This window comes from Bos mutus, chromosome 10 (genome assembly GCF_027580195.1).
Source record: "Bos mutus isolate GX-2022 chromosome 10, NWIPB_WYAK_1.1, whole genome shotgun sequence".
NCBI lineage: Eukaryota > Metazoa > Chordata > Mammalia > Artiodactyla > Bovidae > Bos > Bos mutus.
Window position 1 is genome coordinate 1,767,842 of NC_091626.1, and position 72,089 is coordinate 1,839,930.

Consider the following 72,089-nt stretch of genomic DNA (forward strand, 5'->3'; position numbering starts at 1 on the left):
GCACACACTACTGTCTGTTGGGTCCCATAACCAGAGACATATGGATGATGTATAAACATAAATGATAGTTGAAAGAAAATGTGCTTCTGTGTGGTAAAATTCTGGAATTATCAACACTATGTTGACTTTAGTTGAATACAGATAAACATGGAACCTAAAACAGATCATCTGAATATCATTTCTCTGCTATTGATGAGAAAATAAGCAGCAGTAACCATTAGTAACAAGGTAACATTACCTAATCCAAAACTGCTATGTAATGAAACTCAACATCATTGTGTCCTACCTCGATGATTAATATCAGGAAATGGCAACCGACTCCAGTATTCTTGCCTAGAGAATCCCAGGGATGGGGCCTGGTGGGCTTCCGTCTGTGGGGTCGCACAGAGTCGGACACGACTGAAGCAACTTGGCAGCAGTAGCAGCAGCAACAAGAAAGATTCATGAAAAGGGACATTTTAGGAAAGTAACATCTTTTAAGTTCTGAGTCAAAAGTTATTCCAGTTAGGGTCTTCTTGGGAATCATAGCAACCCCCTGCTCAGAGGGTGTGATTATAATTTCCATTAAGAACCAGGGGCATCCATGTCAGTGTTTAGTGAGAAACTGTATGAGGTGACTTGGTTTTGCAGCTCTCTGTGTGGGACCAGACTAAGTATGCTCACCAAGTACATAAAGAAGTTCTCCCAAACCGAATGATGATTTGCTTATGGCCGCTGAACTTCCAGACTTTCAGAACTAAGAATATTTCTTAAGCAGAGATTGCCCTTTTAAATAAAGCTTTGCATATTAATGATGGGGCATCTCAGAATCATTTGTAAAATTCAGTGAAACAAGCACTGACAAAAATGACAAAGGAATAGTATTTGAAACTACTGAAAAATTAAAAAATAAAAAACCCTCCATCCTGTTATCTCTGGTTGCTTATCAGGAGTGCAGAAGTGAGGAAATGACCAAATAGTGTGATTGAGATAATAATTTTACAAATCATCACAGTTAGAAGGCAAAAAAAGTATTTCATTTAAACAGAAGACTCCACTTATAGATTTTCTTATAATAATTACAGTCTAAGCTTTAAAGCCCAAGGACCTTAGAGTGTTGGAACTAGAAGGGATTTGGAGTACTTTCCAGTCCAAATCCCTTGTGTTATAGGTAATGGAATTCCTGAAGTGAAGTGAAAGTTGCTCAGTCTTCTCTGACTCTTTGTGACCCCATGGAATTCTCCAGGCCAGAATACTGGAGTGGGCAGCCTATCCCTTCTCCAGGGAATCTTCCTGACCCAGGAATCGAACCAGGGTCTCCTGCATTGCAGGCAGATTCTTTACCAACTGAGCTGTCAGGCCTCTAAAACTTTTTCTAATGACAGTATTTTATAGTGGCATTTATAACAACCTATAAATTAAACTATTTTAACAGCTGATAATTTATTTTTAAATTATTCTGTAATCATGATTCTTTTGCTTTAATTTTTTAGCTAAAACTGGTCATGAAGAATGTTTTTAGATATTTTGACATAATTTTGATTCATATAAGAAGGATAGGGAAATACTAAATATTGATGGCACAGTAAAATCCTGCCTCTAACATGTCCAACTGCTTTAAATATGTATGTATTACATATACACGTAAAAGAGTATGAAGCCTCCAGTCAGACAGTCCTGCTTTCAAATGCTGTCATGTAGTAACTGTGTGATCCCAGCAAATTATTTACTCAGTAATCCCACATCTGTTAAAATGAGTTAAAAATGCCTGACTCAAAGAATTTTGTGAAGTTTAAGGGGAATTATGCAGGAGAATGGACCTAACACAGTACCTCTCAAAACACATAGCTGAATAGCTGCTTCTTTCATTCCTTCCCTCCACAATCATTTATCTGTCTTTACCTACTATTTAAGTACATTCTGCATCATTTCGTGATTTCTAAATGGATTAGTCCTATTCTCCTAATAGCTATGCCTTCTAACAGTCATGTCTGACTCTTTGCAACCCCATGGACTGTAGCCTTCCAGGCACCTCTGTCCGTGGAATTCTCCAGGCCAGAATACTGGACTGGGTAGCCATTCCCTTCTCCAGGGGATCTTCCCAACCCAGGGATCAAACCCAGGTATTCTGCATTGCAGGTGGATTCTTTACCATCTGAGCTGCAAGGGAAGTTCCCTAATAGCTATAGGAAACACATTTTTTTTTAACATTTGTCAGACTTTATTTTTTGGGGCTCCAAAATCACTGCAGATGGTGACTGCAGCCATGAAATTAAAAGACGCTTACTCCTTGGAAGGAAAGTTATGACCAACCTAGATAGCATATTCAAAAGCAGAGACATTACTTTGCCAACAAAGGTCCGTCTAGTCAAGGCTATGGCTTTTCCTGTGGTCATGTATGGATGTGAGTGTTGGACTGTGAAGACAGCTGAGCACCAAATTGATGCTTTTGAACTGTGGTGTTGGAGAAGACTCTTGAGAGTCCCTTGGACTGCAAGGAGATCCTACCAGTCCATTATGAAAGAGATCAGCCCTGGGATTTCTTTGGAAGGAATGATGCTAAAGCTGAAACTCCAGTACTTTGTCCACCTCATGCGAAGAGTTGACTCATTGGAAAAGACTCTGATGCTGGGAGGGATTGGGGGCAGGAGGAGAAGGGGACGACAGAGGATGAGATGGCTGGATGGCATCACTGACTCGATGGACGTGAGTCTGAGTGAACTCCAGGAGTTGGTGATGGACAGGGAGGCCTGACGTGCTGCGATTCATGGGGTCGCAAAGAGTCGGACACGACTGAGCGACTGAACTGAATTGAACTGGATAAGAAAAATAAATTTAAATACTTTTGTTCTTTAGGTGAAAACAGATTTTTCTATATTAAATATTTCTTTCCTGGCAGAAGAAAAAGTTGCCATGTATGAGTTTTGGAGAATACTTTGAAAGTAGTCATTCAAGTCACGTTATAGGACTTTTTTCTGTTGCTTTCCCAGGGAGAGGGGATAATTGCGAATAATTCATTATTTTTCCTTCCTGAAGTCTAGGCAAATTAACATCAACTTCATTTCAACTTTGGCACTAAATCAAACTTGAGCTTGCTATGGTTAAGGAGTAAGAAAAATAATTTTAACACCTCAAATGAATTATAAAGCTAACAGCTGCCTTTAGAGCCTAAAGAAAGAAACTAGTTTGCTTTTATAGCTCTCCACAGGTTCTGTGCATATTTGAAGTTGAATATTGGTAATTTATTAAACATTTAGTAAAACTTCATTCTCTTGAACCAGTTGACCACTTAAAACTCTATTTTTGAAGAAAACGTGTGCTATTTTGTATTTATACATTAAGCAGATATTTAACCTACTTTTTATGGTTTTATGTCAGACATCAGGGATCCAAAAATCAAAAGTAATAACCCTCAGTCTGGTGATAAGACAAGCAGACATGGTGGTCTTACAATACAACATAACACGTACTAAATTAGAACAATCCTGCCTTTCTGGTCTCATCTTTATTACTCTTTCCTCTACCTCACTACCCTCTAGTTATCTCAATCACACTTTTCCTCTCCTTGAACACACCCACTGATCTATGCCTCAGTACCTTTGCACTTGCCTCCCACCCCCCATAGGGATGTGTATTCTCCATGTCTTTCAATTGCTGGCTCTATTTCATTATTCAGGTCTTAGCTCAAGTGTCAACTTTGTCCCCAGTCTTTACCACATCGTTTTTTAATTCTTTATCTAAAAATGCCTTGCTTACTAATTTTTTATTTATATCTTGAATATGTAATTGTAATTGTAGAATTAAATTCCATAAGACAGTTCCTGGTCTATCTTGTTCATGGCTCTATCTCCAGTGCCTAGCCCTCTGCCTTGCTCATAGTAAGCAGATACTCAATAAATATTTATTGAATCAAATGAAGGGTGCCATGAGGAGTAACTGGGGCCATCAGGCAAACTTCACAGAAAGGGTAATGCTTGAGGCTTGAAAGACCATATTTAAAATATGGGATTAACACCCAAATTGGGGATTGTTTAGAAGAGGGATTTCTGGAAGTGTGACCATTTGCATAAACAGAACAGAAGATGGTCCCATACTTCCAAGATAATAACTTCAGTTTTGGATAAGGTGAGTTTATGATGCCTATGAGTCATTCAGGTAGGGATGTGCCGTGGACACTTAGACAAAGGAGAAAAGATCTGTCTTGGAGACAGAGGTTTCTGCTACTTTTTTACCTTGTAAAGCTACTCAGGACAGTTGCCAGTGAACTACTCCTAAGCATAAATCTTTCAGGGACTGCTTTAATAATTTTTCTATAATTAGCAGCACATTTTGTGAAAATTACTGAAAATAGGGTGAAGCCAAACTGAAATATAAAGCTAGAGTTTTAAAAGCTTAACTTTTGTTTATCTCATTAACTTGTCTTATAAGAATATATTCATATATTTTTAGCCTAACTAAAGTTTATTCGTATATTTTCATTTATTTTGTATTCATATATTTTAAGCCTAACTCAGGTTGAAGCATCAAAATTCCTGACTGCATTCCATTTAAACATCATCAATTTAGACTTTGTTCACGTGTGTCCTTGAATCCCTGGGGGTAGGGGAGAAGTTTAAAGTATATTGAAACTTATGAAAATTTGACAAAAAGAATTCAGGACATTTTAAACTACAAAACTATAAAAAGTAAATTTGTTGACAGAAGGAACAAAGAAGTTTCTGAACTTAGCAACCAATGAAGAATTACCATTTGTATGATTTGTGACAGAAAGAAATTTTCTTCCCTTGTCCAGCTCTTTGAAGGAAAAAGCCCTTCCCCACCCGTTTTCTGGACCTTCAGCTCTTCTCTCCCACCCGGAAGGACGCCTGACTCCTTGGAGGAGAAGTCAGTAGACTGCTCATCTGAACTTGAGGTTGTGAAGAGGGAGCACCAGAACTCCAAGGGGGATGAGAGGAGGAGGAGCAAGAGAGGCCAAGAGTTAAGAGTGCCTCCTAGACGAGGGAAGCGGGGGAGACCCAAGCAGAGAGGCTTTCAGATGTCCGTCGAGGGGGATTCGTGTGTAGGAGGCAACTGAAGATACACAGCAGAGAACCACCTTGTGCAACCCTCTGCACTTGTGATCTTGATTGTCTAAACCTAAGAATTCTCTCTCTGAAATTGAAAGTGAAGTCGCTCAGTTTGCGACCCCATGGGCAGTAGCCTGCACCAGGATCCTCCGTCCATGGGATTTTCTAGGCAAGAGTACTGGAGTGGGTTGCCATTTCCTTCTCCAGGGAATCTTCTCGACCCAGGAATCGAGCCGAGGTCTCCCGCATTGTAGACAGACGCTTTACCATCTGAGCCACCAGGGAAGTCCCTGGTGAGTGTTTAATTGAGTGTTTAACACTTTCAGCCCTTCAGGGCATAGTTAAGGAATTACAGCTGGATGCTTTAAGGCTCTGATCTTTTGGTGCAAAATGAGGCAAGGATGCAAATGAAGACCTGGCAGTTTTTCTTGAACTCTTCATATTTCAGCTTCCTAATATGCACATGCTCAGAAGTCTCAGGAAAGTCTCACAGGACTTCCCAATCACATAGTCAAATTTTCACTGTTTTATTATGATTCCTTCCAGAATCAGCAAAAATAAAACTTTACACTTTTAAAAAATGATTAGAACATATTTTTAAACTCTAACAAGGTGTTTAATTTAGAATGAAAGAACAAAAACACATACTGCCAAAACCAAGATGAACCTGAGGTTATGAAATCTGTGTACTTTTACAACAATAGGCATGTAAATGAGTATATGTGTGTGGTATGGGTGGAGAGCTGGGGAAGAGAAGCTTAGTTTTTCAGTTCTGTTTTCTGACAATATGTTATTACCAGTATTTGGTGGAGTAACTGGTACATGATGTCATTCAAAACCATTTGCAAAATAAGTTAATCATTTCAGAGAATCTCACACTGTTTTAGGGCCAGTTTACATGTCTTTTTTACAAGTTGTTCTGCCTGTAGAACCATGTCATTTCTGTAAATTGCCAGAATTTACAGGATAGAAGAAGGAAGATGAGTTGGTGTAAAGATCAAAAGAAGCCAGAAAGTTGGGCTAAGAAATTAAGGGGAGTCAAGAAGTGAAGGACTAACCGGTGTCTGTTGAGTCTGGAAATTTCTAGGCCTCTGTGCCCAGCAGAGGAAGTACAAGAGCATGATGATTAAGAGACAGAACTCTAGAGTCAGACTTCTTGAGTTCAAATCCCAGCTCTACTCTTTACAGTACATTAAGTAGTTGGCTGACTTTCTCTCCACCTCAGGTTTTCATCTGTGAAGTGAGGATACTGTTGCTCCAGCACTGACACAAGGTCTCTGTAAGCTGACTCCCTGCCCGTGGGGAATGCTTGCTTCCAAGTGCTGGTCTCTGAGTAATGGAGGGTTTTTGGTGAAAAGTAATGCAGTCCAGTCATGATTTAGATAGTCCAGTGCTACTAAGGGACTTCTTTCAATATTTTTGCCTTCTTTCTCATGTTAAATAGGAATAACACAATCTGTTTCTTGAACCTTATAGGATATATTTTGGAAGATTTTCACAAGATGATAAAGAACAACAAAACATGTGACAGTGTTATTTTTAAGTTCAAACACTTTCATCATACTCTGCCTGTGTATTCCCATGTATTCCAGGGCACCATAGCATCTGATGCCTGAAAATTGTGGCAAGAGTTTACCTTCTTGAGTATCTCCACAAGGAGAGGAAGTAAATCACTCCAATTTTTTAAAAAGAAGAACCTCATACTAAAGACAAAAAGCCTTCGGGCTTCCAGTCAGCTGTTTCTCTCTTTGGTCAGCCTTGTCCTTCCATCTCCACTCTCCGTGACTGGTCAGGTGAGAAGGGCGATGAGGCGAGGAAGGTGCCCCAAACTACAACCCTGAGCATCTCAGGTGCGGTTGAATCCTGAGGTCTGAGGGTGACGACCCACCATGAGATGACAGAACTTGGTTTAGCTATCAAGGCATTTAATTTCAAAACTAGATTTAGTATGTATGGAATTTGGTTTTAACCATGGCACAATAGCAAGGGATATTTAAGTCTGGAGACCTTTTCTTGTTACTCCATGTCTTAAATAAGGTGAGTGCTACCTTCATATGGTAGTATATGTTCTGTCAGCTTTTTAGAGCAGATTTCTGCATTTTCCCAGTGTTAGAGAGAGTATCCATTGATAAATCAATGTGAAAATTCACAATTTCCCATGGGAAAAAAAACACAAAAAACATTCTTCTTTGTTAAGGTTAATTAGCTAACATACACACATGCTCACTGGGATCTTTAAAATAAATTCCCTATACTTGTTTTGGAACAGCATTTACCACTCATATTATTTTTAAGGTTTTACACCACCATTCAGATAAGTTTGAAGGCAAGCAGAAGGCTAATTTTAAAATATGTTTTATATGGGTCTGTTTTGCATAGCAGGATAATCTGAATAAATCTTCCTTTGAGACATTCCTTCCATTTATCTCTCTTGTTTCTACAACAGCCAGCTTGTTCTTCACCTACAGGAGGGATAACAACATTTCCAGATGTTGGACAAAATACAAGATTGAGAGAACCATGGTCTCCAAAAGTTATTCATCTCTTACATTTGTCTTTTATCTCTCAAATGCTATGTTCATCATTATGTTTGATAGAGTGATGTAAATTAGAAGTTATCCTATATCCACTTTACATTCAGATTTCACATCTTCCTAAATATAAATCTATTTTTCTTCCTTTCATTGCCAATGTCCCCAACATCGATCGCTCGGTTCTTATCTTGTGTTCCTTCCTGAGACTTACTGAGTTCTCAAATGTGAAGGCACTTTTCTGAACTTACTTTCAGTGTAGGTTCGTCGGTGGTGGAGTGAAGGATCCTCATCTGTGCTGCCTTCAGCAGCTGTGTAAATACAGCTGGAAACTTGCAAGTGGACAGTGTTGATTGTAAGTTGGCTTCCTTATGTGTTTTGGAATGCTGTTCTGAGAACCACGAACCCTCGATTTCAGATGAGCCTTCACGGCTGCAACTTTCATATACATATTTAGTGTAACTTTCTGGGTTTGGACAAACCCTTGCCCTTAGTAGACATGTTATTCATTAGGCCTAGGCTTCTTCTTGGATTTTCTATTGATATTTTACAATATCCTGAAACTGATAACAAATAGAAATCTTACAAATCCTTTACTATCCTGGATGCTTAGTATCATGTGGGTGTATTAATCTGTTAGGGCTGCAATAACAAAATACCACAGACGGGGTGGCTTAAACAACAGCAGTTTATTTTCTCACAAATCTGGCGATCAAGGTGTCAGCAGAGTTGGTTTCTTTCAAGATGATCTCCTTGACTCATAGATGGAGCACCTTCTCCCAGCATCTGTACACGGTCTTTATTTTGTGTGTGCACCTGGGTCTGAGGGCTTCCCTGGTGGCTCAGACAGTAAAGCGTCCGCCTGTAATGCGGGAGACCTAGGTTCAATCCCTGGGTCGGGAAGATCCCCAGGAGAAGAAAATGGCAACCCACTCTAGTACTCTTGCCTGGGAAATTCCATGGACGGAAGAGCCTGATAGGCCACAGTCCATGGGGTCGCAAAGAGTCGGACACGACTGAGCTAGTTCACTGGTTCACTGGTCCACAGGTCTTAATTTCCTTCTTATAAGGACGCAAGTCACACTGGATTAGGGCCTACTCTTGTGAGGTATTTTACCATACATGCTCAGGCACTAAGTCATGACCAACTTTTTGCAACCCCATGGACTGTAGTCCACCAGGATCCTCTGTCCATGGGATTTCCCAGGCAAGAATACTGGAGTGGGTTGCCATTTCCTTCTCCAGGGGATCTTCCCGATCCAGGAATTGAAGCCATATCTCCTGTGTCTCATGCATTGGCAGGCAGATTCTATACCAGTGAGCCACCAGGGAAGCCCCATTTCACCTTAATCATCTCTTTAAAGACCCTGTCACCAAATATAGTACCATTATGAGACACCAGGGGTCAGGACTTCAATATCTGAATTTTGGAGGGGACACAATCATAGGACATAGCACATCATAGGAGGGATGCATGAGGGAAAGGGAGGTTGTGGTAGGAAAATTATTCAAAGCTTGCTGTTGGGCTACTGAATGTATGAGTTCTATGCTCAACAGGTACAAAGATGAGCTCATTTCACTTCCTTCTCTCCCAGATCCACTTTTCTTGTATTTCCTGTTTCAGGAGGAACCATCATCATCTAAGCAGTCATAGAGCTAGAAACCTGGAATCATCTTGGATTCTTTCCTCCAGCTAATCCCCATTACTCTGTTAAACCCCTCATGAATTGTGTGATTCTGCCTTGAGAAGGCAATGGCACCCCACTCCAGTACTCTTGCCTGGAAAATCCCATGGATGGAGGAGCCTGGTAGGCTGCAGTCCATGGGGTCGATAAGAGTCAGACACGACTGAGCAACTTCACTTTCACTTTTCACTTTCATGCATTGGAGAAGGAAATGGCAACCCACTCCAGTGTTCTTGCCTGGAGAATCCCAGGGATGGGGGAGCCTGGTGGGCTGCCGTCTAATAGGGTCGCACAGAGTTGGACACGACTGAAGCAACTTAGCAGCAGCAGCAGCCTTGGAATGTAATTTGACTTCCACCCTCAACTCCTTTCCCATGGTCTCTATCTTAATTGGGGATATTTATAATTAGTCACCTGGAATACTAAATCCCCTCATTTATCTTATTTCCCCAATTCTGCCCTTTCTCCCTACTAAAATTTATCCTCCAAACTGCTCTAATACTTTAACCAACAAAGGTCCATATAGTCAAAGCTATGGATGTGAGAGTTGGCCCATAAAGAAAGCTGAGCACTGAAAAATTGTTGCTTTTGAACTGTGGTGTTGGAAAAGACTCTTGAGAGTCCATTGGACTACAAGGAGATCCAAGCCTAAAGGAAATCAGTCCTGAATATTCATTGGAAGGCTGATGCTGAAACTGAAGCTCCAATACTTTGGCCACCATATGCAAGAACTGACTTATTGGAAGAGACCTTGGTGCTGGAAAAGATTGAAGACAGGAGGAGAAGGGGACAACAGAGGATGAGATGGTTGGATGGCATCACCAACTCGATGGACATGAGTCTGAGCAAACTCTGGGAGTTGGTAATGGACAGGGAAGACTGGTGTGCTGCAGTCCATGGAGTCACAAAGAGTTGGACACTTCTGAACTGAATTGAACTAAGGGAAAAAATCTGGTCACGTCAATTTTAGATTAAATTTCATCAATAGTTCTATATTGCCTTAAGCATGGAATTCAAATTTCTTAGTTCTAACATGCAATATAATTACTTCCCTTCAGTCTGTTGGTCACATGCTCACATCTGGGTGAGCATTATTATATCCAGGCAATTCAGTACACCGATTGGCTAAAATAATTAGTATCTACTCTTTAGGGTCACCTTCCCTGGAATCTGAGTGACTGAACTCCTTGGAATCATGGGCTGTATGGGAGAAGAATGGGGACCATGACAAAATCAGGGTTTCATTAACAATGTGGAAAAGGAAAGAGACAATGGTGTCAGGCAGGTAATCAAAAATGTCTTTAGTCTGTCCCTTCATAGAATTTGCAGCCTAGTGGTGAAGACAGAAAAATAAAGTAAAAGTTACAGGGCAGTATGATAAGAACATTTATAGAGTTTTGTACAGGGTGCATATTGAGCAGGAAGGTTCCTTTCTAAATTAAACCAGGGCTTCAGAGAAGATTTCCTAAAGGAGGAGATACACAACCCAAATTTGTGAAAAATGAGCAGGAGTTAACACACTAAAGAAGAGGGAAGAGGCACTGTGGCAGCAGGAGCCACAAGTGAAAAGACTAGAGTCATGCAGGACTCACTGGGGAGCACCATTTGGGTGGACCAGAGAGGAACTAGAGATGAGGCCAGAAGCAAAGGTGGGACAAGCCACCATATGTCATGTAAGTTTTACTCTATAAAGTTCCCTGGAGTACTTCTATTATAGCCTATGAAGCTACTGCGTATGTAATGCTAACTAAATGCTAAACATGGTATGCAGTTCTACCTAATACAGCACACTGGGTTTAGAATGTAAACCCCAACTTAAAGATGAAGAAACTCAGACTAAAGGGTTAAACAGTTTATCCAGGGTCATATATGCTTGGCTGGAACTGCGTTTATACACAACTTTTCACTTAGAATTCAAACTCACCTAACTTATTACATAAAGCAATGAGGGGCTTAAAAATAGTTTTCTTGCAGGAATATATATTTGAATATATGAAGACACATTCAATAACTATATATCTAAGAGAGATTGAAGGAAAACCTATATATAAAGCACATCTTCTCCTTTGACCAAGTCCTCTGATGGGCTCTTCTTTTGCATACATGTTAGAAATACAATACAGCAATCAGGTTCTTATGCACGATTCTTCTGTCAGTGACTGTCAACAGTCATTGATCAAATATTGTAAGAGAGCAATATTGAACAGGAACCCGGAATGTTATGTCCATGAATCAAGGCAAACTGGAAGTGGTCAAACAGGAGGTGGCAAGTGTGAATACTGACATTTTAGGAATCAGTGAACTAAAATGGACTGGAATGGGTGAATTTAACTCAGATGACCATTATATCTACTACTGTGGGCAAGAATCCCTTAGAAGACACAGAGTAGCCATCATGGTCAACAATAGAGTCTGAAATGCAGTACTTGGATGCAATCTCAAAAACGACAGAATGATCTCTGTTCATTTCCAAGGCAAACCATTTAATATCACGGTAATCCAAGTCTATGCCCCAACAAGTAAAACTGAAGAAGCTGAAGTTGAACAGTTCTATGAAGACCTACAAGAACTTCTAGAACTAACATCCAAAAAAGATGTCCTTTACATTACAAGGGACTGGAACGCAAAAGGAGTAAGTCAAGAGATATCTGGAGTAACAGGCAAATTTGGCCTTGGAGTATGAAACAAAACAAGCCGAAGGTTAACAGAGTTTTTCCAAGAGAATGCACTGGTCGTAGCAAACACCCTCTTCCAACAACACAACAGAAGACTCTACACATGGACATCACCAGATGGTCAATACCAAAATCAGATTGATTATATTCTTTGCAGCCAAAGATGGAGAAGCTCTATACAGTCAGCAAAAACAAGACTGGGAGCTGACTGTGACTCAGACCATGAACTCCTTATTGCCAAATTCAGACTTAAATTGAAGAAAGTAGGGAAAACCACTAGACCATTCAGTTATGACCTAAATCAAATCCCTTATGATTATACAGTGGAAGTGACAGATAGAGTCAAGGGATTAGATCTGATAGAGTGCCTGAAGAACTATGGATGGAGGTTTGTGACGTTATACAGGAGGCAGGGATCAAGACCATCCCCAAGAAAAAGAAATGAAAAAAGGCAAAACGGTGTCTGAGGAGGCCTTACAAATAGCTGGGAAAAGAAGAGAAACTAAGGGCAAAGGAGAAAAGAAAAGATATACCCATCTGAATGCAGAGTTCCAAAGAATAGCAAGGAGAGATAAGAAAGCCTTCCTCAGCGATCAAAGCAAAGAAATAGAGGAAAACGATAGACTGGGAAAGACTAGAGATCTCTTCAAGAAAATTAGAGATACCAAGGAAACATTTCATGCAAAGATGGGCACAATAAAGGACAGAAATGTTATGGACCTAACAGAAGCAGAAGATATTAAGAAGAGGTAGCAAGAATATACAGAAGAACTATACAAAAAAGATCTTCATGACCCAGATAACCATGATGGTGTGATCACTCACCTAGAGCCAGACCTCCTGGAATGCGAAGTCAAGTGGGCTTTAGGAAGCATCACTATGAACAGAGCTAGTGGAGGTGACGGAAATCCCATTGAGCTATTTCAAATCCTGAAAGATAATGCTGTGAAAGTGCTGCACTCAATATGCCAGCAAATTTGGAAAACTCAGCCGTGGCCACAGGACTGGAAAAGGTCAATTTTCATTCCAACCCCAAAGAAAGGCAATGCCAAAGAATGTTCAAACTACCGCACAACTGCACTCATCTCACACGCTAGCATAGTAATTCTCAAAATTCTTCAAGCCAGGCTTCCACAGTATGTGACCTGTGAACTTCCAGATTTCAAGCTGGATTTAGAAAAGGCATAGGAACCACAGATCAAAGTGCCAACATCTGCTGGATCATCGAAAAAGCAAGAGAGTTCCAGAAAAGCATCTACTTCTGCTTTATTGACTATGCCAAAGCCTTTGACTGTGTGGATCACAACAAGCTGTGTAAAATTCTTGAAGAGATTGGAATACCAGATCACTTGACCTGCCTCCTGAGAAATCTGTATGCAGGTAAAGAAGCAACAGTTAGAACCGGACATGGAAAAACAGACTGGTTCCAAATAGGAAAAGGAGTACGTCAAGGCTGTATGTTGTCACTCTGCTTATTTAACTTCTATGCAGAGTACATCATGCAAAATGCTGGGCTGGATGAAGCACAAGCTGGAATCAAGACTGCTGGGAGAAATATCAATAACCTCAGATACACAGATGATACCATCCTTATGGCAGAAAGCAAAGAAGAATTAAAGAACCTCTTGATGAAAGTGAAAGAGGAGAGTGAAAAAGTTGGCTTAAACCTCCACATTCAGAAAACCAAGATCGTGGAATTTGGTCCAATCACTTCATGGGAAATATATGCGGAAATAATGGAAACAGTGACAGATTTTATTTTGGGGAGCTCCAAAATCACTGCAGATGGTGACTGCAGCTGTGAAATTAAAAGACACTTGCTCCTTTGAAGAAAAGCTATGACCAACCTAGACAGCATATTAAAAAGCAGAGATATTACTTTGCCTAGTCAGCCTAGTCAAAGCTATGGTTTTTCCAGTAGTCATGTGTGGATGCGAGAGTTGGACTATAAAGAAAGCTGAGCACTGAAGTATTGATTCTTTTGAACTGTGGTGTTGGAGAAGACTCATGAGAGTCCCTTGGACTTCAAAGAGATCCAACCAGTCCATCCTAAAGGAAATCAGTCCTGAATATTCATTGAAAGGACTGATGCTGAAGCTGAAACTCCAAAATTTGATGACCTAATAGGAAGAAGTGACTCATTGGAAAAGACCCTGATCCTGGGAAATATTGAAGGCGGGAGGAAAAGGGGATGACAGAAGATAAGATGGTTGGATGGCATCACCGACTCAATGGACATGAGTTTCAGTAAGTTCCAGGAGTTGGTGAATGGACAGGGAAGCCTGGCATGCTGCAGTCCATGGGGGTACAGAGTCGGACACAACTGAGGAGCTGAACTGAACTGAACTGATAGATCAAATGTTTTAGTTCATGCTCTCTTCCCAGTGAACTGTATGGCCTGCTATATCTTCCTCATTGGTTCCCTTGGCCCCATCGAAGAGTCATCTGACCCCAGATGTCAGAATATCCCTGAAATTGAGGCATTTTGGTTTGTCAGTGTTTGTATGAGTTTGTTTCCTAACTGTTAGTGGTGGCGGGATGAATATATGCCCTAAGTAATGAACCATACAGAAGCAGAGGACATAAACCATGATCGGGAAAGAGGTGGGGTGATAAAACTAGAATGTTAGATTGCGGTCACATTGTGGCAAGTTTTAAGTAGAAGAGTAAGTATGTGTGGGCTTTGTACTATGATGGAGCAGGGATTAGAAAGTATTTCAGGAGAGCAGATCTACCATGTCACCCACAGGACAGATGGGAGCGGTACTGAGCATGACAGCCAGGAGCAAGTGAAACAGCTGTTGCTACATTTCTTGGGTGAGGTGACATGGTGGGTGCCCCTATGCATGTCCCTAGTGGCTAGTGTAGTCTCCTACACTCAGAGGACTCAAGAATGTTTCCTATAGTTGGTTTGCAATGGTTTTCTGGAACACAGTAGGTAGATTATGATTCTGACCCATTGTTCTTATTTCTTGAAAAAATCCGTGTCACCTAGATGTCTGTGATTAGACATGAAGAAAAATTAGCATATTATAATTTCCAAGTTTCCCTGTGTTTTGAAAGAATGTCATCTTAGGTAAATTTTGCATAAACACTAAAGTCAATGTGTGTCCGAGGAAACCAGAATTGAAAGAGACACGTGTACCCCAATGTTCATTGCACCTCTGTTTACAATAGCCAGGACATGGAAGCAACCTAGATGTCCATCGGCAGACGAATGTTTAAGAAAGCTGTGGTACATATACACAATGGAATATTACTCAGCTATTAAAAAGAATGCATTTGAATCAGCTTTAATGAGGTGCATGAAACTGGAGCCTATTATACAGAGCGAAGTAAGTCAGAAAGAAAAACACCAATACAGTATATTAATGCATATATATGGTATTTAGAAAGATGGTAACAATGATCCTATATGCAAGACAGCAAGAGACACAAATGTAAAGAACAGACTTTTGGACTCTGTGGGAGAAGGCGAGGGTGGGATGATTTGAGAGAATAGCATTGAAACATGTATATTATCATATGTGAAACAGATCGCCAGTCCAGGTTCTATGCATGAGATAGGGTGCTCAGGGCTGGTGCGCTGGGATGACCCTGAGGGATGTGATGGGGAGGGAGGTGGGAGTGGGGTTCAGCATGGGGAACACATGTACCCCTTTGGCTGATTCATGTCAATGTATGGCAAAAACCACCACAATATTGTAAAGTAATTAGCCTCCAATTTAAATAAATTAAAAAAAATAAAGTCAATGTGTGTGTGGGTATGTTTGTAGAAATGCTTTCTTGTAGACATAACTTTTGAACATATTTTCCTGGGATAGATTTTTGGTCCACGTGGCAGTGCCCTCTTGGGTTTCAAATCTGATTCTGAGGTTACCTACGATCTCAGTGTTGGGGTGCCCTTTCAGACCTACAGAGGCAGCCCCCAGGCTTCTGCCCTATGCCACTGCCCCATTTACTCCCCAGACCTGCCTTCCATCATTTTCCGGGCGGGTGAACCCTGACCCTGAAGGCATTAGGGACATTCACTGAGACTTGTTTTTTCCCTTTGTTCCTAGTTATGGTTCCAAAGTAAGTTTTCTTGTTGTCCTTAGGAAAATATCTGTGATGTTTTAGATTGATTCAGGGAAGCTCCAAGTGGGCCCCTTCAACTTTACACCCGCTAGCGGTCTAATCAGTATTTGCTGCTACTTTTGTAGTGAAATGTTTAAGAACTTAGTTTTTGTAAGTCCATCCGCCCTTTCTTTTGATTGTTATAATGGAAAACATTGCTTTCAGTGATCAGAAGTAAAAATGTTGATGGCAAATTTAAAAGACATTATGATCCTTCATATCTTTTTTTCTTGGCAAAGCAATTTAATTAGGAAATAGCCCTGCCCTCTAACATCTGACAATTACCATAAAATTATATCCTGTTTGGTTGGCAACAAAATCAGCTTGTTCGAATTTGTAGCAAAATTTTGAGCTTTTAAATTACTGTAAAAAAGACAGTCATATTTTAAGCAAGAAAGATGAGGTTTTTAAAAAATCAGAAATGCAAAGAACCTCTTTTAAAATGCAATCTCGTTTTCAAAAGTACGATTTCAGTGGGGCTGAGAGTGGGAACCTACTAAATCTTGGGGAGGGTGTCTTGTGCTGATCATACCAGATCTCAGCCTCTTGCTGTCTGTGCACGCACGTGTGTGTGTGTGTGTGTGTGTGTGTGCGCGCGCGCGCGCGCGCGCAGCCACAGGGCCCCGGGGGTGCTCGGGCTGCGGGCTTCTTCGCTGCCGGGAGCGGGGCGCGCGTACCCGGCGGGGCCGACCCGGGCCGTGTGCAAACGCGGGCAAGGCCGGCTCTTTGTGTGTCAGTGCGGCTCCGCGCCGCCGCGGGCACCATTTTCTGCTCCGCTCCGGACAGGCACATAAAAGGGAAGGCGGCTGCCGCCGGTCGCCGTCCTCTTTCCCTCAGATGCCCTCTGCTGCAGGTTTATTATTACAGTACGGGCCGCGCCGCCTCTCCCCGGGGCCCTGGCCAGCCGCCGGGCTGTGCAGCGCCCTGGCCGCCTTCACGCCTGGCGCGCCCCCAAACCGCCTCCTCCGCCTCCTTATTTGTCTGAAAAGCAACCGCACGTCGAGGCGGAGAAGCCCGCCAGGGGGAGAGGCCGGGCCGGGTGTGTGCGCGCCGCGCTCCGGGGGCGGGGCCGGGGCGGCGCGCGGAGCCGCGGGCCCCTTTGTCCCCGGGCCCGGCAGGCGCAGGGGGGCGGCGCGGCGCTCGGGGTTCCCGGGTGCGGGGGGCCGGGGCGCGCGCGCGTTGGCCGCTCGCCGACCGGGCCCCGAGTCGCCGATTCCTGCCGAGTAAGCAGTCTGGCTCCGCCGCGGCCGCACAGTGGCAGCGAAGCTGGGGTGCTGGCGTGGCGCCAGCCCATCAGAATTAGCTCATTGTTCACTAGCACACTAGCAGCAGAGAGGGAGAGAGAGAGAAACTGACTCTTAGAGAAAGAGACACACACTCTTGGAGAGAGAGCGCGAGGCAGGGAGACCTTCCCCCTCCTTTTTCCAAGGCTGCACTTCTTGGAAGTGAAGCCGGTTTGGGTTTTGTTTCCCTTCCCCCTCCTCCCTCCTTTTCCTCCACCCCTTTTCCCTCCCCCCGCCCCCTCCCCCCACCCCCCCTTCCCCAGCTGTCTTTCTAGCATGATACCCTTTTTCATCCACATTTGTGTTTCAGGTGTAGAGAGGAGAGAGTGAACAGGGAACGGGGCTTTTGTCTGTAAGTATATGCCATTCCCATCCCCGGCCGGGAGCGCTGCTTTCTCTTTTGTGTCGATTTCTTGCCGTTGCTCTTTGCTGGACTCCAACCCTGCAGAGTTCATGCTTCTTCCCTCTAAATTTTAAAGAACGGAAGCCTGTACTTAGAGAAATTCTGGCATTTTGGTCCCGCTGCATTAAGGCTGGAATTTGACTTGGGTGTTTTTTTTTTCCTAATGCACAAGTTCAGAGGGAGAAATCTGTTGGGAAGGGGTGGGGTTTTTCGCTTGTTGGTGTGATTTTTGTTCTTCTTGCTAATAAAGCATTGTTAGGAACTGTTTTGTTTCTTTGCATTAAATGCACTTCGGTGCATGCACACCCCCCCCTCCCCTTTTATAAAGTGGATTTGTGTTCCTCCATCCTTAGTCTTTATTACTCTTTCAAAGCTGCTGCGCCTCCAAGGGTCTTTTCAGGCATTCGATCTTGCAACACTTTTCCCCTGCATTTTCTTATAAAGCAGCTGAACTTTGGGGGAGGGATGGCTTAAAAATAAGTGACTGCTTTTTGCTTGATGATGATAATAATCTGATTTGCATTTCTGTGTGTCTGTAATGCCATTATAGGAAAACTCGAAGAGCTTATAATACCCTGTTAGAGAACTTTGTTTCTCCATTCATCTTAATTTTTGTCATAACTTATGTTAACAAAAGAACTGTATTCTGACACAAAGGTTGAGAGGAAAATCACCGCAGCACGTATATTAATGTTTATTTGGTTTAGGGAGAAGGGCATAATGGTGTATATTCCTGACTTTTCCCCCTTAGTGTAGTGTTTTTTTTTTTTTAAACACGGAAGGTTATGTAATGCAGTGCCATTTCCAAAAATATCCACTCTGAGGCATTACACTACACGGTGCAAGGCTGATTCGTATTCTGCTGTCTTGATTGCAAATATACTGCCAGTAGTATGTCTGGGAACAAAGAGCGGCCAGAAAACAATCTATTTTTATCACTTGATTCTACTTTTAAGTTATTAAGCCTTTTAAACTCCTGCAATTTAAAGATGAACCCAACACTAAGAATAGCCCAGGACTCTGCAAAGCCAGGTACCAGGGATTCCTTTGTCCCCTATTTAAGCCTGCAGACCGTTTGAAAAGCTCTTTCAGAAGCTCCAGTGGTTACAATAATTTGCATGTAACTGAGCTTAACCACAGAAAATGATTATTTGTCTGTAACCTCTAAACAAGCATTTCTCATTTGCTGACCTATGGTAAGGCAATTTGTCTACTGTATTTAAACATATTTTGCAGGTTGGTTGGTCTCCTTGGACTGAAGAGAGGGAGGGTACAAGGCCAAGACTGTTAAGGATTCTCAAAATGGTAAGAATTGGTCATCAGAGGAGATTCTCAATTGCTTCTTACCAGTCTTTATTCCATATAAATATCAACCACCCACCTTCATCTCCTCTGAACCCTTCATTGTTTCTACCCTATATGACCTTTCAGAGGTTCCTATCCAGCCTGGCAAGCTTCTGCAGTACAGCAATTTATATTAATTGGATGTGATGAATTAGGAATAAAATCTTTTGATTTTCAATCATTTTGAGTAGAAAACTGAAATTCCTTTCAGAAGTGAAAAATTTTTAACTTGAACAACAGAAACTGTTCTGTTCTTTAAGAAGAGTGATAAATTGTGACATGCGTGGAAGAGGTGGCAAGCAATGGGGCTCAAACAAAGCAATGGGTCTTTTAGTAGAGAGAGCCAGAACTTATCCCAAAAGTAGGAGTCTGTGTCCAGCTAATCCAACAGCTAGAGTATATGCTAAAGCGGTATATATGTAGAGCATGGACTTTTATGGTAATACACTCTATTGTCTCCCAAATACTGTTTTATTGTTGTCGTTGATTTATAACTTCATTTATGAGAGACATCTGCTCAGTTTTAGAAGATAAGCGTGTTATCCTCTAAATGAAGGTGTAACTATTTCTGACAAGCATTATGATTCACAGAGGAGGCAGCTTAGTGTTCGATGATGGATTAAAGAAATAGATGAAATACACATTAAAAACAGTTGAATACATGTATTACTCTTTTTTGAAAAATTTCCTCTATGGAAATGAACTGAAAAAAAGAACAGAAATGTCATGAAACTTTTTAGTTAAGTACAGCATGTCCTACTGCAGATGTTTATGCTCTTTAAAACACCTCTTTGCCACTTAAGAGTGTGTGGTTTCCAAATTTAGTTTTCGTTTTTTCTTTTAAACGAGGGAGGAATTTAATGAATCAAAATTGAATCCGATATACTTGATGTTTTCTTTGAGAGCAATCCAAGTATAAGCTTCCAAGGAGAAAAGTGAGTCAGAAGCAGTTAAATGAATTCTGTTTGAATTCTGTTAATAAGTAAGCTGTTTATTTTTTGTGTATGCCTCACTTATCATTTCAACAGGTGGGTGTCAAAGCATCAAATAAAATAGATTTTGCTTGGGCATAGGTTGATAATGACCAAATTAAGTAACTTAAGGTAGAAGGCAAAAGGGATAAACAGGAAATTAATCAGTAGGTTTTGTGCAAATGGTTCCTAAATGGATATTAAATTCCTGACTAGCCATTGTCATAGGGCTCTAGGATGGTAATAAAATAACCTACTGCAAAGTGTTTTTGTTTATTTCGTTACCTTTTACTGTGATTGGCCACGCCACCTTGTCCTGTAGCTCTTTATCCCAGAACCTTACCCTGGAATAAAGAGGGTGTGAAGAGTCATGTGTGTTTTAATGTCAGGTGACCAGTTTGGTTAAACATCAGTCTGACCACTGATTCTGCCAAAATTAGTCCTATAGATCAAGCTCAAAGAATAAATATCGTGTTTCCATAGCAGTGAGCGGAGTAAGTTTTGTGGAAGTAAAGCATGTGTGCCAAAGCCCAGAATGAAAGTTGGAACAGTTCGAGTGCAGAAGAGCAAATTCAAATTATTGTTACATGTTGTCAATTTCTTACAGTTGTCGTCTATTTATGGTGGCAGAATGAGAAATCAGTTTGTTGCTCTTGGAAGGATTTTTAGTCATGGAAAAATTCTCACAACTTTTTGGTGATCCTTTCATCAAGATGTCAGTCCCTTTTGGCACAAGCCCATTGCCTGAAATGAAACCACCGACAGTTATTGTCTGTGGGTGATTCCAAGTAACTTTCTAGCAATTTTCTTATTCCGGGAGGTCTGAGCTCTTCAAAGTCTTTTCACATACTAATGTAAAAAAAAATAAATTTTGATTGTCTTTTTTTTTTTTAACTGAAATTAGAGGTGTCTTATACCTCCTTTTCTCCTTTTTGGAAAAATGAAGTTATTTTCTTTCCTTGATTAAAACAGGAATTACTTTGCTGATCTTTAAGTCTTTACTTAAAGACTTATCTCTTATATGATAGAAACTAGCTCTGGGGAAGCAGTGCACTTAACACCTAGTCACCTTCAGAACATATATAAACTTTTATATATTTTCTGTGAGACATATCTTTCCATTTATATAGAAACATGGATTTCCATATTTCAAAACACTAAAAAGGGTCTAATTTCAGTGTTTTTGACCTGTTTAGTAAAGGGCTTATTCCAAATACAAATTTATAATCAACTCATTCCAGAGTAAGAAATTAACTAGTAGACTCTAGGATCCAAAACAGAATGGTTCAATATTTAGGCATTCGACATACCCTAAAATGATGTTTCACAATGATAACTTTTTGCATTATGAAAAAATACAACTGCGTTGTTAATCTATGAGGCGCTAATCACATTGTGTTCCATATACGGGACCCTTTGGGCACAACCCCAGGGGGCATTATTTACATAGGCTACAGTGCATCTGGGGTTGTGCATTTTAGGAGTACTGTTACAAGTTTTAATTTTGAGTGTGGTTTGCCTTTTCTTCATTTTCTAGAATGTTCTTTTTAATAACATCCCCCAGTTTTTTTGGTTTTCTAGTAAGCATAACTTTTTCTAGCACCCCACCCCCGACATGTCTTTGCAATTAACAAGATATTGTGAGTCTGCAGAAATCCTCAGCATTTCTTTAATTTATATTTGGCTTTTTGTTAAATTTAATTTCTAAGATTATATTTAATATTGGTCCTTGGGATTTACTTAGTTGTTTTATTTTAAAGGCATTTGCTTTGGATACATCACTGAGAAGAAAATATTTCAAAAATAAGCAGATGGTCTTAGTGAATAGTTTGAAAAAATAAATTATTTCATTCAGTGTCAAAGTTAAGTCCTGATTTTCAACATGACTTCCCTTTGTGCTGTAAACTTACCTCCTGGTACGAATGTGCCATGGATTCACAGTGGCAAAAGCTTGGGCTCATTATGTTTTAACAGAGACCTAGGAATTGGAACAATTTTAGATTCTCTCTAAGTCTGATGCTGAGCTTTTCAAAATGATGAGTTGACTCCATTGTACTGCTCATAGAGCTTTGCTTTCTGTACAGTCTGTGAAGTGGCATTCATGAACTTACAAGGAGACTCTTTCAATAATCTCTCCAGTAACATAAGGTTTTCTTGTTTAAAGAAAAAGAGAAAGATTGCAAAGGGATGAGGTACTGTTGGTAGCTGTGCCGTTGGGTTTTGGAATGTAAATTTACAAGTTACTCAGTGATTTTTTGATTGTGGGGATGCTGAAAAGTACCTAGGAGAGTAATTTTAGATGGTACTGTCTTCTCTTTTACCAGTGCTTCTGGCTCATTGTGAGGGGAGAATTGGGAATTGTTTGGGGAATTAGGACAGTAGGGATGGTCTATCTGGGTTTAGCCCCAGTCCCTCTTCCTCTTGAGCTAAATAGATAGGTCAGGCAGAAGAAGGTATTTGAGCAGAAATCTTGGAATAAACAGGTATTTAAAATATCATTCTATTTTTTTATTTGTTCTGTTTTAAACTGATGCAATTCTTAAAACTGGCATGTAAATCAGATCATCATAAATACACTGAAAAAATTCTCTTTATTTTAAACCCTAAGATGAATGGTTTTCCCGCGTGGTGCAGTGGTAAAGAATCTGCCTGCCAATGCAGGAGATGCAGGAGACACGGGTTCAATCCTTGGGTCAGGAAGATCCCCTGAAGTAGGAAATGGCAACCCACTCCAGTATTCTTGCCTGGAAAATTCCATGGATAGAGGAACCTGGCTGTCTAGAGTCCATGGGATTGCAAAGAGTCAGACATGACTGAGCACACACACAGTCTAAGATGAATACTTTAAAATAGGAAAATATACTTCTGAAATGTGAACACTTTACTAATCCAAATGAATAACCTCCAGATGATGAGTTTTATACATTGTGCTCACTTACACTAGACTGACCAGGAGCCTTAGAGTGAGGTACTGTGGCTTCCCTGCTCTTGCACATATGTTTTTAAATGCTGTTTTTGGCTGGTAAGTCTTTTAGGACCTTATCCTCACAACCAAAGTGAAATGGACGGTTGAGATAATTATCTGAATAATTATGCTTAACACAAAATAACTTGATTTTGTCTGATTCATCTTGCTTTATTCAAAATGTTGCTGGAGCAGTGTATGTTACTTCACATAGCAGCAATTCCTGTCACATGTTCATGTCAGAACATTTTTGGTTTTAAACTTTTTTTATTGCCTTTGGCTGTTGAATAGAATATTACAAGTACGATTTCCAAAAGATCTTGAAAATAATATATTTAATCAATTAAAATGTTTATCTGTAAAAAAAAAAAAAAAGAAAATTAGTTCACATTCAAATTTAAATAAAAACATCATCATCCAAGAAAAAAAAAAAAAAAAAAAAAAAAAAATGTTGCTGGAGTGAGGCAGGAATGGAAGGGATTTGCCTGAATTATCTGAATAATTCCTTTGTTATATGGGAAAAAGACTAGCAATAAGGAAATCTTACCAGTGAATCCAATTTCAATATACCAGAAGAAAATGTAATGGATGTAGCTGGATTGTATCATCTTAGTTGATCAAGATATATTTTAAAAATTCTGGCTTTAAACCACTCCTTTGCTTTATATTGGAAAATTAACCATAAGTCTCATTCCACATCTATAGAAATTATGGTTCCTAAAAATCCTATTTCTTGGATCTAAATCTATCTGAAACGAGTATTTCTGGACATGTTTTGCACCTATGGACAGCTTCAAGAATCTCTCATCTCAGTAGTTTAAAAAACAGCAGTGATCCTGAAATTGATCTGTTAGTGCATGACAGTATTAGCAGCTCTAATGGTTTGGGATTTAAACATTAGCATGGCTCTCAACTAAATTCTAAATATCAATTCAGTTATTAGTAGCAATGACATGGTATTAACCTGGTGTAACACTAGATTATACTCTCCTGCATTATTTCTTAGTTGGATCACATGCATTTCTTTCACTGACCAGCTAGATTATAGACTTCCAGAAAGTTTAAAAACTTCATATGCAGTGTTTAATGAAATATTAAATATATGTTAGAAGCTCAGTAAATATTTGGTGCATACATGCTAATACCTGTTAAGTTGGACTTTTAAAAATTCGTCCTTAATGACTTAATCTTGTTTAGTTTTCATGGACTAGAAGTAATTTTTATCCTTCCATTCTTCTAAAGAGCTAGGAAGTTGAAGTGAATGTAATGTTGGCTTCCACAGCAAATTATTTTCCATTATTTATTAGCAGAAGAAAAAAATTATGATTAAGCCATAAAGCCACTTGTCAAACAAGTGTCTTGCAGTTGCTCACCTTTATCAACATTTAGAGCCATCCTCTGAACAACCTGAGGTGATTCTAGCCCTCTAGGTTTGATCCAGCTGTGGTACTCAAAACTGACAGCAACTTTTCACTATAGTCCTAAAAATCCCCTCTGGGATCCAGGAGAAACTTTGCTCCCAGTACTGGAACTTTAAAGCCTTTACTTATTTCCAGTATGATCTCATTCTGTGATATCATGTAAATGATCCCAAGAAAACAAAGTTGCCATGTATGGAAGCACTGAAGAAAATGAGAAGAGTTAGCAGTAGGATTGTGCATCTATTCCTATGTCAGCTGAACAAGCCTTTTTTTCTTTTTTAGTATTTTCTTTGTGCTAAGTTTGTTGCGTTATGGAATGTAGATTTATATTTTACTTGTGGCAGGAAGACTAATATGTGTGATGAACTTAATGTCTTACAATATAATCTAGTGCTAAATTGTAAGATGCAGAGGAGTGGTATCACTAGAGACTGGGAATTGGAGGTGAATTCTTTCTTTTAAGGAGGTTAAGCCATACCCAGAGATGGCAGATACATGGTTTGTGTGCCATCTCTGCCCCCTCCTCCACTTGTGGCAGACACTGCGAATCAGTGTCTTAACACACATTATTATTATTATTCATCCTGAATATGATTTCCAAATCTTCACTCTCTTGTTACTTTAACAACTGATTGGAGTCGGCACAAAATTTGAAACCTAGAAGGTCCTTGAGAGCAGGTACTGTGCCTTCTTGATGTTTTCAGGGCTTAGCATCTATCCTTAGTAAATATTGAGTGAGTGAAGAATGGGTAGATTTAGATGAGAGAAAAGCATATTTCTGATAAAAGAAATACATTTATTGGAAAGGTATGCTTACAGGAGAGAGCATAATACATGTTTACCGCATTAGTGAATGTCCTCTCCCTATTTCAGGCCTCTCTGCTCTCAAAGGCGGACCTCACACACTAGACCTAGAAGGCAAGGACTCCACTTGCTGAGCTAGAGGCAGCCACTGCGCAGGCATCTTGGAGATGGCCCCAGGCTCCCACTCAGGTTCCAGCCTGTCTCAGGCTCTTTGCATTTTGACTGTGCCCAACAGAAAAAGCACACATGTTCATTCACATACACCTTATTTATTGCTGCCTCTTACTGTCCTTGGGCCATGATAGAGTGATAAGAAGGAAGGTCCCTAGTTGGAAGGAATAGGGAAGGAGGGACACTTAACCTCTTTCTTGGGAGAAAGTGGCTGCACTTCCCCTGGTAAATGCCAGAGGATTCCTTAGTGTCTACTTGGCCAGAGAGGGTGTTGTTGCTGTGCCAGCTGTGAAAGCAGACCCCATTCTTCCCTTCTTTGCGGCTAGCCATGTGCTAATCAGTCGCAACCACACAAACCCAGCTGGTTCTCTCTACTTCTTCCTGATTAGCCAGACGTACATATTCAGAATTCAAGCCAACGCTTACATCATCATAATAAAATTGTTTACAATTTGAGGCCTATGGACCGTTAATAATTTAGACAATAGTCTAGTGACCATCATAAGGGAATCATCACATGTTACCCAAAAGTTGGGGAAAGCCAAGACCAAGAAGGATTTTTCTGGAATCTCTTCTGGAAACAGGACAGACTCAGAAGGCATCAGCTGCAAGATTTTCAATATGAAATGATTTTACCAGTTCTTCTGGACCCTTCAGGTGTGGTTGGACTCATCCCCTAGACAGTAAGTGACATACATAAGCGCTGTTTCCTTAAATTCTTTATGCCTACTCCCACATCATACTTTTAAATATTTTTTTCAACTTCTGTGTTTTAAACCTTCATAAACTGAATCTCTGTGGCTGAGCAGCCATTCCAGTAACTATGTGAACTCGTGTTTTATTTCTAGCTACTATAGCATTTATTTTCTTAGAAGGACCAGGCTACTTGTTATTCTGAACATGCCCCAGGAGGCCCTCCCCTCTGTGCCTTTGCTTACTCAGTCCTAGAAAGAATGCTCCTCTGGACAAATAAAGCTCTTCTTCCAGACTGAATTTAAATGACAACACCTCCATGAAACTCTCCCCAGGACATCTAGCAGGAATGATCTGCTCCCTTGTATACTAAACGCACACACAATATTCTACTTGTGGCTGGCTTCTTTCTGCATGCCTTTCTACCCTCCAAGAATAAACCTGCAGCACACTGACCACTAGTAAGTGAACATCGGACCTCTTCTTATGGTGCAGTTGAAGCTGTGATGCCTCTTTTTCCCCTTTTCCTGTATCAGGATGGTGAGTTCAGTTGTGGAACAGTTGAGAGGGAACTCTAGAACAACTAGTGAAATTGACTGGCATTCTTTTCCTACAAAGTGAAAGGAACCCCTGACCTTCATGGACCTTGAAATAGATTACACCTCCATGAGCCAGTCTAACCACTGCTCCAATACCTGTGTGGGAACTGGCACATCCTTAGTTTGTTTGGTTGCTCAGTCGTGTCTGACTGTTTGCGACCCCATGGACTGTAGCCCACCAGGCTCCTCCGTCCATGGGATTTTCCAGGCAAGAAAATCCTGGAGTGGGTTGCCATTTCCTCCTCTGGAGGATCTTCCCAACTCAGGGACCGAACCCGGGTCTCCCACATTGTAGGCTAGACGCTTTACCGCCTGAGCCACCAGGGAAGTCTAGTAACACATAATCTTTCTAAAAATCCTTCAGTCTTAATGCATTTGCCTAGAATTGCACAAGTGCAATTTACCATTGATATCAAAAACACTTGCAGTGAATTCCTAAGCAGAAGCAATTCCTCTTATTGGTTACTAAGGCACATCCTTAGTAACCAATAAATGTCTGTGGAATAAATGAATGAGTGAGAGCTCAGGAATACATGGAGATCTGTTATTTCTGGGCAGAGCCAGGTGGCTCACCTTGAGATTTACAACTCGTAGTAGCCCAACACTTTGCTGGGGCATGACAGTTCTGATTATAAAATGTAGGACCCAGGAAATTAAGTCACTACACACAGGTGATGAATTTGTTGCTGAAAACCATCTCTCATTGAATAAAGAAGGCTCAGTGTTAGGGAGGTAAGAGCGGAGAGTTAAGTGAAATGTAAACACGATACAAAACCAGCTCCTCAGTTCTGCGCTGCCTTCTGCACTCTTTAGACAGAAGAAGCCCTCAGAGTGTCCAGAAATTTAGTTTGATGTGGTCTGCTGGAAGAGGACTGTCAGCTTTAGGGAGGAGTCACATGTCCATCCGGCTGGGAGATGTCACTGTGCTTCAGGTCATCAATGTTGTATTGCCAGCGGTCCACAGTGCCTCTCAGCAATCTGACTGAGTCAGTCATGACAGTAGAGCATCATCTGCTCTGGTTTCACAAGGTAATGAATTCTTTACAAATAAAATAATTGCCTGTTGTTACCTCGGAATGGTTTCCGATCTAAGCCTTGTGCCTAAGAAGTTGCTCAGTTCATGTCCAGCTCTTTGCCACCCCATGGACTGTAACCTGTCAGGCTTCCCTGTCCACGGAATTCTCCAGGCGAGAATAGTGGAGTGGGTTGCCACGCCTTTCTCTGGGAGATCTTCCCAACCCAGGGATCAAACCCAGGTCTCCTGCATTGCAGGCAGATTGTTTACTGTCTGAGCCACCAGGGAAGCCCTAGATTTATGTAGCTGGAGGTATTTTTAAGCCCTGGATTTTAACTGTGCTTGTTCAGTATTCATCCTAACTCTCATAGACTAAAATACAAGCATCACGCCTGTTTGAAAAGGAGAAGGGAAAGATATTTAAGAGAATGCGGTCAGTGAAAGGAAGGTCTGTTTGCCCCTTTTATGCTGAAATTGGGAATCAGAGCCATTGACTGGAAAGAAAGGGAGAATAGCTGAATAGTTGTTGCCAGTGAAAATATGAGCCAGAGACCTGTACCAATACGTAATTAAAACAAGAGGGAGGTTGATACTGTGCACAAAGTTTTGGTGTGGTTGCCCAGTTCTAGCTCTTGTCCCTTCTCCACTCCAGCCCGTACTCAGATCACCATCACACACCGCCGTCCTTTGATTACTAGGGCAGGTAGCAGCCTTCCTGTCTGAATTGTGTTTGATACAATTCCAGCTGGGAAAAGTACTGCAGGCCACTGACCGAACAGGGGGAATTTACAAAAGTTGTGTTTAAAATGGATCCAGGCATTTTGTGGTCTCTTTGAATAAAGCCATTGTCAGATATAGCAGAAATTAGGAGAAGATACTGTGTGTTTGGCAGCCAACATTCGAAACTGTCAAGGAAAAACTGGATTCTGTGGTTAGATGAATAAAACTTATGTTTACATGACCTAAGTAAGGGATTGTTATTAAGTACTTTTCCAAGAAGGACTATTTCTTGCCCTTCATTTAAGGCATCATAGTGAAAGTTACCAAAAGACTTATTGAGACCATGCTGGGAAAGCCTGCCGTTATGCACGTTTGCCAGGCAGTTGCCGAGCCTCTGCCGTGGTGCCATGTGCGTTTGGCAGCACGTGTTTGAACGTTTAGCCTAGTGCCTGCTGCGTTGTGGGGACTCAGTTAACACTGGCTGAAAGAAGGAATACTGGGCAGAGAATGGACCTACTATTCGAAACATGCAATCTCATGGACTTTCTGAGGTAGCATGGTTATGAGAATTAGAAATTGAAAAGATGAAGTTGTTAATTAACCCTCACCTTTCCTGAATAGATATCCCAAGATTTGGTGGCTTAGCTCTAAAGAAACCTTTTTTTTTTTTTTTTTAATGTGTTTTCTTTGCTAGTTTAGCACTTGCAACCCAAACTAATGGGGAGTTGTCTTTCCTAAGATGTTCATTCTCTGGAGTTGAAAGCTACCTACCAAAATTCAATACTTCATAGAAAATAAGTAGTTAGTAAATATTTCTTGACTTATTGATTGGATAATTAATATATATATACTCAACCAATTTAGGTAATACAGCATCAAAAATTCTGCCCACATCTTGGAGCCCTTCTCATCTTTGTAATTTTGATCTTTTATTACCTGGATTTGATTGTTTCCAAAGCCTGAATGCTCTGGACCCTATAAAAAAGCTGTATAACTGAAGCTCCATTTCACGGTGCCCTGTGGAAACTTGGGTCTAATTATACATCGTGGAATGCCTCTGGCCCTTGTATGTTTTGCTCGCTTCTTGATAATAGAATCTTAAATTATTCTGATCTTGTTATCAAGGTCTGGGAGTCAAATCTCTACATCTTTTCATTTCATCTTCATTAAGCCTATTCCTTTTTCTTTTTTTTTTCATGAGGACTGCTTTTTAAACTTTAATTTTATTATACAGGATTAACTGTCTACACTGTCACAATCAATTCAATCAGAAATTCCATTAAATTTGGTTTTTGGCATCATAGAAACCATTCATCTGATAATTAATGTGAATTTTTCCCCAATTGATCAATGTTCTTATGTTGTTTAGACAAAACCAGAGGTTCGTCATGTCTTTGACTGAATGAATACAGTACTCTACATGTGGTTTGAGGATCACAGACCACTTTTCTTGTTACATGCTATTTGTTACCTTCATGATAGTAATAACTAATGGTTGGCTTGTTCCCTCGTCTCTGTGTTTCCATTTTTGTCATTAGAACTGATTGCATTTCTTAGACTATATTAATTAAAAGTTCCCAACTGGAATCAGGTTAGATTTGTTTTTCTTTCTGAATTACCATTCTTAATTGTTTATACATGCCTCTCTATCCTAATAAGTATTTATTTTCTTCCCCTTCAACTAGGATCACTTTATACTTATATGTTGTGTATGGTTTGCATAGCTGTGTATTATTGATCAAGAGTTTAATTCTCCTTTGACTAAACAGTTTGTTTTGAAATTGAAATTTTGAAAAGTAAAGTTAGAGTGAACATGAGTTCTAATGGTATTTGTTGAAAGATATTCTGAATTAGATTGTCCATTGCCTGGTCATCAAAGAAGTTGTTTGAGAGTTTATTTAGGGGTCATATTAAAACAATTTGGCTTCTCAGCAAATACCCTTCGTAATTAGCTGCAGTGTTTGCTAGATATTTGTATTGTGCTGAACATTTCCTTCCAGGGAAAACTGAAAAAAGACAAAACCGTGGTGATCAGTGTTGCTTGGCTTTAATTAGACCCACAGTCTTAAGGTAGCCAAGTGAGAGCTGCCGCTCTAAATGTTGTCCTTCCCCAGTGACTGTAGCGACAAATGGACACTGGTGAGCACGCCCTGTGTGCCCTCCAACAGTGCTGAGTGTTTTAGGCAAGTTATTTTTTAAAATTATTTTAATTGAAGGCTAATTACTTTACACTATTATGGTGGCTTTTGCCACACATTCACATGAATCAGCCACGGGTGTACATGTGTCCCCATCCTGAGCCCCCTCCCACCTCCCTCCCCATCCCATCCCTCAGGGTCATCCCAGTGCCCCAGCCCTGAGCACCCTGCCTCATGCATCGAACCTGGACTGGCGATCTGTTTCACATATGATAATATACATGTTTCAATGCTATTCTCTCAAATCATCCCACCCTCGCCCTCTCCCACAGAGTCCAAAAGACTGTTCTATACCTCTGTGTCTCTTTTGCTGTCTCGCATATAGGGTCATCGTTACCATCTTTCTAAATTCCATATTTATGCCTAGGTATACTGTACTGGTGTTTTTCTTTCTGGCTTACTTCACTCTGTTATTTTTGAAGGGGAGCTATTTATCAGAAAACACACACACACACACAAAAGAAAATACAGCTAGCAGAGAAACAAATATTTCTGAGAAAACTACTCTTGATGGTAGGTGTCAACAATCCACTGAGTAGAGACGCTCAGCACCTACCGAGGGATTGAAAGCAAGCCCACTCTCAGGGCCTCATGGCGCCACTGCAGCTGGCTCCAGGGAAACAGCAGACAAGACTGCTATGGACAGGCCGTGTTCTCTGAGAAGAGAGGCTGGGTGTGCATCCCGTCTTCTCCATTTCTCAGCTATGTGACCTTGGGCACGCTCCCTGACTGCGGAGCGTCCTCCTCTGTCAGACGGTGAGGCTGATGGTGTGACAGCTGACCCCGGCCCCCTTGGTCCATCTGTGCTGACCCTGTTGCCGTGGCCTTACAGGTACTGATGCATTCAGCGGCACCCTGAGAATTAAAGGGGTGTGCCTAGAAAATGTGCCTAAAATTTAAAAACAAAAAATTAGAATGAACTCCAGTGTGCAATTCCCACAGAAAACTGTGGCTCTCCAAACTTAAATATTCTGCCAGTGTGGGTTCCAACCACTCTCATGTCTTGCTCACAGTTCTCTTCCTTTGGAGAAGTATAGTTTTGCTGATTGGTTTACCATGGAAGAAGAACCAAAGGGAAAAGCCCCAAAGATGTCAATATCAGTGTCTTGTCTCAGAATGCAGTCAGAATTTAGAATGAAGTTCTGAGTTTCCAATGCTGTCTTTTTCATGCCAATTAGAATATAACTGATCCCTTTCCCAGAGAATTTAGCCTCCTAATTTGGCATTCCTTTTGCTGTCATCTTCATGACTCTCCAGGTATGGTGACTCCTGGTGCCGAAACACCGCGTCCATTTGGGTCGATGGCCACTGCCTTTGGTCGTCTCTGCTTCCTGTGGCACTGCCGGACTGGCCTTTATCAGGGAGAAGCTGCCTTCTGAGTCAGACCCCACTCAGTGGGCCTGAGAGTCCAGGGGGTGCACAGGGGCACATCTGTCCTGACCTGCTCCTCTGTGCTCTCAGTTTTTTGCAGTTTCCATATAGGACAGTTCCCCAGAAGCCGCGCAGTGCCCCAGCACTTAGGACGTGCAGATACAGGTCTGGCTGTGTTCCCCTCTTTAAAGCCAAACTTCTTAAAAGATAATCAACTAGCGTCTGATTTAAACCAAGTTTAATTACATCCTCTCCATAATAGAAACCACTTTCCCTCCGAATTTGGTGATCTGTTGCAATGCTGTTTGCTGTTGAAGAGTTATCTAGACTTCAAATGACCAAAACAGTACACGACAAGCTCTGAACTGTGAGATGACTTTTGCTAAATGCTGATCAGTTTGCACCTGCCAGCAGAAGAGGGTGCATTGATGGAAAGAGTGAATAAATTCTTTTGGAATGAGCACTTTGGGTGAAAATGCAAACTTTCTGGAAAAGTCAGTCTTGCATATGTCAGCAATAGGAATGCTTTGAAATTGTTCATAAGCTCATCAAAAGCAACTGGCTATCTCATTATTCACCCAGATCAAGAAAAACCCCAAATCCATATGTCCAGATAAATATTTATTTCACTAGCTTTTAATTTAGGGCTTTAGGAAAAAAGACCCTGAGTTTCAAGGACTTTTTCTTCCACGTTGTTGGTGAAAACTTTCATAGATTTTAGTGAATAGCACAGTAACTTTAGAACAAGAAAGAAAAATTAGCATTCTTGGTGAGTAGAAATCAGACTTCTTATAGTTACATGAAGGTGAAATTCAGTATACCTAAAATTACTCAAACTGGCTAATAAAAGCAAGTCTAGATGTTTCCTATTAACCTTGGAATGTGCTTGGAAAAGGTCCTGCTAATTCCAGATGTCTAGTATTGGAAAGGGTATCAGCAGCATGACTCATTTGTGGCAGAGAATACCGTTCAAAAATTCGCAAGTGCAGTTTGGTGCACTCAGGCCCAATATGGTTTTCTTTTCTTCCTTAGGGTGTTCATTCTGTCCTTCAGTCTTTTGCTCTCTTTCTTTCTGCCTCCCTCTTTCTTTCTTCCTCTCTTCCCTCCCTTCCTTCCCTTTCATCCTTCCTTCCTTCTCCTACCATAAGTGTAGGAGAAACATTGCAAAATGTGGTGTTTCTAATTTCTAGGTTGCAAATGAAAACCAATTTATATAAGGGAATAAGGTGGTCCAGACTTAGAACTCAGATGTGTTAAGTAAATATTTACTCTGGTTCCACTCCAGGGAGGTAAAAGATTTTATTAACATATTTGTTGAGGTCATGGGGCAAGGAAAAGCTTATGCTGTGCTTAAATGCCTGAGGGCCTTTTTTTTTTTTTTTTTTTTTTCCTTTCGAGTTAACAAAGGCCAGTATTTTTTATCCTGCTGGAAAGAGCAAATGTCTTATTTTTGTGGCCTGTACTTTCTTATTGTTCACTCACAAACTGCTTAATCTCAAACCAGAGTTTTAAAAAGCTGCTTTATTTTTTCCCTTTGTTCAGAAAATCTCTTCTTAGATATCCTTTATGAGATTTGTTTCCAAGCTTTCTTCTTGTGCTTTTTCTCCTGGTTTACTTTGGGCTGTTATCAGCTGTTTGTACTTTGTTTTGTCTTCATCACTGAAAAGAAAAATTGCCCATTAAAAGTCTAGATTTGAAGTGTTGAACTTAATTCCTTGAGTCCAGTCCACAATTTGGCTCTGCTTAGCATACCAGGCTGACCTCCAGCACAGGGGAGGGTGCCTTGGCAGAAATCTGAGAATTCCTCGATCAGTAACTCCCTTTTTTGGATTTATGGAGCCTTTAGGTGGATTGCTTTGTGCTAAGCATTTTCCTATTGGAAAGGAATGAGGCTGGGATGAGAGGGGTTTGCACAGCACAAAATGTTTGCAACTGACCTCCGGTTCAGCGTGATGGGTTCACCAGCTGCTGCTGCACCCTGCCTTGAAGCACACGCCATCCAAAGCCCCAAACTCACATCATGAATGGTTTCAAAGAGCAGTGACAAAGCAAAGTTGGGTAATGGTAACCTTTTGTGGCTTGCTTCTGACTTGATTCCTTGCTCCTCTTTAAGTCTTTGTTTTTATTCTTAGAAATCAAATTTTAAAAGACTCAGCAGCCAAACAGGCAGAATATTATACTGTGGTACAGAGTGACTGTGAAAGCTCTTTGTGCTGACGATTAATTTCACTTGTAAACACTTTCATTTTGTTGCCAGCGAGGAGACTTCCTTTTCCTTTCTCTGCCTAGTTGAAATCTAGAAACGAAATTCCACAGCTGTCAGGCTCCCACATATTCATCAGCGGCCTCTCAAGATGGCTTCACAACAGGCAGAGTGAATCTAGAGGATTCTACTGTTAAACTCTGAACACCGCTTGTTTCAAACACCCCAGCTCACAAAGGAAAGAAATGAATCCTTTGCCTGCCTGACATGTCATCATGGGCAGTAACATAATCTGCTGCATAATATGAGTAAAATGTGGACATTTTCTGAGCCCATAGTAAACATCTGCACCCAAAGCAAAGTTAATTCGATGGGCTTAATCAGCTTGTGTGCTGGGAACCACAGTTGTCTCCCCCACCCCCATTTCTACAGGTTAAGAACTTCAGTTCAGTTTAGTCACTCAGTTGTGTCCGACTCTTTGCGACCCCGTGAATTGCTCTGGAGTTATTTCTCCACTGATCTCCAGTAGCATATTGGGCACCTACTGACCTGTGGAGTTCCTCTTTCAGTATTTATCATTTTGCCTCTTCATACTGTTCATGACTTATCAGGCCATAAAAAACCAAGAGTGTCAGTAGGTATTGTAGTGCAGCAGTGTCCCAAAAGACCATCCCTTCCTTTCTAGCAGGAGGGCATTTGTGGTTGAGTGCAATAGTCAAGTGTTTGTAATGCTTTCTCTGCGATTATCCATTGGTTACCACAGCCAGCTTGTGTGTGTGTGTGTGTGTGTGTGTGTGCATGCATGCACGCACACTTAAATTAGATCCCTGCACGTTTCACTTAGTTCTCAAACCAGAATGTTTGCCAACTTAGGGACCAACTAGCACATTTATTTTACTTTCTAGAATGTGCAGAGATGACGTCCGGTATGTGAATGACCCGACGTTTTTCTTTTTGCCTTCTAGTTGCAGTGCCTTTGCCGCACTGTGTACGCCATCTCCAAGCAGCATTCTCAGGGTTAGGCAGAGCTCTAAGACTTGGTCTCTAGAGAGACAGCTCAGCGCATCATCTTTTGGCACCATCTAATCCTTGATGTAATACTGTTCAGAGAAAATGATCCTTGTAACTCATTTATAGTTTCACTTTACATTCTGCCCTCTCACATGACCAGTCACACCTGGGAGCAGACCAGCTTTTGAGGGAGATTCTTAATAGGGCCACTTCAAAGGGTATTTGCAGAAATGAAGTGCATGTGCGTGCACATAAATTCTGTCTTACAGTACTGGGTTTCATAACCTCCCAGCCAATTAGGCAGAATAGAAGATGTACACACACATGCACGTACACACACACACACACACACACACACACACACTCACACACAGAGTAATTGGCAGAGAGATTATAAAATATACTCCTTTGCTGCTCAAAGAATTAATTATGTAGGTTGGACATCTGCTGCTCTGGTTCACTCTTCTAATTACAGGGGGTGGGCACCTATCTTTGATAAATCATAAAAGGGCCATTGTTTAAGCACACAGAACCCCACAAAGGCTAGAAAATAATGTTATAATTATGGTTGTTAACAACCAAGCCATGCAGCATCTTCATCAGTTTTCTGAGAATGTACGTTCACTGATAAAGTAAGCAACATATATATATATATACATTTAGGCTCCAAATAAAGCCATGGTCCTGCCTTTGAAGATTGTTCTCATCTAACAGTCTCCCCAAAGAAATACTGATAAAGATGGTAAGTGAGTAAAGGGAAATATGGATTTAGAAACAGGTAATAAATAGATGTAATTCAAAATTTTCATGCAGTATGGTAGAAGTGATAGGAATCATGCCAATTAGATTGATTCTGAATATGGACTATGTTGTTATTCTTTAGTTGCTAAGTTGTCTCTAACTCTTTTCTACCCCATGGACTGTAGCTCACCAAGCTCCTCTGTCCATGGGATTTCTGAGACAAGAATACTGGAGTGGGTTTCCATTTCCTTCTCCAGGGGATCTTCCTGACCCAGGAATTGAACCCACATCTCCTGCATTGGCAGGTGGATTCTCTACCACTGAGCCACCAGGGAAGCCCTAAACTTTGGTTTATTTCTTACAAGATATCCCCATGTGCTTGCATTTCTGAGATGCTCACACCGCCACCACCAAGAGAGAATTTGGTGAAGCTTAAAAAAGGAAGTTGGTTTAATAAGTGTTTATGAAGAACACAAACTTGAATCCAGAAAACTGAATATATGGGAAACAATTTAAGCCATGTGTCCACTTACAGAGCATCATTTGACATATGCCAAGAAGAACAAGCAGCTTTGGCGTCCAGCAAGAACAGGTGACCTCCAAAAAGATAGATCAGCTTATCCTTTTTTCTGACCTACTTGTTATTAGCACTTGAAAGCCCCTCAACCTTCTATCTTCCTTGGCTTGCATCTGGCAGCCTTTACATACCCTTGCAGATCTGCTCCCTGCCACCCTCATTTCCTCTGTTGACAGCACTACTGGATGTCTTGCTAATTGTTGGTTTTGTTTGTTTTTTAAATCTATTGATAGATATCCTGAGAACTATTACATTTGACATAACCTATACTTAAAAAAAAATTGCACCTAAAGCACACTATTCATTTCTAGTCAAAGCTGTGGTTTTTCCAGTAGTTGAGTATGGATGTGAGAGTTGGACCATAAAGAGAGCTGAGTGCTGAAGAATTGATGCTGTTGAACTGTGGTGTTGGAGAAGACTCTTGAAAGTCCCTTGCACTGTAAGGAGATCAGGCCAGTCAGTCCTAAAGGAAATCAGCCTGGAATATTCATTGGAAGGACTGATGCTGAAGTTGAAGCTCCAATACTTTGGCCACCTAATGCAAAGAACTGACTCACTGGAAGAGAGTCAGTCTTTCTGCTGGGAAAGATTGAAGGCAGAAGGAGAAGGGGACGGCAGAGGATGAGATGGTTGGATGGCATCACCGACTTGATGGACTTGAGTTTGAGCAATCTCCGGGAGTTGGTGATGGATAGGGAGGCCTGGCGTGCTGCAGTCCATGGGGTCACAAAGAGTCGGACACCACTGAGTGACTGAACTGAACTGACTCATTTCCTAGGGCTGTCAAAACAGAGTACCAGAGACTAGATGGCTTAAACAACAGAAGTTTATCTTCCACAGTTCTGGAATCTTGAAGTCTGCAGTCCGCCTTGGTTTCTCCTGAGTCCTCTCTCCTTGGCTTGTAGATGGCCACCTATCTCCCAGTGTCCTCGTGTGTCTTCTGTGTGCACATGTGTGTACAATTTCCTCTGCTTATAACTAACCAGTCATATGGATTAGGGTCCACCCATATGACCTTGGTTTAACTTAATTACCTCTTTATATACCCTATCTCTATACACAAGGATTGGGGTAAGGATTTCACATATGGGCATTAGGGGGAACACAATTCAGCCCATACCACATTTAAATGATCTTTTAGATCTTTAAGTGATCTTTAAAGTGATCTTTTAGAGGATCTGTCACCCCACTGTCTCCCTCCCTTGCCACTTGATTTGAGCCCTTAGGTGACAGGAGCTCTGTCTCTCTTCTGGTGGTATCCAGAGTCTAACTGTCCAGCACACTGCAAGTATTTCAAAAACTCTTGGTGAATGCCGGCATGGACAGAGGTATTCTGAGTTATTTGATAGTAAAGATAATGATTATCATTGATATTTTTTCCCTTAAGTCATTCATATTCAGCTCAGTTCAGTTGAGTCCTTAGTCATGTCCGACTCTTTGCGACCCCATGGACTGCAGCACCCCAGGCCTCTCTGTCCTTCACCAACTTCCAGAGTTTTCCCAAATGTCCATTGAGTCAGTGATGCCATCAAACCATCTCATCCTCTGTCGTCCCCTTCTCCTCCTGCCCTCAATCTTTCCCAGCATCAGGGTCTTTTCAAAAGAGTCAGCTCTTTGCATTAGGTGGCCAAAGTATTGGAGTTTCAGCTTCAGCATCAGTCCTTCCAATGAACATCCAGGACTGATCTCCATTAGAATGGACTGGTTGGATCTCCTTGTAGTTCAAGGGACTCTCGAGAGTCTTCTCCAACACAACTCAAAAGCATCAGTTCTTCAGTGCTCAGCTTTCTTTATAGTCCAACTCTCACATCCATACATAACTATTGGAAAAACCATAGCCTTGACTAGACGGACCTTTGTTGACAAAGTAATGTCTCTGCTTTTTAATATGCTGTCTAGGTTGGTCATAACTTTCCTTCCAAGAAGTAAGCGTCTTTTAATTTCACGGCTACAGTCACCATCTGCAGTGATTTTGGAGCGCCCCCAAATAAACTGTCACTGTTTCCACTGTTTCCCCATCTATTTGCCATGAAGTGATGGGACCAGATGCCATGATCTTAGTTTTCTGAATGTTGAGCTTTAAGCCAACTTTTTCACTCTCCTCTTTCACTTTCATCAAGAGGCTCTTTAGTTCTTCTTCACTTTCTGCCATAAGGGTGGTGTCATCTGCATATCTGAGGTTATTGATATTTCTCCTGGCAATGATTCCAGCTTGTGCTTCATCCAGTCCAGCATTTCTCATGATGTACTCTGCATATAAGTTAAATAAGTAGGGTGACAATATACAGCCTTGACGTACTCCTTTTCTGATTTGGAACCAGTCTGTTGTTCCATGTCCAGTTCTAACTGTTGCTTCCTGACCTGCATACAGGTTTCTCAAGAGGCAGGTCAGGTGGTCTGGTATTCCCATCTCTTGAAGAGTTTTCCATGGTTTATTGTGATCCACACAGTCAAAGGCTTTGGCATAGTCAATAAAGCAGAAATAGATGTTTTTCTGGAACTCTTGCTTTTTTGATGATCCACCGGATGTTGGCAATTTGATCTCTGGTTCCTCTGCCTTTTCTAAAACCAGCTTGAACATCTGGAAGTTCACAGTTCACATATTTCTGAAGCCTGGTTTGGAGAATTTTGAGCATTACCTTACTAGCATGTGAGATGAGTACAATTGTGCGATAGTTTGAGCATTCTTTGGCATTTCCTTTCTTTGGGATTGGAATGATATTGGTGATAGAATATTGGAATAATTGGAATTATTGGTGATAGAGGCAAGGTCCGATGCTGTAAAGAGCAATATTGCATAGGAACCCGAATGTTAGGTCCATGAATCAAGGCAAATTGGAAGTGGTCAAACAGGAGATGGCAAGAGTGAATGTCGACATTCTAGGAATCAGTGAACTAAAATGGACTGTAATGGGTGAATTTAATTCAGATGACCATTATATCTACTACTGTGGGCAGAAATCCTTTAGAAGAAATGCAGTAGCCATCATAGTCAACAAAAGAGTTGAAATGCAGTACTTAGATACAATCTCAAAAATGACAGAATGATCTCTGTTTGTTTCCAAGGCAAACCATTGAATATCACAGTAATCTAAGTCTATGCCCCGACCAGTAATGCTGAAGAAACTGAAGCTGAATGGTTCTATGAAGACCTACAAGACCTTCTAGAACTAACACCCCCCAAAGATGTCCTTTTCATTATAGGGGACTGAAATGCAAAAGTAGAAGTCTAGAAACACCTGGAGTAACAGGCAAATTTGGCTTTGGAGTACAGAATGAAGCAGGGCAAAGGCTAATAAGAGTTCTGCCAAGAGAATGCACTGGTCATAGCAAACACCCTCTTCCAACAACACAAGAGAAGACTCTACACATGGACATCACCAGATGGTCAACACCGAAATCAGATTGATTATATTCTTTGCAGCCAAAGATGGAGAAGCTCTATATAGTCAGCAAAAATAAGACCAGGAGTGGACTGTGGCTCAGATCATGAACTCCTTATTGCCAAATTCAGACTTAAGTTGAAGAAAGTGGGGAAAACCATTAAACCATTCAGGTATGACCTAAATCAAATCCCTTATAATTATACAATGGAAGTGGGAAATAGATTTAAGGGGCTAGATCTGATAGACAGAGTGCCTGATGAACTATGGACGGAGGTTCGTGACATTGTACGTGAGACAGGGATCAAGACCATCCCCGAGAAAAAGAAATGCAAAAAAGCAAAATGGCTGTCTGAGGAGGCCTTATAAATAGCTGTGAAAAGAAGAGAAGTGAAGAGCAAAGGAGAAAAGGAAAGATATATGCATTTGAATGCAGAGGTCCATAGAATAGCAAGAAGAGATAAGAAAGCCTTCCTCAGTGATTAATGCAAATAAATAAAGCGAAATAAAAGAATGGGAAAGACTAGAGATCTCTAAGAAAATTAGAGATACCAAGGGAACATTTCATGCAAAGATGGGCTCAATAATGAACAAAAATTGTATGGAGCTGACAGAAGCAGAAGATATTACGAAGAGGTGGCAAGAATAAACAGAAGAACTATACAAAAAAGATCTCGACCCAGATAATCACGATGGTATGATCACTCACCTAGAGCCAGACATCCTGGAATGTGAAGTCAAGTGGGCCTTAGAAAGCATCACTATGAACAAAGCTAGTTGAGGTGATGGAATACCAGTTGAGCTATTTCAAATCCTGAAAGATGATGCTGTGAAAGTGCTGCACTCAATATGTCAGCAAATTTGGAAAACTCAGCAGTGGCCACAGGACTGGATAAGGTCAGGTTTCATTGCAATCCCAGAAAGGAAATGCCAAAGAATGCTCAAAAAAGTCATTCATATTAGAGTCTTCAAAATACCACAGGTATAGGAAAGAATGAAGCTGTTATGTAGGTAGCATGGATTTCCAATAATCTACCACCCTTTCCCAAAACCAAAAAATAAAAGTTTATTCCCCTTTAGGTTTCTGTGTCCAGGAATTTGCTGAGTTCTTTAGAGACCAGCCAGGCAGGTGTTAATAATGTAAATGAGATTCTTCTGTCTCTGCCATTTTGGGGTTAAAATTCTGACTCTGAAGAAGACTATATGAATTTATCACAAAGCCAAAATTACATTTGTCTTTCCTAACACCTACGATGATTACTTTATGATTCACGCACTAAAAAAAAAAGCCTAATTAGAAATGCCTTTGGTCACTTTATAGCTAAATTGATATGTTGCACAAGAGCAAATTTGAGGTATGGAAGGAAGTTTGCTTACTCATGAGTTGCTAACAGATACTCATGTTCCTGAGTTCATTGGCAAATATCATTGGCTGTTTTGCTTTTAAAAAAGAAAGTTCTTAGAAAAAATTATAATAAGTATTGTGACTAAGTATAAGAATTTCTGAGAGGCAAGCTATTTTTCCCTACAGGTCCAGCCTGGGTTGCTTTAGTATTGATGCTTTGGACCTAGAAGTTAAATGCTAATGTAGTGTCATTTTGTTAAAATAGTATATCACAGAAAAGCAGAAGAACACATATATAACATTTAATTGATTTTGCTTTTCATTGCATCCATATGCCTACTGAGCTTATATATATATTTCTATCAATATTTTTGGTTTACAGTGAAATACTTTTTCTTGCTAATACCAATCATGTTTTTAATTATACTTAAAGCATGCCTTTAAAAGCAGTAATATAGAGATGTCATCATCTTTTATCTGTTTATATTAAGTGAACTTACAGTGGATCCCAATCTGAGATCTCCTAAAATTTCCTAGAGTGGGATTTTGTGTACTGTGACTTTCTTTTAAGACTCAAAGCAAAGCGTGTGTATTGAAGATTGCGGTTTTGTTTTCTTCACCCATTCCTGGTTAAAGAGAATGTCGTGGTGGCTGTTTGTCCCAAATGAGGCAGATGGTGGAATTTTACTAGAAGGAGCTGAGCAGAGGAGGGGAAAGCTGAGCAAGAGGAAGGAGTTTGAGATTGGCGGAACCACATGGCCCAGAAAGCAGGCCCAGTCCAAAGTCAGCAAACAAGCCCAGTTCTTGCAGGAGGAGCTTTCCAATATTTAAGACCTAAATGTGTATGGTGGCTGTGGGCTGGTGTAATTTTGAAAGAGAGGTTGTAGGCAGTTTGCATTCTGGAATAATTTGAGGGCATCCAATAACTGAAATCCCGCTTTAGAACTGGGAATCTGGCTTGAGTTTGAGCCTTATCCTGTACACTGTGTGACCATTCTGAGTTGCAGTTTCCTTTTCTCTGTAATGATAAGACCTATTCACAACTTATAATCAGGATAAATTAGGTAATGTACACAAAACTGCTTTGTTCAGTGGCATGTGCCGTAAATGCTACTGGAGTTGAGCAAAGATAGTTTCTGTTAGACTGTCCCACAGAACCTGCACAGCCATTCACATTTCATGCCTCAGACCAGATGGACTGACATTGGGACATTGATATCGTTGCAGTGAGCCCAATGATTAGGCTACCACATCTAATGCTTTCAAAAACAAACCAAAAAAAGATGCATAAGTATTTGATAACTGATTAATGAAGTGAGATTCTTAATGTCATTTATTAAATGTAAAGCTTATTTACAGCATTTATAGAATCAGATCTGCAGGGGATCTCATCTAATTTTCTCCCTCCCTTCAAGAAGGGCTGTATCAAATGTAAATTGGGCCTGGCAGATGGTGATTGGATTCAGTTTCTAAATTTCTTAAGGAAGATTTCACAGTTTTCCTCTCTAAATTCTTTCAGTAATTTAACAATTCTTATGCCAAGTTCTTCCTTACAGCTGACCTAAATCTGTACTTGTAAAAGTCCTTCCTTATCCCCCTCCTCCTGTTTTTACCAGAGATAGAGAACAGCTGGCCAGCAGCCTTCTTATGATAATAACCCTTTTCAGTATTGAAAAAAGAGTTACTCAGTTGGACTCAATCGTTCCATCTCGTCCACCCCTGCACCACCACCCCATTCATCGTCTATTCTCTGAATCATTCATGATGATGACGCCGTCCCTCACCCTGTCCCTGTCTCAGACCCTTGATACTTTCAAGCAGCTGGGCAGACCTGTGACTCTGGGGAGGAGGCAGGCTGCTGCTTCCTCTCCTCCCTATGCTTTATGCATCATTGAGCCTTCTAACAAATGAATCAGGATAACCCTTAACAGTGTTGGGCGAGTACATGACACATTTATCTCATAAACATGGAGTTCTGCAAGGATACTAATCACAGGTTGCTTTGAAAATTGGGCCTCCCCAGTGCCTTAGTTTGCTTAGCCAGTCAGGCCATGACGCTACCGCTTTGCGTGCTAAAGATAACACTGATTGATATCTCTGCTGTCTTGAACTTAGTCTTGGAAGACACTGAGCTAAAACTCTCCTGAGTGTAGAATATGCACACTGACTGAAAGAGAGAATGGGCTTCCCCAGCTTTCTAAGTTACAATTTGAAAATAAGCGACCATTGAGGACAATTGAGCTCATTAAGCTGATCCCAAGAGGTTTCAGAGTGGCTCCTCTTTTTAATCTGAATGTGTATGCTTTTATGTCTCTCTAGGTTTATTACCCAGAGCTTTCTGTCTGGGTCTGTCAAGAACCATTTCCAGACAAGGAAATGGAGGGAAGGCTTCCTAAGGTAAGATCTCCAGCTGACATTTTGTTATGGTGTTTGTTTGTTTGTTTTTTTTAAATATAGAAACAAACAACAACACCTATTCCTCATTTTAATACTCATTACTGTCTACTATAATAATCCATTAACCTGATACCATAATCCATAACCTATTATCATCTTGGAAATAACATGTAGTACAAAAAAGAAAAAGAATATCCTGATATCCCGTGATTCTTACAGTTCATATTAATTTTCTTTCTTGATGCCCGAAGTCCAAAGCAAATTTTCATTTAAGAACAGTGGAACCCATTTGTCATATATACATTTTACAGGTTTTTTAATTTGTTTGTTCCATTCCGATGTAGATAAAGCCAAATATGAATATATCTAACTAAAAGTTCTCTTAAAAGTATATAGATGATGATAATTTTTTCGGTAATAACACCTGACTATCTGATAAAATTACCCATGAAACAAAACAGAAAGATATTAAAAAGCTGCTAAAAAAAAAAAAGCTGCTATATTTTTTCTTCTAAGTTTTAGGCCCAAAAATATTTTCTATAAACATGCTTTCATTGCTCAGACATTTTCAGAGTGACAGTTCTCTGCCATAAGAAAATTTGTAAAATTTACATTTTAGATTTCAGCAGCATTTCAAAACAACAACAGCAAAAACATTTACCAGTTTTTACTGTAGATACCTTTGAATTTTGCTTGTTAGGGTAAATTTCAATTTGACCTTAAGCAAGGAGGATTGTATTTTTTACCACTGACCTGTTGATTCTGCAATTAAAAAAATAGAGACCATTGAAAATACAATTTCCATTTAAAAATTTCTTAAGTGTAATTGACCAATGGAGAGGACTCCCCAACTATTACTGTCATTTCAACTTTGGTAAACTGTCTTACTTGTCCTTAGTGGTTTCAGCAATTCCCTACCTTTTACTGACAGGCAGACATTAGTTAAAGAGATTATGTTGACTGGCAGTTTGCACTGAAAGAAAACAGTCCTAAATCACTTTTAATCTTTCAGAGAATTTCTGAAGGTCAAGGTCGAAATCATTGGCAAGAAAGCACGTGAACTAAATGATTTGGTCCCTGCCTGGGCTAGACTTTTTCTGATTGGAGTGGAAGTGAGCAAAAATACAGCTTTATTTAAAACACACTCACACCCAAGCACTGCACCACCAGGGTTGCAGTGGTCTAAACATTCTTTGCTGGGCCACCTCAGGGCATAATTCCCCTGAGTAGCTGAGGTTAAGATGTGATCATGGAAGGGAAGAGGAGTATAGCTTCTTCATTAGTTCCTGCCCCATTCAGGAGTCCAGAGTTCTTGTCTTTGATACTGGTAGCATCAACCAGACAAGCAAGACTGGACAAATTCCTCAGTGAGGTCAACATGCCTCCTTTTCCTCTTGAAAGGCCATCTGAGTCTTAGGCCTTGTCTGCATTGAGGTATGCTCCAGGGGGCTGGTGGATCCTGGAATTCAGGTCTTCTGTTATTTTGAGTTCTTTCCTCTCTAAATATATGAATAGTATTTTAAGCATAATATATTTGTCCTTTTTCTAGCTGTTGCCTTCTGGAAAAGTACATCTTTGCATAATCATAAGAAAAACAATCCTGGCTTACTTGGCCCAAAACATATTCTTGAGTAACTGGGGGCCTCGTGTACTAACAGTCGTCGGCAGGGAGAGCCACCCAGGAGCACAGTCTCGGGGGCCCCCAGACACGTATCTGTATCTCCTCCTCCAGCCTTTTGGTTTATTCAAGTTCCTCAGTCCTATAGGGACCATTATATGAGGATGACAGAGGAAAATAGGACAATTTTTGCATAAAATTCTTCCAAGGTCTAACCTGTGGAAATAAGACATCTTCCTGTCTCCTCTTTGAAATACCTCCTTCTCTTGTTGCAGAAGCTTAAAATTCCTTCAATGGGGGCAAAGATATCTTTTTTTTTTCTTTCTCTCTCTTTTTTTAATGAATAGGAGGTAGGGATTGAAATCTAGTGAATCCCAGCCTCCCAAGGAAGGGCGCACAGAACATTAGCTCCCAGAAGCTCCCAGGGTGTCTGATATCAGAACTCCCTGCAAGGCTTGTCACCACCGCTCTGCTGTCCTCCAGTTACTTGGGTGGCTCCCATATAGCATGTTAATTGTGGGGCAGGCTGGAGGGACTGCTTTTGTCTTTCTTGCCTTAAAATCTAATAGACTGTTCAGTCCAAAGTAGGCATGCAGAATGTGAATAATGAAGGAAGGACACATCTGAATATTTGGGGGTCTTGAAAGAGAGAAAAAAAATAGTAAAAATGGTAAATTCAAATCTGAAATAATCTCCTTCGAATTTTGTTTTCCTGGAAGAACTTCTTTCTGAATTACCCATAGCCCACCCAGCTCCCACCCATCTCCCATACATTTTTTTTTTTTCATGGAAATATGAGGGTAGTGAGACTGACACATATAAAGACTAACTGATGTTCTGTACATTCACTTAGGAGTAGGTCTGAAGTAGGCAGATTTAAGGCCAGCCATGATGGTAAGTGAAGTGTGTTATGAACTTATGATTTCCTTTTCTAAGCCTATGACAGTTAGCATTGAATTCTTCATCTGCCTAAAACTTGTTTGTCATACCCTGAACCGTGACGCTAACTGGTTGATACGAGAGGAGAAACAAACATTATTTTAAAAACATCGGGTTTCAATGGATTTCTTTTTTAAATACTGGGATTGCATGCCAAATTTCAAAATTGAAATTATTTTCACAAAAGAAAGGAATTGTTCGATATAATGCTTTTGGATATTTTTCTGGATCCCTTAGGGCGTGTAAATGATGAATAAAATTTTAATTTTCTGGTTTGGCCGTTTTGGCATTTAATGATACCAAAACAACCTCTAAATCACAGACTAAGACTGGAGCATTAAAGTACATACTGAGGGGATTTTATATACATTCTGAAAATGTTACATGCTCTAAAAGTCTGAGATTTTTTAAAAAAATTTAGATAAAACAGATGTTTAATATGAGAACTCTGTATGGTAAATAAAACTTCTTAAAGCTGAATTTTTTGTTACATTTAGTTCACTCTGGGGTTGCTGAGTGAACTGAACAATTTGGTTTCAAGTTGTTTGGATGTCTCTGATTTCTGAATTCTTCGGTTCATCTCAGTCGCTCAGTCATGTCCAACTCTTTGCAACCGCAGGCACTGTACCTTGCCAGGCTTCCCTGTTCATCACCAACTCCCGGAGCTTTCTCAGACTCATTGAGTTGGTGATACCATCCAACCGTCTCATCCTCTGTCGTCGCCTTCTCTTGCCTTCAATCTTTCTCAGCATCAGGGTCTTTTTCAATGAGTCAGTTCTTCACATCAGGTGGCCAAAGTATTGGAGCTTCAGCTTCAGAATCAGTCCTTCCAATGAATATTCAGTACTGATATCCTTTAGGATGGACTGGTTTGATCTCCTTGCAGTCCAAAGGACTCTCAAGAGTCTTTTCCAACACCACAGTTCAAAGGCATCAATTCTTTGGCGCTCAGCTTTCTTTATGGTCCAACTCTCACATCCATACATGACTACTGAAAAAAACCATAGCTTTGATTAAATGGACCTTTGTTGGCAAAGTAATGTCTCTGCTTTTTAATATGCTGTCTAGATTGGTCATAGCTTTCCTTCCAAAGAGCAAGTGTCTTTTAATTTCATGGCTGCAGTCACCATCTGCAGTGATTTTGGAGCCCAAGAAAATAAATTCTGTCACTGTTTCTATTGTTTCCCCATCTATTTGCCATGAAGGGATGGGACCGAATGCCATGGTCTTAGTTTTTTGAATGTTGAGTTTCTTAAAAAGATTAAAATATGGTAATTTGTAGATTACAAAGCATGATTATCACTTTAACCCAAGTACCTATGTCCAGTCAAATTGGCTTATTATAACTATCATTTTAGAACATGTGGCCTTAAGAAAAAGAGAACAACAACAACAACAAATCCAAACAGATCTTTTAAAACCATAATGGATTTTTTTTTTTCCCCGAGAAAATTCCTGTACTTAATGGTTAGGCTAAAAGAGACTCTTGTCATATGTCCACTGTTTTCATTCCTGAGTGGGGCATAACATCTGGTTTTGATAAGACCTTTATTTTGTGGCATCGCTTGGGCAGATGGGCCTCCTTGTCCTGTCCTCCTGCTGTTTGGCTGTGGTGGGGATCTCCTCCCTATGGGCGCTCAGTGGGTCCTCAGTCACAGTGTATTTGGATTCTCCTAGTCAGATACACAAATCCTCACTCATCAGGGTTGTGAGGATAGACTGGAAGACTGCAGTCAGTCCCAACTAGCTGAATCTCCCGCTCTCTGGGCCTGGTTTCCCTCTCGTCGCCTCTTCTGCAGCTGCTGCCTCCCCAGCCCCGGCCCACATGATTTACCCCCCAAACACTCCCCTGTCTTTAGTGCCCACTTTTGGTCCTCACTGTAAGGCCTGTAGGGCCTGGGCCACTTGCTTCTAGAATAAAGTGTTCATAAATTATATTTGTCACAGTTGTGATATGCTTTAAATATTTTTACTATGTATTATGAAACAATTATCCCTTTCCACCACAGCCATTCAACTCTTAAAAAAAAAAAAACCCAAAGCGTTAACAGTCTAGGAACTCCTTTCACCCAGCCTTCTGTCAGGCCATATTTGATCCCAGAAACTGTCTTTAGAAACCTGACTGTGGGGAATGCTGCCTCCCACATGGCTGGGCTCAGCCCTTAGAGAAGCCCTTGATTCTACTGCAGCCAAGGCAGCTAGTGTTTAATTACTTCATGCCCTCACAGACCTAATATTTACATTCAGGTGAACTGTGTTTAATATGTAAACTCTGCAAAATGTTGGGAGTTCAAGGATAAAAGTTGGGAGGAAGAAGCAAAAATGTTCAAATGGTTTTCAAAGCATGACTCAGTGTGATTCTTTCTGTGTGTGTCTGTCTGTGTGCTCTTCAGGGAAGACTTCCTGTCCCCAAGGAAGTGAACCGCAAGAAGGATGGCGGGATCGGGGCTGCCTCCCTGACTCCACTTGGCAGCAATGAACTCCGCTCCCCAGGAACCAGTTACCTCCACTCTTTTTAATCACCTCCATTTGTATTCCATGTGGTGTATGGGTATTGATGAGGTCATGGTATCATATATGGGATTTTTTTCTGTGTAAATCATCAAGTATAAGAAGAAACTATGGGACTCTGAGCCTTGCTTTAGAGATGTACAGTGGACAAATAGGTATCATCAAACCAGTTTTTAATCATTCTGACTCAAGTGAAAACGCTCAGAATTTCACACTGTGAATCCACGTTTACAACCCTTACAGGTGGGCCTTCAGGCCTGGTTTGCTACGACGATGTCTTCCACAACTCAAACCCCCTCTGCTCTCACACAACCGGTCCACTTCTGCCTTTTCACTCACACAGCTCCTGACTGCTTCTTGCAGAGGCTGAGAGTCCCCTTTTTTTTTTTTTTTTTTTCATTTAGATGTAACAAGCTTAGTAGTTTATGTTCATCAATTGTCTGTATATCTCTATATTTTATCCATGTACTCTTTTGATGTATAGAAGTAGTTTGAAACTCATTGTTTCCTTGTGGTAAGTGACCGAGATGCTGCCACAGGACCTGAGACACTGATGAATGGTGCTATTTTGGACTTTCAACATGCTCCTTGGCGAGGTAGCTCTGATGGAGTTATTTTTTATTTTCATGTTCTAAGAAGGTGTTGGTACTCTGTTTCCCTGAATGTCGTTCTCTAGACTGGATTGACTTGTTCTCCTTGTGTCTTCAGTGTGGCTTTCTTCTTCAGCGTTGTAGGTTGAGCGAGTGCCACCGCAGAGCAGGAGACTCCCGTCTCACGGGCTGGCACTCCTGGACACGCAGTCACTGTAGCGGGAGCAATCACAAAACTGTAATTTCCTTACCAAATCTCTTCCTTTCAGTAGCCTCGCCTGCCTAACTTAGTGAACGAAAAGCAATAATTTGACAGGCGTTTTTAGGTGTCTCTTTTGGTTCTTTCATTTGAAAAAATATTCAGGGGGAAAGGGGCAAACTTATATTTTTTTTCTTTTTATAAATGCCCTCTGGGGGGAAAAAATTAGCATCTCAGTAGGAACATGAAAGTTACACCTTTCCCAAAAATTAGGTTGAAGAAACTGTCTTTACCACCCCCCCCCAATTTCTTTTAAAAGGCAGAGCACTCTTTCAACAGTCCTGATAAGCAAGGTGTAGATTTTACATTTTTGTCCTTGCTCCCAATGAAATGGATAAACAAAAATACAATCAGACAATACCATCTACTCATGGAATGTTGTTGTGTTAGCCAGTCTGAAAGCCCACCTTGATTTTTATATAACTGTCTTTTAGCTCTTCCTTTGACAGGGCAGGCTTTGTTCTGAACTGTTCCGCTTCTGACTGTTACACATCGACTGACGCATGCGCTGCACTTCTTCGTTCTCTTCTCGCTCCCCATTGGCCTGAGTTTCCTGTGCATTTCCCCCCACCTCCTTTGTTAGAGTAGGTATATCCGCTGTGTAAATAGAGCAAGAAAACAGTATTCTGCATCTGTGGCATTTATGTAGAGTTGCAGTTGTGTACTGCTGAATATGCAGGCTTTTGTAACAATGTGATCTTTACTGATGCACTCACGACAAGTACCCAATGTATTTTAGCTATTTTAGTAGTATTTGTTCAATAAATATGCAAGCTGTATGGTAACTGGCTTGGCTCATCATTGGAAAGGCCTACTTTTGAATACTTACACTGTCTCGTGTTAATTCATATGCTCTCAGAGACCCAAAAGTAGATCCAAGGGCAAATATCAATAGAGATAGAATCAGCTCTGCCTTTCACGCATTTTCCCTTCTGAGGGTTTTATGAGATAAGGGCCTAGGCAAGGGCTCATTGGGATGGTATTTGTAGAGCTGCCTATGGCTACAAAGGAGAATTAAACCAAGCCTGTTTTATTCCTGTACTTTTGTTTTTCTCTTTCCATGCACTCCCTCACACCTCAAAACATTCTTTTTTGCCCTTGCCATAAAGACTTACTCTGTGGTGTTTTTTACCTGTACCAAAAGATACTTGCTTCTTCATGGAATATTTGCACACACACACAAAAATGTATAAATGTATAAAAAAAAGTCTTGTAAGTGGGTACAATTTTGAGATAGAATTTTAAGTCGTGAATTCACATGTACCCAGCTACCTGTTACCTAGATCTTATCTGGATCTAGATAAGCATCACCAGAACCTTCTGGAGGTGTCCTGGAATGCTGAAACCCAATGATTCAGGGAATTTATTCTCTCCCTGTGTATGAGAAATGCCAGCTGGTCCCTCCTCATCTATTATCTGTGAAACTTCATTTGGGTTTACATATTAATACAAGTTGTTAAATTGACTGGTAAGGTTTAGCTATTTGTTCTGTTTCACCAGAACAGGGGCTAAGGAGCAGATCTCTAAGAGCCAGAGAGAGATAGGAGAGGAGCCAAAGGTAGCACTGCCCCAAGCTGGGAGTTCAGGCTTTGGAGAACGGGATCAGATGCTATCTGGGGAATCTTGGTTCTTGATACCTCTGTTTGTGTCAGGAGGGACTTTTAAATTGGGAGTTGCTTTTGAAATTAATGCATATCTCAGATTTTGGTTAAGATTCTTATTTTATCTTAATGTTTAATCTTATTAAGAGAAAGGAGCTTTAGGGCAGAATTGCCTATCAGAAAAAATCTCAACTGCCTACCAGATAATCGGAATTTGCTCAACTTGGAAGAAAAATTTTAAATAGGGCTACACTGTTTTGATCCAACCAGTCCATTCTAAAGGAGATCAGCCCTGGTATTTCTTTGGAAGAAATGATGCTAAAGCTGAAACTCCAGTCCTTTGGCCACCTCATGCGAAGAGTTGACTCATTGGAAAAGACTCTGATGCTGGGAGGGATTGGGGGCAGGAGGAGAAGGGAACGACAGAGGATGAGATGGCTGGATGGCATCACTGACTTGATGGACATGAGTCTCAGTGAACTCCGGGAGTTGGTGATGGACAGGGAGGCCTGGCGTGCTGCGATTCATGGGGTTGCAAAGAGTCGGACACGACTGAGTGACTGATCTTATCTGACACTGTTTTGGTAATCCCACCCAAGGTTGGTACTTCTAAATGTAAGAGAAGTGCTCTTCAAATACAATTACCTTTCATCTTATAATGTTACCATTTTCCTCACTCAGGAGGCTCCCATCACCTGTATGTGTTATCACAGCTGTGAGGGGTTACATCTTGCCTTCTTGCTCTTGTTAAACTCAGAAAACATGATGAGGCCAGGCCAGGGGGATGGTAGTCTGGGTTGCTTGATGCCCCTGTATATTAATCTTTTGCCACCTAACTTAACAACTGCACTTGACACCTTGGAACAACAAAAGTTTGTTGTCTCCTGAATTCTGTTGGTCAGGGGTCAGGAGCAGCTGAGCTAGTGGCTATGGCACAGCATTTCTTCTGGGTTTAGAGTCAAGAGGTCAGCAGGCTGCAATTATCTGAAGGCTTAACCAGGGCTGGAAAGTCAGCTCCCAGTGTCACTCGCTCACATGGTTGTTGGCAGGAGAATTCAGTTCTCCCACGCAAGGGCTTCTCCACAGGGCCACTCAAGTGTGCTCATGACCTCTGGCTTTCCCCACAGTGAGTAATTTAAGAGAGAGCTGGGAGCAAGCCATAATGCCTGTGACCTGTTCTCAGAAGTCACCATCATCCATCATACTCTATTCATTAGAAGCGAGTCACTAAGTATAGCTCACAGTCATGGAGAGGGAATTAAGCTCTACCTCCTGAAGGGAGGAGTATCAAAAAATTTGTGGACACGTTTGAAAACCAGCACACCATCTGAAGTTAAAGCCTCAGGGTAATCGTAGGCCGGGGGCTGAAGACTCATAGTTATTTCTTTGATTGAAGAAGTTTTGCAATCCTTGGAGCTCCAGAGACTGAAGGCAGAAGAGGAGAGCATCCAGGAACTATAATCCTGTTTCTTAACCCAAGTGCTATTGACTTTCAAAGGAATATTTAGAAACTGTTATTGGAAGCTATCAAAACAGGGATGCTAGAATAAATGATGTTTAAAGTTCCATCCAACTCAATGGCTTGGGTTTGATGATGACAACTCCCTCGTTCCCTATGAAGCTTGAAACACTAGATAATTGACCATGCATTTCAATGTAAATTTGCAGGATCCATGTTGTGAAAATCAGCTACAACTTGTTCAGGGTTAATAAAGCTATGGTTTTTCCATATGGTTTCCACATCATGTATGGATGTGAGAGTTGGACCATAAAGAAAGCTGAGCACTGAAGAATTGATGTTTTTGAACTGTGGTGTTGGAGAAGACTCTTGAGAGTCCCTTGGACTGCAAGGAGATCCAACCAGTCCATCCTAAAAGAAATCAGTCCTGAATATTCATTGGAAGGACTGATGCTGAAACTGAAACTCCAATACTTTGGCCACCTGATGCGAAGAACTGACTCATTGAAAGAGACCCTCATGCTGGGAAAGATTGAAGACAGGAGAAGTAGGGGATGACAGAGGATGAGATGGTTGGATGGCATCACTGACTCGATGGACATGAATTTCAGTAAGCTCCAGGAGTTGGTGATGGACAGGGAAGCCTGGGGTGCTACAGTCCATGGGGTCCCAAAGAGTCAGACACGACTGAGTGTCTGAACCGAACTGAATAAACTGCTGAAGTGGAGCTAAGAAACTGGAGCACTAGCCAGAGTCAGAGCAGGAGGCCCAACCTGATTAAAGACTGTGCTTTGTTCTCTCTCTAGAGGTAAAAATATTACCCTGTGGACTTTGGGCAGAGATTGCTAACCAAAACCATGGACTAGATATAACCTGCAGACTTGTTTTGCCTGCAAAATGTGTTTTATAAAATTGTTGATTTAATTTCCACCATTTACAAATTGGAAGATTTCACATGAAAATTCAGGTTTGGGGCTCCCCTTGAAAAATGAGAGCTGAGTAGCAGCCTCCATCTCTGATGAGGCATGGCCCCTCACACATCCAGTCCTCATCCTGCTTATCTTCTCGTACCCTGTCTGCTTTGTTCATTTACCTCCCCTGCCTCACTCTGTTGGCACGTGAGTTTGCAACAGGAATCTTCTAATTTCAGAGATGCTGATGTGCGTATTTACACCCACAAATGGTCAAAGGACCTTCTAAGATCTTTGTTTGATAGTTGTGAAGGCCAGACTGGAAACAGAGGCTTCTTGTTACTGGTCCCCAGACAGAGCTGCTGCAGTTCCCTCTGCATCTCCAGGCCCTTCTCAACTTTTGAGTTACCCTCCCCCATTGACTGAGCGTTCCAGGCTAAAACACCTCGGACTGGGTCAGGTTAGGCTACATATAGGTCTGAAAAATGCATGGTCCTCAAACCAGGGTATGTGTACCTCAGGGCATGTGAAGTCTTTCCCAGGAGTCTATGCTCATAGATAGTTTTAAGGAAACTCATTTCTAGATCCTCTATGCATACTGGACTCCTTCCTGAGATTGTCCTGCTGAGAATGAGCCTATGTTTATAATAGTCCTCTCCACATTATTTTAAAAAAGATATAGGTCTCACGCATACCAATTCTTAATATAAGACATTGTCCTTAATATGACACAAAAACCGTAGGTGTGGCAAAGAGGAAGGTTCCTTTAATGATTAATCATAAATCCATTATGCTTTGGGCTTTCCCTTCTTATACACATTCAAAGTGATAGATTAGAAAACAGAAATGAGGTGTTTGGATTCACGGGATTTCAGAATTCAGATAATTGGTAAAATGCAGTGATGGAAATAATGACAATTTTTATTTAATGCTTTCTCCTCCTGATTCTTGTCAAAAAATGCCTCACCCTTAAGGGAGAGTCCTAAGAGGCGGAAGCAAAGAGAAAATCAATAGGAAACACTGAATACCCAAAATGGCTTGTTCATGTGATTTTAAGCACTTTTTCCCCACTGGTCTCCATACTTATCCCTAGGATATTTCTTACCTGGGAAGAAAGTACCTAGAACAGCAACAGCAGTATAAGTTTGCATTGCTGATTATTTTAAATGTAATCAGGATGCCTTTTGAAAATACTCAATTTTTACAAGATAAAAATGAGTAAAATTCAAGGATTAAAAAATTTTCATATGGTCTCTTTCAGACTTGATGTGCATTAGTTAATAAAACTGTCAAAACCTGTGGTATCAAACCATAGCATAAAATACTTGTTTCAATTATAGTCAAGTCAATTCTCATCATATCCTATCTTATAAAATGTTTAATATGTTTTTCATAACATCATCAAAAATATTAGTGTGCTGCTAGACTGATTAGAAGCCTAAAACCCTTCTATTATTTGTGGCGCTTCCCATTTTTTCACAAGTTCTTATTTATCCTCCAAAGTCAGTCAGCAGCATTCAATAGCCTCATTCAGTTTTACTAGAGACATGTCATGCCTTTCATCATTCTTACTTGACTGAAGAAAGTGTAAGGATAATTTTGTTTTTATAACTTATTTAAACATGGAATAATTAATTATATTAGGTTCATATCATTTTAATTATGATTGGTTTCAGTGGTCAGTTTCACAATGTAGACTTTTAATGCTCATTCATTTTTTATAATAATCCTCAACATAACTATCTGAATTGAAAAATGAATTCAAAGTTTTGTTCTACAGAGAATGTATCTGATTTGACTAATAGGTTTGACAGTGAAGACTGGCTCTGCCAATGATGTTTGTGATGGACAAGTTCTGTTAATGGGCTAAATCTGCAACTCTAAGGTAATGATAATATGGTTAAGGCAAGAAATATGATAAAAATATTTTATCAAAAAGCATTGTTTTGGCAAAAGTGTAATGAAATTAATATCTATCTATTATTCCTTTCATTTCTGAAGACATGGGATTTTAAGAGGTGGGTTTAGGTGAAAGTATTACAACATAATTAACAATCATTTGATAAATCATTTGATAAATCATTTGATAAATTAGCAAAGATCTTTCTTCCCAGAAATTGAGAAAGTGAATTAGATTTTAATGATGAGAACAAATCCCTTTGCAAGTCAGGGTGCTTTCCAATTTGTTGCTTATTTAAAAAAATGTAGAAACACCTAATCAAGTTGTCAGGTGAAAGAAGATTAAAAATATGTTTTGATAGTAGATCATCATATGAATTTTGGCATATAACATGGAAGGAGTTCAAAGAGTTATATTACATTACTATCATAAAACATTTTCAGTTCCTACAGTTTATAGCTTAAAAACATACAATAGAAATAGAATTGATGAGAACCTGTGTCTCATTTTAGCATTAATATTCATCTACAGATGCTTGAACTAATTGAAAAAATTTATCATCTTATTAAGGTGTATTTTCATTCTAATTTAAACTTTTGTGTTTAATAATAAATATAATATATTAATATAGTTTTAGTTAGTAGTGAATTGCTAATAATGCTAATTCATACAACCAGCTTGTTTTAATGCTTACAGTTTTATGATCACAGAACATAAAAGTTTTTAAATTTAGATACATTTTTTACTGCAGATAAATGTGATAGGGTAATCAATAAAGTCTTATAAAAATATTATTAATTACAACTCTTGGAACTGGAATAAAAATTTAAGTTCATGAAAAAAACATCAAATTTTTGCAAGTTAAAAAATTGTTTTTAAAAATGAAATTATGGCTTATCAGTTGCCACGGTGTTTAGACTTGATTGCATACATTCATGAAAGAAATTCAACTTTTATGTTAGAAATGTTTCAAATTATAACCTTTGAAAGTATTTAAACTTAGGATGAAAAACTTTACTGTTAACTTAGAAATTGCATGATGGAAATACTCTATTAAGATTCTCTTTTCCAAATTTTTAATGTTAATTTTTTTGCATTTGGCCACCCTGCACAGCATGTGGGATGGTTCCCTGACCAGGGATTGAACTCAGGCCTCCCCAGCGAAAGCACCAGTTCCTAACAAGTAGGCCACCAGGGAACTCCCAAGAGTCTCTCTTTTTTTAGAACAAAAATATTTTAATATCTCTGAACTAGATAACCACCTCTATCCTGGGCTTTGAGGAACTCACTTTTGGCCAGAAGTACTTCTCCCCCAGCCACAATGCCTGAATTCTCCCTTTATTCTGCACGGAGAAGCTTTGACGTTTGCTGGCCATGAACTTAGTGCGCTTCAGGGAACAAGGCTCCCAGGGAACATGGGGAAAGGAAAGAAAAACGGAGACTACCTGGTTCCCCAAGCCCCTGACTGCAAAGGGAAATAGGAGGAAGGTCTCAGGGATGGGTCTACCTGGGCTGCAAATTCATTAAGTCGGTAATTATTCTTAGAGCCTTTACTTCTTTCATTTGATTTTCAAGGTCAAATCTCTTTAGTGATAATCCTTTTCTTCCAGAGTCTTTTAAACACTCCGGTATATCTCTGTCCAGCCGCGTCAGTGGTCACAGGAGAGGGGGACCCGGATCGGTGAGAAGTGGGATTGTACAGCAGGCTTCTAACCCTCGAGTCTTTGGGACCCCAGCAGCCCTGGAGAAAAGCCCTTAGAACATTAGAGTAGAAAATAGGGTCTTTTTTTGTTTTATCATGAATGTGTCCATTAGGCTTACCTCTGAGCATAGCTACATAGAGGCAATACGCAATTAATCTATTCCCTCTCACAGCACACAGTGCCATTAATAGACAGCTTAGCTATTTCACTGAGAGACCCATGTGGCTATGTGAACGCCTCATGGAATAGAGCGTTTTAAGAATGCATTAATTTGTGATTCCTTCAAGTTGGGCAGCTTTAATTACTAGTTGGAACCTTTTTGAGCCCAACACTTTTACTTTCCACCCACCCTTTGGTCCTAGCTGAGTTCTCAGCACTACAGAAACTAAGTGGGCTCTTTGCTTCCACACAACAGCCTTTCATGTCCTGTTCCTCTGCCTTTCACTCTTCCAGGCAGAACTGCCTCCATTCCTTTAGCCAGTTTCCTCGGGATCTGTTTTCTGGAGCTTTCACCACCCCTATTGCCCTCTTAGAAGAACCCTTGTTTGTGGCTGATCCTGGTAGCCGCGGTGTGGGAAGGTTCAAGGGCGGAAGCTTCCGTCAGGAGCACACTGTGTGCGTGCTGGCCATCAGGGCGGCCTGTGACGTGGCTCAGCCGAGGCACTGGGGGCCCCGCTGCTGGCCCGGTAGCTGCTGCAGGGGCCCCATGTGCCCTGCGCCCAAGTCTGCTTAGGCTCCTCACCAGTGCCTTTCTCGGGGCCACGAGAAGACAAGAGACAATCACGTCTTTTCTCAGAGGCCGTAGACCTCCTCCCAATCCCTCCTCTCCCTGGGCTGTTTGTGCCTAAGATTCTGGATATCTGGGAGAGGGGAGCAAGCAAGGGTACTTCCTCAGGCCTCTGCGGAAACCACCTCCCCAGCTCACTCCTCCAAATCCCAAAGCCATCTTCCGAAAAACAAGTGTTCCCTGCAGAGCTGAGGGGCACCGCTTTCTTGGAGAGAAGGGTAACTGGTATGCTCTAATTTGTCATTAACAGCTAGGATCTGCTTTGTCAGATGTGATAATGAGAGCGCATTTGATGTGCGTTCTTGTGGAGGAGGACTAGCTCCGAGGGACATTTAAAAAGTGTGGTAGCAGCTCCTGGGAAGAGTGTGAAAAATAGCCGCTTGCTCATTGTCTGTGTAGGACTCTTGAGTGACTGTCACTTATATCTCTTCACATGTGGCTCCGTGGCAATGATGCGATGCGAGGTCAGAGTCATTAGCTCGGCTCAGGGACAATTAGTCGCCCACAATGAAATAGCTTGTCTGAGATGGCAGAGCCTCTTCCTTAATCTTTGTATTTCCTACATGCTCATAAGTGGCTGTTGGGAATGTAACACAGTGTTAAATATAGAACCTGCATGCTACTCCTCAATCCTACACCTAGGTGTATAGCCAAAGAACTGAAAATATGTGTACACAGAACAAATGTACATGGCAGCATTATTCATGTTCACCAAAAAGTGGAAATGACTTAAATGTCCATAAGTTGATGACTAGCCAAGCAAAATGTGATATATCCATACAGTTTAGTATTGTACAGCAATAAAAAAGCAATGAAACACTGATACCTCTACAATGTGGATGAACCTTGAACACCTTATACCCAAATCAGTCCCATAAAGTTATATATTATATGATTTTATTTATATTAAATATCCCAAATAGGCAAATGCAGAAAAATAGAAAGTAGATTAGAAGTTGCCAGGGGCGAGGAAGGAGAGAATGGAAAGTGATTGCTAATAAATATGGGTGATTACCATGTTCTGGAATTATATAAAGTGTCATGGTTATACAATCTTCTGAATATACTTAAAACTACTAAATTGTACATCTTAAAAGGATAAGTTTTATGATATATTACTTATATCTCAGTTTTACAAAATACGATAGTAAAAAACCAAGCTATCCAAATAGAAAATGGCAAAAGGCATGAAAAGAATTTCAACATAGAGAATATACAGATGGCAAATAAGATTTGAAGATTATTCAACATCATTAGCCACTAGAGAAATGCAAATGAAAACCACAATGGGATACCACTATACAGCTATCGGAATAACTAAAATAAGAATGGTACCAACACCAAATGCTGGTGGGGTGAGGCAAAACCTCAGCACTCTTACATTGCTGGAGGGGGAAAAGGTTCAGTCCTTGGGGAAAAGCTTCTCAGTTTCCTAAAAAATTAAACATGCAACTAACGTATGACCCAGCAACTGCACATCTCTTGAGAAATGCAGAGCTCTGTTCATGTAAACACACCTAAGCCTGAATGTTTACGGCAGCTTGATTCATCATTCCCTCAAAGTGATAGCAACCCAGATGCCGTTCAAAGGGCTGGCTAAACAGACTGTGTATACCCATATCATGGAATACTACTCTTGGAATAAAAAGAAATGAATTATTGATAAATGCAACAACCTGGATGAATCTCCAGAGAATTAGGCTGAGTGAAAAAAAGCCAATCCTAAAAACTTACGTACCGTATGATTCTATTTATATAACTTCTTTGAAATGGCAAAAAGTGGACAAATAGATAACAGATAAGGGGCTAAAAAGAGGCCGTGGGAATGATCAAGTGATTAAAAGCATGACATGAAGGATCCTTATAGTGATGGAAACCTTCTGCATTTTAACTGTCTCAACATCAGCATTCTGATCGTGATACTGTGCTACAGTTTTGCAAGATATTATCACTGGGAAAACTGGGTAAAGAGTACATAAAATCCCTCTGCATTAGTTCTTACAACTGCATGTGAGAGTACAATGATCTCAAAATAAAAAGTTTAATTTAAAAAGTATAGGAATAAAGAAGATTGAATGGCTGCAAAATATTCAGTTATGGTGAACTTTCTTATCAATTACCTTATTTTTCACACTCTGAATAATGCTGTGATGAACCTCTTTGCCCCCAAAAATATATATGGTCATGTTTCCTTATTATATTTTGCCAAACTGCTTTCTCAAAAGCTGGTATCAAGTACACTCTTATCAACAGGGTAGACACAGGTGCCTGTCCTAGGGTATACTCACCAGATTTGCAGTATTTGCCTGGTTTCCTACCAACTCATTTTGTAAGAGTAAAATAGTACTTCATTGCCTCTACTGGCTTTTTTTTCACATTAGGGAGGATGAACATTTTTAAATGTTTATAAATCATTTGTATTATTTTATGATTAGTCTACTCATCAAGAATCAAGGGATTCCTCTAACTCTTCATGCATGAAGCAATGGGCACAGGAAACATGAGCTGGTTAAAAATTGATTGTAAATTTTTAAAACATGGAGTAAAAGTAACAGATTTGGGTGTTAGGGGAATTCTGAGGTGAAATGTAAATTCCGAGAGTTAGTGATGGACAGGGAGGCCTGGTGTGCTGCAGTCCATGGGGTTGCAAAGAATCAGACACGACTGAGCGACTGAACTGATAACCAAGAAATGGGGAGAATGAGCACACATAACCAGGCAAGGTCAGAGATGGGGACCATACATGATTTAAGCCTGGGAGAAGTCAGGAAGTGATGTCTGTACAGATAGAGGCATTACAGCAGGAACTTCCTAAATCAAGGGCTAGTTGTAGTCTTTCTCAGAGGAGAGAAGGGGCCCAGGGGTGGGTAAATATACAAAAATCATGCAAGAATCAAATGGCTTAGAAATACAAATGGCAGAAAGCGAGAGAAGTAGCCCAGGGCACTACTTTAATCCCAGAAACAAGGTCCTATTGTATCTTTTAAAACAAGTAGAGAATGAGGGTTGTTTGAGGGTGTGTGTGACTACCCCTGCAAAGTGGGGAACGGGGGATGTCAGACTGGTGGACGTTTGGTTCACCTGAGAGAAACATGAAGGCAGGAAATCACACTGCTTGTAACAGGAATAAAGGTGCAGCAAAAGAACACTGCACCATTTGTCTTAAAAAGGAGAGTTAGACGTGAAGAAAAAGTGATTTCTCCAGACCAGCCTTCTCGGTCTGTAAAACTGCAAGGCTAGAGAACCCTTCTGTGACCACCCGTGGATAATCACATCTCAGTTACACCTACAAGAAAAGAAAAGGGGCCCATATTACAGAATCTGTGTGCTGGAGAGAAGGACAGAGACCTCTGTATATCTAATCTTCCACCCTCAGCAGGAATCTCCTCTGAAACCTTAGATAAACCTCTGATAAGTCCACAGACAGTTTCATCTTGAATACTGACCTTGACAGGAATTTATTTCAGCAAAAGATAGCTTCATCTATTTTTGTAATACTACAATTGCCAGAAAATTCTTTTTCTGAATTGATTATTTTCTTATTTCTCATTCTTACCCGTAAACTCTAGTTCTCTCTCTGTAATTACACAGAACAATGACAATCATAGTTTATATTTAATATATATATGTTTATATTTAATGAGTGCTGCCTGTTTGACACTGTGTATATTATATGCATTATTGCCTTTAGTTCCCACAGCAACCTTAAAAATAGGTAGTTTTTTTTTTTTTTTTTTCAATTATCCCTGCCTTATAGATGAAGAAATGGAAGGCAGAGAGATTATGTAAAATTCCCAAGTTGGTGAATGGGGACAGCCAATGTTTGAGCCCAGGCTTTTTTTAGTTTCTGCTAAGCTGCCTCACGGGTCTGAGCCCATGCCTCCATAAGAGCCCTGCCAGTGTTGGAAGCCAGCTCCTCCATAAGAAGCACAGACTTCTGCCACTAGAATATTGTTGACTCTGCCTCTAGAAACTTTTCCTTGAAAAGTATGGTCAGATGACATAAAAGGATAGATTGTATGAACTGTTTTGTGCTTATTTACTGATAGATGTTTGCTTATTAGACGTCTGATAGACATGTGGAAGGATTTGTTTGGAGACCTGCTTTCATTATGACTTAGCAGTGACTTTGTAGGGAGACAACTAATCTCACCCATTTCTATTATCTGCTAAAACATCTGCATTATCTACAAAAACAAACCAAAAAGAACCTCAGTGAATGATCAAACAGCTCAGGACAGCCAGCAACAAGTGGTTCTAGAGATAGGTTTACAAGAGTGAGGAGGACACACCAAGGGACCTGACCCGCGTGGAGTGGAGGGAAGTGATGGGCTCCCTCTCTGAACACGGACCTCTCTGCTCAGTCCCAAGACTGCAGCTGCTCTCAGCACACTCAGCGTCCTGAGGCCAGTGGAGCTTCAAGGACTCAGCCTCCAGCCCTCATCATTTGCACACTTGCTGCTGGGCCATCCCAACTTTGGACAAGCGGATGTGAGATTTTGGTTCACTCAAGGCTAGCTTGTCTATGTATAAAAGACTATTCAGGTGTTGATTTTGTTTTCAAAGATTGATATTCACTTTATTAAAGTCACTACTTTTTAATAACCTCATTCTTCCTCAGGTTCTAGATTCAGTTTATAAATCCTGTTATTCAAGTTGTGCCTAGCAGTTTTAGCAGTTACTCTAATGGCCTTTGAACAATATTTGATCCATTTAAAACTAGTTAATTAAATACTTTCACGTATTTTACATTGCATATATAAATTTAATATATTTTATTTCCATTTAATTTGATTGCCTGATTGGCAGACTTTCCAAGTACTGAGTATTTCATATAAATCTAATAAATTGAGTTTATAAATATCATGAACCGTGAGTTAAATGTTGAAATATTGTATTATATAGTTAGTAAGAATTCCACTGCAAACCAGACATCTGAATCGATTACTTCAGACAATTTACATTGAAGTTACAAAGCTGTCAGTCAAATGCAATTCCCAAACATAAGTATGTAAAATGTTGTATTTTAACTTTTCTTGATGCAAAAATATTAGTATTATTGGGTTTTAATTTTCTATGATATTTCTCTACTCAGTTTTCAATTCTGAGACTGTAAGATGGTTACCTTTTAAGGAGGGCAAGTACCATCCTAGTTAACTAATAACTAGAGTGTTTAATCAGGACCTTGATGAGATGCAGTACACCTTTTTAATACTTGATTCCATAACTTTAAGAGTGGCGTGCCATGTATCTACATTTTGGATTCAAGGCACACACATTATGTCTTTTTCCCTGAGTCTGCTCATAGAAATCTGTTAACTCCCCATTCATGTGCCAAATTGACCACATGATTGATTCTCTGTCTCCCAACGTCTATCTATACATAATCATCTTCCTGCCCAGGCTGAAAGACCTCTGACCAGGCCAGATCCCTGCATTATTTTTCATTGACTTTCTAAAATTACAAATAATAAAATGAATTTTGGAGGTCTCTCCTGTGACTTGAAGTTGTAGGTGATGTGAAAATTTCACTGACAATCTTATTTTAACCTAATCTTAGGTTTTTATCTTGTCAAACTTAGGCTGAAATCATTTGGGATGCTAACTCTGCCATCTTGTCCAGTTTCATGTTATCCTCGAATGTGATCAACTTCTCATTCTTATCTGAGATATTGATGAGAGTGTTGACTGGAATGGAGCATGCATGGAACCTTGGGACATCTCTCTTCAGGTTGCCTTTGGTCTGTTAGTCAGCTTCCTTCAGAGATGTCATCCCTGTCTGCTCATGGGCGTCATCTGGGGAGCTTACCAAAACCTGACCTCTGGAATCCACTCCAGGATCTAAAGGGCCGTGGCACAGGCATCTCAGACCTTTAACAGCTTCCTAGGCTGCTCTTAAGCAACTGTTTCAGCACTAGTCTAAGGATTAGCTTTTGCCACTGCTGCTTCTGTTTCCCTGACTTGATTATGAGGACAGAACTTGGACTTTGTCAAGTGCCTTGCTTAAGTCTGGCCTCACTAGGTCTAAAGCACCCCCATCTACCTGTAGGGTAATCATAGCCGTAAAAGGAAACCGTATCTTGGCATGACTTTTCCTTATGACACAGACTGGCTTTAAATGTTTGCCTCCTGCTTCATCAGGTACTCAGAAAAATCCCCTGAGAAAGACGTTAAATGGACTAGTCTTCAGCATTTACCATAGTCTCCCTTCTAAGCACTTAGGTCCTTCCCTCCCTCTGCATTGCCCCTCCCCCACTGAATCCCCCAGCTCTGTCCTTGGTCTCCGAGGTTAGTTTCTCAATAATTATCTGTGATGAATCACTGACCTTATCGTCAGCTTTCTTTTATCCACGAATATAAATTTTCCAGGTCTGAAAAAACAAGCATAAACAAAATAGGTATATATTTTTAAAAATAAAACCATACCAAAATGAATTCCAGCATCAAGATGTGAAAAATAGGCTCTGGATCAATGACTCTAGTTGTCTTGAATACTTAAAAATAACTTGTCCACTTTTTATCTGAATTGTACTCTGGCAAAATGATCTTTCTGTATTTAGGGTTGTTAATAACTTTGCTGCTTCTACCATTCTCTTTGTGTTCTTATTTTCTGGTATTCCCAAAAGCCTGACCCTTTCCCCCAGCTGCTACCTACCCCTCTCCACACCCAAGCCCTGCCCTGCCTCTGTCTACACTCACTATCCATTCTTTCTGGTTTAGAATAATACTTATAATAGAAATGCATTTTTTCTTACGGAAAACACTGTCATAGAACATGATCTCCTTTCCAAATCCCCAGTTTGTACGGGCATCTGTCTGAGATGTGTGACTCTAAATCTCCCTGGCTAACCACCTATCTTGAAAATCTCTTCTTCCAACTGGGAAAGATATTTGCTAACATGCCTATGATAACCTCTTCATGGAGGGCTTTTTCTTGGTCCCTTTCCTGGCTACAGTAGAACATCCTCCTGACTCAGGGCTCCATTCTCCCTTCGTCCCCTTTCTTCTCAACCTCCCTCACTTCACTCCAATTTCTGCTTTATCCAAAAGCTCAGATTTCTTTATTTTCTCTCACAAAAGGCTTTAATGGCCCAATCGGTAAGAGACTTGACTCTTGCTGATTAAACGTGAGCGCAAATCTTCAACTACAAAAAAACTATCTTTACTTTCCCAATAAGGCAGTTTTCATTCTCAGAAACACAATTACTTGATCCACTCACTGAGATGAACAGGGCACATTTGTGTTCCATCTATTCACATCCTGAATTTTATGTCAGCTCGCCTTTATAGGTGAGTATGCAGATAGGTGGTAAGAAGGTGAGTGGGCATGGTGGGGAGGTGCTGGGTCAGGGGAAGGAGAGGATGTGGGCAGGAGTGGGAGGCTGGGGATTGGAAAGTAGGAGTACAGGTGGTACTCTGCAAGCTTGAGCCTTCCTAGAGCTGGGAAGATACCTGCAGCAGTCCAAACCTCTTAAAATTCTCTTGTCCATTATCCCTTAAAACCCACCACCTGAATTCCTGCCTTCATTCTTTTTTCCTTTGTGTTGGCAAGGACGCACACTGATTTTCCTTAGTACACTGACTGCTTATAAGTGTTTGATTCCAGAGAGAAGCAGGTGATTCTAAGTAGAAATAAATAGCACCAAGTTTTGTAAATTCGTAACTCTTATTATGACACTAAGCAAAGAATTTTGCAAGGTAAATTTTAGCCTCATCATAGCAGAAGACATCGTATGCAGAGAAGATTGCCAATAATGGAAATGAGACTCAGAAAATATAATAGCAGTGTTTTTGAATATTATGGAGTTCAATGGAAATTTTGAATAAACAGATAATTGGATTTATTATTCTGTAATAGAGGAATCATGGTACTAGACAGAGTATAAAGGTGTCATCTTGTGGTTCTCATTCCAGGGTTAACAGCGGCAGTATTGTTGACGAAAGTAAATGGAATTATGTTCATTTAAAAAGCATCTCAAAAAACTGTCAATTAGAAAACCTTTGTTAAGCATTATTGAATGTATTTCCTTGGTCTCCTGTAAGATCTCATTTTTAGCAACTTTAAAGAAGAGAATGAGGTTGGTACTCACCATCTACCACCCACCCACACACACAAGCCACCCAGTTTCAAGACACCTGGAACCACCCATAAGGCCTCATATTAAGTTCAGGGAGGTTGTTTTTTTTTTTAATTTTAGAATTTTTGCATATATTTGCATGTTGACTTTTAAACATATGGAATCATACATACAAAAATAAGTTTGATAGCATCCTGCTGTTTTGGTGGCCAAACTCGATTCAAAGAATTATCACGTGTAAAGAATTCTAAATTGATTAGATCCTGGAGTATAGGAGAAAAGAAATATATAGAGACACGGAGATTTAAGGAAACAAATGGGCTATATGAAAAGAAATTTACACCATGAATGGTCTAATTAACTCTACTTAAAAATATTCCTTTGTTAATATTGCCTGTAAGCTTGTATCCAATTCAATAACAAAAAGGTGGGTTTTTTCCTCACTCCTCAACCTGGGAATTCTGGGAGATTTCCTTAAGCTTATTGTCACACTGCAGAAGCACCCGAAAGAGTCAGATGTAGACAACTGTGGAATCGTGACATCCTAATATCACTGAGAAACATTTTTATGTGACTGCTGGCATTTTGTGGAAAAGAAAGTAAGTGTAAAGCAGTTAGTTTCTAAAACAATAATTATGGGGCAGGATTTCCTTAGCTTTCAGTTTCCTCTGAAAGAAGAATGTCTTATGTTTTGGTCTCTTACCATATGCCCATTATTGACCTCCCTTGTTTCCAGAAGTCACATAATATCTGTTGCTGTATTTTCAGAACAGGTTTCTCTCCTTTCTTCCAATCATCAAAGCAAAACATAACTGTAAAATCAAGTTCAAATGTTCAGAGAGGGTGAAAATGTTCCAAAATCACATAGGCAAGTAATAACCTATCTTCCAGATCCTTCTGTTTGCATATATAACCTATTACATACATATAATTTGTTTGAAAAAGCCAAATTGTTTTATATGTACTGCATAAAACTTGCTTTTTTTAAAAAACTTAACACATTGTGAATGTTTTCCATGCTTGTTTATGCATCTCCCTCTTGTTTTGAATGTCTGCTTAATATTCTGTGTTTTTATATATCATAAATTTATATGATATATCATATTTTTATATATGATATAAAATAATTTTATATTATTTCATATCATAATTTAACTACCATATTGATAGACTTTTAAGTTGTTTCCAATTATTCATTACCATAGATATTTCCATAATAATCATACTTAGGTAAATTATCTTTGTGCCTGTATGTGGACATTGCAGTGAAGAAGAGAAGTTAGACTGTTTCAAGAAATGAAATTGTCAGGAGTAATACATATAATAGAATATTACTCAGGCATAAAAAAAAGAATGAAATCTTGCCTTTTGTGACAACATGGATGGGTCTAGAAGGAATTATGCTAAGTGAAATAAGTCAGACAGAGAAAGATAAATACTGTATGATTTCACTCATATGTGGAATATAAACCAACAAGCATATTAAATAGAAACAGACTCACAGATACAGAGAACAAGCTAGTGATTGCCAGACAGGAGGGGGTTGTGGATTGTATATAACAGGTAAAGGGGATTAAAACATACAAACTTCCAGTAATGACATGGAGGTGGTAATGTACAGCACAGGGACTATAGTCGATAAAGATGGAATAAATTTGTATGGTGATAGTTGTTTACTAAACCTATCATGGTGATCAGATTATAATGTATATAAATGTTGGGTCACTATATTGTACACCTGGAACTAATGTAATATCTTATATTGACAGTACTTCAATACAAAAAGAAAAAGAAAAAAATAATCTTTTGTGACATGTGAAAATAATATGAAATTCAAATACCAGCCTCCAAAAACAAAGTTTTACCTGAATTTTAAATAAAAGCTATTACCCTGCCCTAAGGATACAGTCTTAGATGAACCCTGAATTATAGATACTCAAACACAATATTATAAGGTTATAGAAATGAAAAAGATAGATTCTCTTTTAGGGAAATCTCCAGAACCTGTGAATATGTTACTTGACATGGTATAAAGGACTTTGAAGACATGATTAAAGATCTTGAGATGAGGTTTCCAGGACTATTCATATGAACCCAGAATAATCATAGAATTCTTATAAAAGGCAGACCAGAGGGACAGTGAGGAGTGGTGTGATGGCAGAAGCAGAGAGAGATTTAAAGATACACGCCTGCTGCCTTTGAAGATGGAAACAGTGTGGGTGGCTTCCAGAAGCTTGGGAAAGCCAAGGAAACTGCCTCTAGAACTTGCAGAAGGAACACAGACCTGCCAATCGTTTAATGGTAGCCCAATGAAAGCCATTTCAGACTTCTGCCTCCCAGGATTACAAAGGTATAAATTGGTGTTGTTTTAGTTTGGGGTAAAACTGGAATCAAGATTGCCGGGAGAAATATAAATAACCTCAGATGTGCAGATGACACCACCCTTATGGCAGAAAGTGTAGAGGAACTCAAAAGCCTCTTGATGAAACTGAAAGTGGAGAGTGAAAAAGTTGGCTTAAAGCTCAACATTCAGAAAATGAAGATCATGGCATCCGGTCCCATCACTTCATGGGAAATAGATGGGGAAACAGTGGAAACAGTGTCAGACTTTATTTTTCTGGGCTCCAAAATTACTACAGATGGTGACTGCAGCCATGAAATTAAAAGACGCTTACTCCTTGGAAGGAAAGTTATGACCAACCTAGATAGCATATTCAAAAGCAGAGACATTACTTTGCCAACAAAAGTTCATCTAGTCAAGGCTATGGTTTTTCCTGTGGTCATGTATGGATGTGAGAGTTGGACTGTGAAGAAGGCTGAGTGCTAAAGAATTGATGCTTTTGAACTGTGGTGTTGGAGAAGACTCTTGGGCATCCCTTGGACTGCAAGGAGATCCAACCAGTCCATTCTGAAGGAGATCAGCCCTGGGATTTCTTTGGAAGGAATGATGCTAAAGCTGAAACTCCAGTACTTTGTCCACCTCATGCGAAGAGTTGACTCATTGGAAAAGACTCTGATGCTGGGAGGGATTGGGGGCAGGAGGAGAAGGAGACAACAGAGGATGAGATGGCTGGATGGCATCACTGACGCAATGGACGTGAGTCTGAGTGAACTCTGGGAGTTGGTGATGGACAGGGAGGCCTGGCGTGCTGGGATTCATGGGGTCGCAAAGAGTCGGACGTGACTGAGCGACTGATCTGATCTGAATTTGTCACCACGGCACTAGAATGCAGACAATTAGGGACAGTTAAATGGAAGATAGTATTTCAACTGACTTTGATATATAGCTAGGATTCTGATAGAAATGAGAAATGGAATTCTCAGCAAGAGAGCAGCATGGGCAAAAGGCACAGAGGTGAGAAAGTATCAGGTATGTCTGATAGATATTAAAAAGCATGGGCACCAGTAAGGAAGGAGAGCCTGGGAGACACAAAACAATACCTGACCTTACACGCTCTGTGAGCAGGGAGTGCTTACATGACCTCAGAGAGGAGGCGGAGGGGATCCTCTGTGGCAAGGCCTTGGAAAAATAATATGTGTCTGGCGGCTCAACTAGAGTTAAGTGAAGGGTGGGAGGGACGCTCTACCAAGGGGAATGGGATAGCAAAGAGCAAGAACCCATCACTGACAAGAAGGGGCAGGGTAAGGAGCTGCTGGGTGGAGAGGAAGCAGGGAGGTTCAGGGCATGCTAAAGGATGCCTCTAATAACAAGCCAAGGGTTGTGACCTTCTGCAGGGAAACACTGAAGGGATTTGAGGAGGCTAGTAATAGGAGCTGTAATTTGTATCCCTTTGTTCCCTATAGAATGAGCATGCAAAGCCACGTCATGTTCTTTAGCTGCTCTAGGGCTGGCTGGTGAGGGAAATGGACAATTTTTGAGGCAGGGAAAGAAGAGTAGCAAGTAGCTTCAGGTGTTTTGGCTGCAAAGCTCACATCCTCAGACCTTATTTGGTGCGGCATGCAGACAGCTGACTTGTGTAGTATGGAGGCTTGAGTGGCCTGTGGGATGGGTGGGACATTGGAGTAACCCTTGTGAGCCACTTGGTATAGTATCAAGAACCCTGAGCTAGAAATCAGGGAACCTGATTATGCTGCTAAGTTGCTGATGAGAGGCAGAGGGCACTGTTGGGCGAATGGTCTTCTCGAAGACATGGGTCCTTGCTGGAGACTGAGGGAAAGAGAGCGGAATGGGATGCCGCAGACGGATGAGGGCACTGTGCTGTGCTCGTCCATGCAGAAGTACAGCACAGTCGTATGCACGTAGCCCAAAATAAGCGACCAGCCAAATTCTAGCATATCATGAGAAAAATAACTGGGCTTCAAACAGTTGCAGAGGGTTCCCCCTGGAAATCTGCATTTTGACCAGCATTAATTTTCAGATTTCAAGGGACTTACCATACAAGTCATCATCCATTAGGCAAGAATTCCTGAATCAGCCGTAGGCTAAGTAGTCTTCCAGCTGGAGCTGTGACTAACACTGGAAATCAAAATTTCAAGGGGAATCCAGGGTCACCATTCAGAATTCGGTCTGTGTATTTGCTTGCAAATTATTGGAATATCAGGCCTCTTCCTTAGACTAGATATGGGGCAGAGGATTCAGTAATACAGAGTTCATTCAAATTCAGGCACTACAACAGGGGAGTGACTTGACACAGGAAAGTCCTTTGGACAGTGAAATATACCAGAAACACTGCCTTTCTGCCCTGGAAAATGTTGATGGTTATGTTGCACTGGAATTTTCCTGGAAGATTTAACTGAACCATTTCTTTTGGTCCTATCTAGAGTATTCTCAGAGAAGGCAATGGCACCCCACTCCAGTACTCTTGCCTGGAAAATCCCATGGACGGAGGAGGAGCCTGGCTAAGAGTTGGACATGACTGAGCGACTTCACTTTCACTTTTCACTTTCATGCATTGGAGAAGGAAATGGCAACCCACTCCAGTGTTCTTGCCTGGAGAATCCCAGGGACAGGGGAGCCTGGTGGGCTGCCGTCTATGGGGTCGCACAGAGTCAAACACGACTGAAGCGACTTAGCAGCAGCAGCAGCAGAGTATTCTTGCCTGGAGAATCCCAGGGACAGAGGAGCCTAGTGGGCTGTCGTCTACGGGGTCGCACAGAGTCGGACACGATTGAAGCAACTTAGCAGCAGCAGCAGCTTTATGCTTTGGTGAATCAAATTGGTCTCCTTAGATGTCATCTTCAATCAATGAAATTGAAGGTGAACCTGGGGCAATGCCAGGTAAGTTGTAGCATAAGAACAAGAGCAAAGGGAGATCACTCAATAGAAACAAGATCATTTTTTAATACATTTGTGATTGTTGTTATGTATCAGTGAATTGAAGAAATAAGCCTGTGCCAACCAAACTTATTACTACATAGCCATTAATTGTTCATTGCTAAAAGACAGCTTGCTTCCGACTTGAAAATCCAGAATTTGCTTTCTGCTGCCATTAAAAATAACTGCATGGGCATCCTTTATGCTTATGCCAAGAATATTTGTTCTAGAAAGTAAAATTCAGAGAACTCTGAGGAACTTTGAAGTAAATGGTAAAGCAAATAGTATGTCAACATTCTGACATGGAAAATTCTAAAAGAGATGGGAATAACAGACCACCTGACCTGCCTCTTGAGAAACCTGTATGCAGATCAGGAAGCAACAGTTAGAACTGGACATGGCACAACAGACTGGTTCCAAATAAGAAAAGGAGTATGTCAAGGCTGTATATTGTCACCCTACTTATTTAACTTATATGCAGAGTACATCATAAGAAACCCTGGGCTGGAGGAAGCACAAGCTGGAATCAAGATTGCCAGGAGAAATATCAATAATCTCAGATATACAGATGACACCACCCTTATGGCTGAAAGTGAAGAACTAAAGAGCCTCTTGATGAAAGTGAAAGAGGAGAGTGAAAAAGTTGGCTTAAAGCTCAGCATTCAGAAGACTAAAATGATGACATCTGGTCCCATCACTTCATGGCAAATAGATGGGGTAACAGTGGAAACAGTGGCTAACTTTATTTTGGGGGGCTCCAAAATCACTGTAGATGGTGATTGCAGCCATGA

General features: G+C 40.5%; 1 protein-coding gene across 3 annotated transcripts; it reads left to right on the forward strand.

The window, feature by feature from the left end:
• Positions 1 to 17,180: 17,180 nt before the first annotated feature.
• On the forward strand, positions 17,181 to 50,369 carry NREP (neuronal regeneration related protein). 3 transcript variants are annotated; one of them, XM_070377189.1, is made up of 5 exons: positions 17,181 to 17,275; positions 17,646 to 17,687; positions 18,975 to 19,043; positions 43,590 to 43,667; positions 48,618 to 50,369. In XM_070377189.1, exons 3-5 carry the CDS (start codon positions 19,041 to 19,043, stop codon positions 48,741 to 48,743), a joined length of 207 nt encoding a protein of 68 aa, XP_070233290.1. In that variant the 5' UTR covers positions 17,181 to 17,275; positions 17,646 to 17,687; positions 18,975 to 19,040; the 3' UTR covers positions 48,744 to 50,369. The 3 variants fall into 3 exon arrangements, with proteins under 3 accessions (XP_070233290.1, XP_070233289.1, XP_005902772.1); XM_070377188.1 differs by lacking the exon at positions 17,181 to 17,275 and adding an exon at positions 17,362 to 17,450; XM_005902710.2 differs by lacking the exon at positions 17,181 to 17,275 and having other exon boundaries at positions 17,556 to 17,687.
• Positions 50,370 to 72,089: the final 21,720 nt, after the last annotated feature.

Bases quoted from the DNA above. Each gene is read 5' to 3' on its own strand.
- NREP (XM_070377189.1), top strand. The intron at 43,668-48,617 runs GTAAGATCTCCA...TGTGCTCTTCAG, and splicing joins TGGAGGGAAGGCTTCCTAAG to GGAAGACTTCCTGTCCCCAA.